Source organism: Lithobates pipiens, unplaced genomic scaffold (genome assembly GCF_037356315.1).
Source record: "Lithobates pipiens isolate NorthernLeopardFrog02 unplaced genomic scaffold, aLitPip1_a1.2 Scaffold_19, whole genome shotgun sequence".
Classification (NCBI taxonomy): domain Eukaryota; kingdom Metazoa; phylum Chordata; class Amphibia; order Anura; family Ranidae; genus Lithobates; species Lithobates pipiens.
In genome coordinates, this window is record NW_027507764.1 from 231,384,155 (window position 1) to 231,456,243 (window position 72,089).

The window sequence follows — 72,089 nt, forward strand, 5'->3', positions numbered from 1 at the left end:
ATGTTTGAGTCTAACTCATGTTCGACCCAAACATAAAGCCCATCCCTACTCTACAGAAGCAGATAAATGGCTTGATAAAAAAGTAGAGAGTGGTATAAGGGTCAACATCTATGCCTCAACAGCTGGTACAGAGCACTTTAAGAAAATTCTCCTTTGAGGATGATGTTAATGGTAACTTTAACATCTTTGAGACAGTTGCAGAATGTGAGAAACTACTCAAGAAACAGTAGCCGAATGTGCTACCATCCTTTTTAAAGGGGGAAGCCACAAAAGACTTTGACTTAAAACCTCAGAATGACAAGGAATATTATTAACTCAGAGGTGAAATCCAAGATAGGCTTAGGAATTACATACTCGGTAATCTGAATGCAGGATGTGTTCAGGGAAGCTCATGAGGTCATAGATATAAGTTTTATTCCACCTTCAAAAAAAGTGGTGGCAGCTCAAAGGTAATCAAGCCTGCTTGCCAATTAAAATACAGCTACACATTAGGCAAACAAAATCCAAGAGTGTGGATGAGCAGGTGTCCCTTGTGGTGTGACATGCTGCCACTGAGGATTATCTCCAGGATCTGCCCTCCATGTTGATAACCCCTAGAAACAGGAAAACATCAACCTCGGGTAAGACTGCTCCTTTTATACAAGTGTAGTGACATCCTCGAAGGAGCCACTTGGTGAATATGGATTCTGATCTCCGCCTCAACTCCAAGAATGACCTCAGCCCCTCTGGCACACCTGGTTAAATACATTTACTGCAAACGCATTTAAGGACACATGTGGAAAATACCGTTCCCCTACTAGTGTCTTCTGCTAGCAAACGGTGGGGCCCTTGTTCTAAGAGTAGATTTAAACAAGCTCGCATGGAGCAGTAATCATCTAGAAAGTTCCATTAGGTAGAGATTTAAAATCTGCATACAGTTTCATTACGGTGTCAAGAAGGATGTTGGGGTTGCACCCACTCACCAGTCCTCTGATGTAGTAAGGCACCTGATCCCTTCTTGATGGCCGATCAAGATGACTGGTAATGAAACTGAGAAGAATACTCGATAGCAGCCGACCCGGAGGGATGTTGCAATCCCTGGAGTGGTATGGGTCGTCTCTGCTGGGCTGGGTGGCCTTGGGTCCCTGGTCAGGGTCCTTGAGCTCTCCTCTATCTTCTTGCAGCACTCTAACGGTCGTCTCAGGAAAAGCATGGCTCCCTCTCTCTCTCTTAGGTGGTGTTCCACCACACAGTCTGGTCACCTCATCACACTCTCTCTCCTGGCAGTCTCTGGAAAAACTTGTCTCTCTCTTAGGCCACACACTCTTTGGTGTCAGCGTGTGTCTTTCTCTCTGGCACCTCAGCTTCAAATCCTCTCCTCACAGTGTTTTTCTCTCACACTCCCCATCCTTCCTTTCCCAGGCTCCAGGATATCCCTTCTCTCTTTCCAGGCATTCTGGGGACTGTAGTTTATGCCCCATTAAATCCTATGACTGCATTGTCTCTGGGACTACATTTCTCATCATGCTCAACTGGCCTCCTGTGATTGGTTCCTCCCTCTCGGCCAAAGGAAAAGAAGAGGGGACTAAAGCTTTGGTGGCTGGATTTCACAAAGCTGCCCTTTCTCCTTAGTCTTCTCCCACACTGTGACAGGAGATGAGCGTAGGGGTGGGGGTGTGCTGGGGAAGATGAACTGACACTGTCCTTGCTTTCTTAGCAGCGGACCTCAGCAGGAAGAAGAGGGGGTTGGCAGAGCGAGCCAGGGGCGGAAGAGGAGACACATCCGTAGCTTCACCCTCCCTGCCTTTACATGCAGGTCCTCTTCTCTTCTCTGTGGTGGTGATACTAGCGAGGGGTGTACCCGCAGTCGCCCACACCACAGCCATTCTCATTTTCTGCAAGTCTCCCTGCTGTCAGTGCTGACAGGAGGCGGGGGGCCTGCAGCTGCTCAACAGTGTTCACCATGCATGGGGGGTTAGAATGGGGGCAGTGGTGTGGTGGCTAGCGCCCACTACACAAGAGATCAATAGGCTCCTAATGGGGAGATTTGGACACCCATGTGTGCCCAAATAGTGTTCTTTGAGAGCGACACTGTATATTAAGTGCTGTTGGTGCCAAGAATTGGCCTTTATTATATGGGCTTATGAAATGTAACCTTGGGAAGCATATGTCACTATTTTACAAACCTCACACTTTTCTCCGGCTTACCGAAGTCAGACCAAAATAAAATAAAAACCTGATTGATTGTAATGGCTACTGCATCACATTATTGAGTCCTTCCATTTGTTTTATTGAAGGCATTTGAAACTCTTCCAACTGTACCTTTTTTTTTACCTGTGTAACAAATGAATTGGTTATGTAGTTTCATCGTGCCATTTGTTGCCCTGTATAGCTTATAGCCTATACTAAATTTCCACAGCCTGTGTAATAAGTTTCAGTTTGCAGTGAAACTTGAGGCATGCTGCATGACCTCTGTTGGTAGTCTGAGAACCAACAACAATTCCTGTGAAAAAAAATATATCCAGCAATCCCTAGGTCTCCAAAGTCCAGTGCTCTGCAGATGAGAACCACTTACGTACTACAGTAATTAGAGCTGAAGGAGAAACAAATAGGTAGAGCCTGGTACCCTGCAGTGTTTCATATTATTTGTACTTTGACAACTGTGATGGATGTTGTGCGACTCGGAACAAAAAGTAGCCTGTCCCTACCTAACATGGTAGGTTAATTAATACATGGACACAGGTGAGTCAATCAGCCATGACACTCGAAATTGCAGCCACAACATGTGTGCCCATCATTACAAGGTAAGGCAAACTAACAAGACAGGACATATGGCTACATTAATACAAAGTTAAAACATTTTAAAAAGTGTACAATGCTTTCAATTAGGGCTTCAAGGCTCACATAAGTTCTTCCTCAGGCTCATTGGGTTCCATCTTGCTCCATTCTAAAGTTAAGTTTCTTCTACTTTATACTGCAGCTTCCCAGCTATTTTTGTAAATTCTTGCTATAAACATTTTTGCTACCTTGAAATAATGACTGCTCACTGAACTAAGAAGCAAATGTAATAATGAGATGTAGCCCCAGCTGACAGCCCCTTTAAGCATGAAGGAGCTGCACATTTCAGGGCATCATTTTCTCAATTGGCTTTTGATGGACTGGCCACCAAGAAAGGGAAGGGCAGGAGAAAAACTTTGATTGGCCTCAGGGACATTGTGGCCTACACATCACCTGACTAAATCCTAGATATGTGTGTTTCGTTTCATATGAATTTCCAAAAAATGAAATGATAAAAAAAAATTGGTCTTGTGATTAAAACAGATTTAAGACACTTCCTTTTAATACAGGACTGCCAAACCGATACTAGCATAGCTCTTATATATAAAGCTGATGGGTACAAATGTTTGAGGCTTAAAATGTGTCTAAACCCAAACAAGTATATTGCACAAATTGTTCTTTCTTTTGAAAGCATTAAATCATTTTATATTCCCTTCCTTCTATTAAAACTTTCAGTGACAAGGCTTACTAAGAGCAGCTGCAACCTTGTAGTCATTTCCAGGAGTGCACAGCTCATGGTGACATAAAATGAAATAACATTAAGGAGAATTTTTTTTTAAATAAGAAAAATGCGATCATAATTAACCTTTGCATACATTCAAGATTTATGTTCTGTTCTGCAATCTTTCTGGGCTGGTCCAAATGAACAATTTCTTTCACTAATGCAGCACTGTATCATCAGTAAGGACGAGCACGATGTTTGACTCAAACATTGGGTGTTCGCCAAACAGCGAACATTATGTGGTGTTCGCGGTAAATTTCGAAAAGCCGCAGAACACCGTTAAAGTCTATGGGACACTAACATGAAAAACCAAAAGTGCTAATTTTAAAGGCGTATATGCAAGTTATTGCCATAAAAAGTGTATGAGGACCTGACATTTCTAAAGGAGGAAAAAGTCATTTAAAACTTATCGCAGCTGTAATGTATTGTCAGATCCAGGTAATATAGATAAAAATCATTGAAAAAAATGGCATGAGGACCTGGGTCCTGCCTCAGTAGACATGAATCAATGCTAAAAAAAGTTTTAAAAACTGATGTTTTTTCAGGAGCTTTTTAAATAATGCTTAAAGTGAAACAATAAAAATTAAATATTCTGTTAAATATCATGCCTGGAAGGCCCCCTTAGTATGCCTGTAAAGTAGTGTATTTTTCTGGTATGAATATTAAAAGAAGCACCAAAAAAAACAAAAAATGCATGGGGGTCCCCCCAAAATCCATACCAGACACTTTAGGTCTGGTTTGGATTTTAAGGGAAACCCTGCGCAAAAATTTAAAATAAAAAAATGGCATGGGGCCCCCTAAAATCCATACCAGACCCTTATCCAAGCACACAACCTGGCAGGCCGCAGGAAAAGAGCGGGGACGAGAGAGCGCCCCCCCCCCTGAACCGTACCAGGCCATATGCCCTAAACATGGGGGAGGATGTTTTGTGGTTCCCCCCCAAATGATGCCGCTTTTTTCAATGAATTTTTTCTATATTGCCGGAATCCGACAATACTTTACAGCCGCAATCAGTTTTAAATTAGTTTAGCAGCAATTAGTTTTTTCCTTTAGAAATTTCATTTTGCTGTGGTATTGCTGCAAACATGGGAAAATATACAGGCCTACTTAGAACACCCCCCAGGCACGATATTTAAAGGAACATTTCATTTTTATTGTTTCACTTTAAGCATTATTAAAATCATTGCTCCTGAAAAAAAAACATCAGTTTTTAAAACTTTGTTTTGCATTGATATATGTCCCCTGAGGCAGGACCCAGGTCCCCAAACACTTTTTATGGAATTAACTTGCATATAAGCCTATAAAATTATCACTTTTGATTTTTCATGTTAATGTCCCATAGACTTTAACGGTGTTCTTTTGCTCATAAAAAAAAAAAAAATTCCAGTCCCATTCCCAGAACAAAACTAAGTCAAGCTGAGTGCTGCTCAGCCATTCACAGGAAGCTTTGTATTTTACCAATGAATGCAAGATTTTCTATAATTGGCTAGGGTTTAGAGGTGGACAGTTGACATTGTGATCTCCACTCCAGCCAATCAGAAGAGTCCTTGCATTCAAAGAATACAAAGCTCCCTGTGCATGGCTGAGTAGTTCCCAGCCAAGTTCAATTTTGTTCTAGCAATGGAACATGATACTGTATACTGTGTGTAGCTAATGCTATATACAGTTTATACAGCGCAGACTGAGGGTGCATGTATTAGTGAAGGAAAAGGCTTATTTGGACCTGCTTGGTCCAAATGAATTTTTTAAAATGAAATGTAACCTTGAGTTATGCTTTAAGTCCCCATTCACACCGGTGTGACTTGTCATGCGATTTGACAGGTCGCACCCTACTGTTAGCAATGGAACTGTTCAAATCGGTGCAACGTCGACTTTGCGGTTCTGCACCCATTTAAAAAAAGTTCCTGCACTGTTTTTGGCGATTTTTAGGTGTGACTGACATAGACATCTGTGCAGATGTCAACCAAGTCACACTGACCTGCAGTTTTGAAATTGTGCGATTTCAAGTTGCACAATTTCAAAGTCAAGTACAGTTTGAACTGGGGCTAAAGAACTGATTTATGTGTAATTAAAATGAAATTGCTAAAGCTTGTGTATTGGCTTTACTATTCGTAAAATATAGTGGTTCATTTGCTAATGGCAAAAAAATCAGTTCACTTGCGCAAGCAAAAATACATTTTGTTTTTTGTTTTGTTTTTGGATATTTTTTACGATGTGAAATCCCCACATTCACTAAGCTAAGGGGTATTTGTCCCTCATGTCTCAAGTTTAGAATCCACCATCCACGTACACTATTAGGATCTGTCAATAGGCAAATGCAGTGTACTTCGACATGAAATGGTTATGTGATTATTCATAATTCATTGTGGATTCAACAGATTTGCATTTGGCCACTTCAGCTGCATTTGCATTCTCATATTTTTTAATTGAATGCAGAGATATGGGAACAAAAGCTTATTGGCGCTGGCCCTTAGACATATTGTATAAAATACCACATTATTTAAGATAAAAGTCTAGGCAAGGGATAAGCTAGTTTTTGTCTTTGTAAGCTCTTAAGTGGCACTTGGTAAATAGTATATGTTACCTTGCAAGATAAAGTGTTTGTTAACCTAAAAAACAAAAAAAACCACAACAGATCCTATTCCCTTAAACAGCACCATGCTACCACTCGAAATAACTGGCTGATCCTGCCAGGCTATACCATTTCCCTCTGTAAACTGACCACGGTTTATCATGGCTGCTGAGCCCTGACACCGTGGTCAGTTTACATGCCTCCGTCATCCGCAGCGCTGCTCTGTTCTACTCCCCCCGACTGCCTTTCTGCTTGTGTCAGTAATCACCTCGTCCCCTCCTGCTGCTCTCATAACTACTATAAAATCCTCCCAATCCCTCTGTAACATAACATTATGTGTCTCTGTGCATGTGTTATATAAAAAATATGCCGATCTGTACCTATACCAGAGTGGCTCCTGGCAGTCATGTGACTCCTCCGGTCACTCTCCTCTCTTCCCCCTTCCCCAGCTGACATCATCGGGAGTGCTCAGGCCCGCCCGCTGGAGCTGTCAGCTTAGCAGAGGAGAGAGCTGAGGAGTCATGTGAGCGCCCGGGAGCCACTCTGATATAGGTACAGATCTGCATATGTTTCATATTACACAGGCACAGGGACACATATTGTTGTGTTACAGAGGGGATGGGAGGATTTTCTGGTAGTGGCTTAACAACAATTTTAACCTGTCATTGTGGAAATATGTGAGCCACCAATGTGAACCTTAGTGGCTGTTATGCTAGCACCATGGCTTTTCTACCTGGGGAACTAATTGGAACTTACTTTGGGGAAATAATGACCTAGAACAGGAATACAGATCATGATTTTATTTGCTTTGGTTTTATTTTTGCTTTTGCTCAATAGCTTGCCAGTAATAGGCAAGTATTAGCAAGATTGTCAGAGAAAGGAAAAATAAAATGTCAGCAGTGGGAGTGTCCATATTTCTAGGATGACAGATTCCAAGTTTCAAATATGTGCCCCTTCATTTCCTGTCCGTCCCCCTTTGGAGCAGCCCAATACCTTAAACAAAAAAAATCTTTATGCATACATAGCATTTTTCTTCCTACTTTACTTTAGGCCCATGACATTAGGGCCCCTGCTCTTATTCTTTCAGCTGCGGGTGGATTATGAATGCTGTAGAGAATGGCACCATGTAACGACACGGCAACTTTTCCTGCAGCATTTAGGCAGCCAAGTCTGCAAAAGATAATGCTTGGGTTAGTAGTTGGAGCTACTTTTCATTTTTGATTCCTTCAGGCCACCACATATTTAATAATTTATGGAGTTGAGATTTATGTTACTTTCATTCAAAGAGAAATTGTATCCCATAATATAGTATTTCAATATCTTTCATGTCATAGGCAGCATAATCATTTGCAATGTTCTAAGGTATTTGAGGTGTTCCTGGAGCACAGGGACCTGACGACAGGTGCACAGTAGGAACAGTTTTATAAATTGGTAAAAACGTTCCTTTCTTTTCATTAAAAATGTAATTGAGATTTTTTTTTAACACCCTAAGCTTGGCATAAGATGCTATTTTTAAAAGAGGGAAGCTGAAAAATTCAGTTTTCCCAAGCTAGATTTCATAATTTTTTTTTTTCTACAGGTCTTCTTAAGTTTTACAAGTTGTTTTTTTTCAGTCCGACTACATACAGAACTTTGATATCACTTATGATACACTTTTGTAAATGTGGAGTTAAAAAAAATAAAACACAATTAAAAAGATTAAACAGATGTGGCACATTTTGGATTTTCAATTAAAACACAGCAAAAACTTTGCCAACCATCTTTGGACTCACCTTTGCCTGAATCTTATTCTTGCCAGTTGAATGAGCTTTCCGTGTAAAAGACCAACCACCATAGCTGAAAATGTTAAAAAGAAAGAAGCTCATTACGTATTTCTCTAAAGTAGCAACAGAAAATATTTCTGAAGCAAGAAGAAAGGTAGTTTATAGTACTTTAATAAATTGCAAGATTGACTTGATTGCAAAGTATGATAACAACAAGACACAGTCGGGATAATTTATAAGAACTGGAGAATGCAAAATCTAGCGCAGCTCTGCACAGAAACTAGGTTCCAGGTTTTTTTGCCAAAGCTTAATTGAACAAGCTGAAGTTAGAAGCTAATTGGCTAACATGCACAGCTGCACCAGATTTTGCACTCGTCAGTTTTAGTAAATCGACCCCATTGATCTCTGTCTGCCACATACTATTAGTATTGCATGGTATTGCTTTTAATTTTATATAATATTAATTATATAATATTTTCAAAACAGAGCTTCTTTTGGTGGTATTTAATCATCACTTTTATATTATATAAAAGGGAGAAAAAAAATTGAAAAAAAACTTGTTTTAAAATTTTTGTTATAAAAATGTCAGCTAGTATAAAAACAATGGGTGGGTTCATTTTCACAATTGTTGGGAGTTACTTTAAGAGCCAAGTTTAAGGGTATAGTTTATAGAAGAGATTCATTGAACTCCAGTGTTTTCCATTAGACCACAAAATGGCTAATATTGATTTTTAAGATTTATCTCCCATTGATTTCAACGGGGTTCAGAAGTACAGATCCAAGAACAGATCCATGGTAATCTCTTTCATATCCTCCTAGCATTTTCAATTGCTACTTTTTCTTCTCCCCAACCCAACTGACTTTTTAACATACAGCAAGCATCAAGGCCAGTAGATATAAGGTAACTAATCAACCAAGTTTGAAATTTAGTGCTAATCAGGCAATTTGACTCTTGTTTAAAATAAATAATTAATTCTATCTACCTCCATAGCACTAGTGCTCATTACCACCCGTGTTTGTTTTATTGTTATTCCCTTTTTTTCTAATCGTTTAAGGCATTGTAAAAAAAATTTATTGAGGGAAGTTTTGTTGTTTTAAATATCCCAGTTAACATGTCTTGCTATTCTTGTCTTATCTTGTTCATGTCTTGTCTTTAGTAGGTGCAAAAAAAAGGAATTCTTGTTGACCTGCCACAAATCCTTTGAACTGATAACTTCCTGTGTTCTCTGACTGAGCTGACAGTAATCAGTTTTCATTGACCCCAGCTCTCATAGATGTAACTAGACTTCCGAAGGTACAGTATGCTATGGTATCTGGCACCAAGCTGTCAGTAGCATATCCTTTAACCACTTCAGCCCCGGAAGATTTGTCTGCTCAATGACCAGGCCATTGAGATATGGCACTGCGTTGCTATAACTGACAATTTGCGCAGTTGTGCAAAGCTGTACCCAAACAAGATTGAAATCTTTTTTTCCCGCAAATAGAGCTTTCTTTTGGTGGTATTTGATCACCTCTGTGGTTTTTATTTTTTGCACTATAAACAAAAGAAGAGCGACAAATTTGGAAAAAAAACAATCTTTTTCCTCAGTTTAGGCCGATATATATTCTTCTACATATTTTTGGGAAAAAAAATTCAAAAGAACAAATGGAAAAAAAAAAAAATCACGATAAGTGTATAGCGATTGGTTTGCGCAAAAGTTATAGCATCTACAAAATAGGGCATAGATTTATGGCATTTTTATTATTATTTTTTTTTCTACTAGTAATGGCAGTGATCAGCAATTTTTAATCGGACTAAGATATTGAGGTGGACACATTGGACACTTTTGACACATTTTTGGGACCAGTGACAATTATACAGTGATCAGTGCTATAAAAATGCACTGATTACTGTATAAATGTCACTGGCAAGAAAGGGGCTAAGACTAGGGGGCGATCAAGGGGTTAACTGTGTTACCTCGATGTGTTCTAACTGTGGGGGGAATGGGACTGACTAGGAGGAGAGAGAGATCAGTGTTCATACATAGTATGTACACACAATCTGTCTCCTCTCCCCTGAGGGAACTGAGATCTGTGTGTTTACACACACAGATCTCGGTTCTTGCTCTGTCACAAGTGATAGCGGGTGCCCAGCGGTCATTGCGCCCACTAGGCACACGCATCAGCTCCGGGGGTGAGCCGCGGGCGTTTGTGCCTCCGGTGGTGCGTGCCTGCCCCCTAGTGATTAAAAGGCGAAGCAACGTAAGGTAACACCTTTTCACCCAGGGAAGCCAACCTGCCGCAGTACAATTGCAGTGGCTGGTCGGGAAGGGGTTAAAGTGGTTCTAAAATGTCATACTTCGATCCAGTACTGTGTCTGTCAACAGTGACTCTCTCCTCTCTCTCTGCTCACAAAGGTAGGAGTGGGAGTGGCTCCTGCTGCTGTCAATCAAATCCTGTGAGCAGAGAGAATTGGATGAGGCTGAGCCATGCTATGTTTAACAATCAACGCACATAGCCTTTCTATGATTAAGCCATCAAATGTGTCACAATTGGACATGGCTTCCTATGGTGGAAGATCAAGAAGAGGACAAACCAAAAGCACCGCAGAATAGGAGTTTTAGGCCACTCAGTGCAATACCATTGCATAGAGCAGGTAAGTATAACATGTTTGTTATTTTAGAGAAAAACACCTTTACAACCACAAGTTCTATAAGCTGCAAGGTGGGTCCTCCATAGATCAGACTTTTTTTTATCCAGCACATCCTGTAGATGTTTGATGGATTGAGATCTGGAGTATTTGGAAGCCAGCAAGTCAACACCTCAAACTTACAGTATTGTTGTGTACATCAAAACATTCTTGAAAACCCTTTTGGCAGCAAGGTAGGGGACATTATACTGCTGAAAGAATCCATTGACTAGGGATGTGCCGAACACCCCCCTGTTCGGTTCGCACCAGAACCTGCGAACAGACCTAAACTTCATGTGAACTTTAGAACCCTATTAAAGTCTATGGGACTCGAATGTTCACAATCTAAAGTGCTCATTTTAAAGGGTAATATGCAGGTTACTGTCCTAAAAAGTGTTTGGGGACCTGGGTCCTGCCCCAGGGGACATGGATCAATGCAAAAAAAAGTTTTAAAAATGGCAGTTTTTTCAGGAGCAATGATTTTAATAATGATTAAAGTGAAACAATAAAAGTGTAATATTCCTTTAAATTTCGTAGCTGGGGGGTATCTATAGTATGCCTGTGAAGGGGCGCATGTTTCTGGTGCTTAGAACTGTCCCTGCACAAAGTGTCATTTGTGCAGGAAAAAAAGTCTTTTAAAATCACTTGCGGCTAAATTGTCGGCTCCCGTAATACAGAGAACACTCAATGAGTGTTCTCTGTATTAGCCGACAATTCACTCATTCATTGATAAAAAAAATAAAAAATAAAGCGTGGGGGTTCCCCTAAATTCAATTACCAGGCCCTTCAGGTCTGATATGGATATTAAGGGGAACCCCGCATCAAATTAAAAAAAAAATTGACGTGGGGTCCCCCTAAAAATCCATATCAGACCCTTTATCCGAGCACGCAACCTGGCAGGCCGCAGGAAAAGAGGGGGGGACGAGAGAGCGGCCCCCCTCCCTCCTGAACCGTACCAGGCCACATACCCTCAACATTAGGAGGATGCTTTGGGGGTCTTGTCCCCATGTTGATGAGGACAAGGGCCTCATCCTCACAACCCTGGCCGGTGGTTGTGAGGGTCTGCGGGTGGGGGGCTTATCAGAATCTGGAAGCCCCCTTTAACAAGGGGACCCCCAGATCCCGGCCCCCCCGTTTGAAATAGTAAGGGGGTACAAAAGTACCCCTACCATTTCACAAAGAAAGTGTCAAAATGGTTAAATAAGACAAACACACTTTTGAAAAATTCCTTTATTAAAAATAAAAAAAATAAAAAAAAGATTCCAGCGGTGCTAATCCACTCTTGCTATCCAGCTACGAATCTCCGGGGTCCAGCGATGGATGATCATATCGAGCGACGGGGGATCTCTCAGTCCAGCGCTGTCCATACATCCTTCTTCTGTCTCCATTGGGGAGACACTGCGGAGATCCCAGCGCTGACGTTTCTTATATTAGGAGGGCGGGGCCACTCGTCACCTGACCCGCCCCCTCTGACGCTGGTGAAGGGAGCCAGGGGTTCCCCAGTGACGTATGGGTGACCCCGCCCCCTCTGATGTAACGGAAACCTGCGTTACATCAGAGGGGGCGGGGTCACCCACACGTCACTGGGGAACCCCTGGCTTCTCTCTCCAGCATCAGAGGGGCGGGGTCAGGTGACGGGTGGCCCCACCCTCCTCCCGACCCTCCTAATATAAGAAACGTCAGGGCTGGGATCTCCGCAGTCTCCGCAGTGGAGACAGAAGAAGGATGTATGGACAGCGCTGGACTGAGATATCCCCGTCGCTGGATATGATCATCCATCGCTGGACCCCGGAGATCCGTCGCTGGATAGCAAGAGTGGATTAGCACCGCTGGAATCTTTTTTTAATTTTTTTGATTTTTAATAAAGGAATTTTTCAAAAGTGTGTTTGTCTTATTTAACCATTTTGACACTTTCTTTGTGAAATGGTAGGGGTACTTTTGTACCCCCTTACCATTTCAAACAGGGGGGGCGGAATCTGGGGGTCCCCTTGTTAAAGGGGGCTTCCAGATTCTGATAAGCCCCCCGCCCGCAGACCCTCACAACCACCGGCCAGGGTTGTGAGGATGAGGCCCTTGTCCTCAACATGGGGACAAGGTGCTTTGAGGGGTCACAGACCCCCAAAGCATCCTCCCAATGTTGAGGGTATGTGGCCTGGTACGGTTCAGGAGGGAGGGGGGCCGCTCTCTCGTCCCCCCCTCTTTTCCTGCGGCCTGCCAGGTTGCGTGCTCGGATAAAGGGTCTGGTATGGATTTTTAGGGGGACCCCCACGTCAATTTTTTTTTACATTTGATGCGGGGTTCCCCTTAATATCCATATCAGACCTGAAGGGTCTGCTTATGGATATTTAGGGGGACCCCCACGTCAATTTTTTTTTAAATTTGACATGGGGTTCCCCTTAATATCCATGTCAGACCTGAAGGGCCTGGTAATTGAATTTAGGGGAACCCCCACGCTTTTTTTTTTTTAATCAATGAATGAATGAATTGTCGGCTAATACAGAGAACACTCATTGAGTGTTCTCTGTATTACGGGGAGCCGACAATTTAGCCGCAAGTGATTTTAAAAGACTTTTTTTCCTGCACAAATGACACTTTGTGCAGGGACAGTTCTAAGCACCAGAAACATGCGCCCCTTCACAGGCATACTATAGTTACCCCCCAGCTACGAAATTTAAAGGAATATTACACTTTTATTGTTTCACTTTAATCATTATTAAAATCACTGCTCCTGAAAAAACGGCCGTTTTTAAAACTTTTTTTTGCATTGATCCATGTCCCCTGGGGCAGGACCCGGGTCCCAGACACTTTTTAGGACAGTAACCTGCATATTACCCTTTAAAATTAGCACTTTAGATTTCTCCCATAGACTTGTATAGGGTGTTCCGGCTTTTCGAATTTGCTGCGAACAGCCCAAATTGTTCACTGTTCGCTGAACAGGCGAACAGGCAATGTTCGAGTCGAACATGAGTTCGACTCGAACTCGAAGCTCATCCCTACCACTGACATCATAGAATACCATTGGTATGAATTGGTATGTACTTGGTCAGCAATAAAGTTTAGGTAGGGGATGCATGACAAAGCAACATCCACATGAATAGCAGGACCAAGGTTTCGCAAGCAGAACATTGCCCAAAACATCCTACTGTCTCCACTGGCTTGCTTTCTTCCCAGATTGCATCCTGATGCCCCAGGTAAGCAATACATATGTTCCTGGCCAGCCACCTTTATCGATTGCTCCCTGATCCTCATCTGATGCTCACGTGTCCACTTTTTGGTTGTGGACATGGGTAATTATGGGCACCCTGACTATGCAGCACCATACACAACAAATGTATTCTGCTTTCAGCACATCAACTGCATGGACATCATGTTTACTTGCTGCCTAAGGTATCCTCAAGACTTTTAGATGCCATTGTTATGAGATAATCAATGTTATTCACTTTACCTGTGATCCTAATGTTTTGGCTGATTGGTGTATATGCCATGTCTTTGGTTTTCATGAGGGCAGTATCTGGAAACTGAGACTCTTATACTGGATAATTTGTCCTTTTGTTAAATAAAACAATAATATTACTTTTCTTTCGAAAGATTTTCACAGATTAGGGGGCGTGGCCAGCGCACGAGCCGAATGGACGCTCTGTGAGAGAGCTTCATGACACAAACGGGCATATTAGCGAAAATTCACAGCGAATATCGGTAAAAAATGATACGAACAGACGACGGAAGAGTTCCTGAATCCGAAGGTGATGTCGAAAAAGCGGAAAGACGAACGGAAAATGAAAAAACGACATTCTCCTCTCAGTCAGCGGGAGGGAGAAAAAAAGATGGCGCAGATCCTCTCACAGCTGCTGTACCAGCAACGGCCTCCTCAGGGAGAGCGCACTACACTGACATGCCTGATACTGCTCTAGAAGAATCAACTCACAAAACACATCTGGAATCTCCTCATGAGGAAGATTGCCTCAGCCCTACATGTCGCAGCCCGGCTAAAACTCGTATCAAACTGGATTTCACAGGCCAGGAGGTAAGCCATAAAATACCTCATATTAGTCAAGATAACACAGTCATAACTCCTATAGCTTCGCCTATAGCCGCATTCCCCACTAATAACAAGCCTATTCTGGACACCCAATTAAAATAAATGCTATTAACTTTACATACTTAGCTTCATACGGATATTTTACAACTCACAAATCAATTCTCTAAAGCAGTGAACTCCTTAGGTGAAAGAGTACACACCATTGAGAACTCTATGGGAGACATGACCAATACTATTAATGACTTACTAGATGCTCATGAAGAAAATAAAGCTGAAAAAGAGTGGCTTAAATTTAAAATCGCAGATTTAGAAAACCGCTCAAGGAAGAACAATCTCAAAATCAGGGGTATCCCTGAAAATATACAGCAGTCTGATCTTAAAAAATATGCCACTGACTTATTCTCCAACTTGCTGCCAGCTATACCAGCCTTAGAGCTCACAATTGATCGTATCCATCGGATTCCAAAACCGTCATTTCTCCCTCCACAGATACCACGTGATGTACTACTTAGAGTACACTTCTACCATGTTAAAGAACAAATCCTATATAAAGTGCGACATCTAGGACAACTTCCACAACCATATAATACAATCCAGATTTATGCTGACTTGTCTAAACATACTCTAGATATGAGAAGACAACTTTCCACGATTACAAAAGTTCTGCGTAATCATGAAATTGAATACCGTTGGAAACAACCATCTAAACTACTGATACAGAAGAACGACACCTACCATACAATCACTTCTGTGGAACAAGGCATTAAGTTACTTCACGCATGGGGTATTATCCCCGAACCAACTCCACCTATCGGAGCTAAGAAGAATCCGGAGAAACTTACGCCACAATGGCATTAGCTTTCATTGACTAGATCCGGTCAAAATACAATCCTATCTATAGGAAACCGATCTATCAGCTTGCCCGCCGTGCTGTGGGATACTATATCTTTGGAACAGCTGACCTTTGAACTAATTCCCCATTCAAATGTTGCAGTATGCATTGAAATGTTTACCACTGCAAGTTAAGTTTAATATTTGGTTATATTTTTGTTTGTGCTTTTACTTTTATTTTTTTCTTCACAGTATCCTATACACAACTCATAGCGTTCAAAAGGACAGGTATGTTGTGAACCTACAAAATTTGAATCAAAACTTTTCAGTCACTAAATTTTTGGACATTCATAGTCATTTCAGACTACAGATTGTTCACATGGAAGTAGAATTTAAAGCTATTATCAGGCTAGTATGTACTTACTTTTTCCATCTTATTAATATCCTTTTATGAGTATAAAGTTAATATCTTTAAATACTAATAGTCTTAACCATCCAGCAAAAAGAGCGTCGATGTGGCAAATGGCTAACACCCAGCGATGTCAAATATTGTGTATACAAGAAACCCATTTCAAAACAGGCGCTATTCCCACTTGCACCCATAAGAACTTTCCTCACATATTTACAGCCTCAGGCCAACAGAAAAAAAGAGGAGTACTTATTGCCATACATCATTCAGTTAATTTTCAATTACATGAATCTATTGTAGATACCAATGGACGATACCTCATATTAATATGCACCATTGATAATACACTTACTACATTGGTAAATGTGTATGCGCCTAATAAAAGGCAATCCCATTTTCTGAATGGCCTGATGAGAAAAATAGGTAAATGCCGAAAAGGTGCCTTAATAATTTGTGGAGACTTCAACACAATACATGAACAAGAACTAGACACTTCTAATCCCAAAACCAGAACCAACTGTGCACTTAAATTTTTTTTGAATAAAAGCGATCTCTATGATGTATGGAGATGTCATCATCCTGGAGATCGTGAATACACATATCATTCCCTGGTACATAATTTCTATACTCGTATCGATTATATTTTTACGGATAAGTGGTTATTGCAGCGGGTGAGGGAGTCTGACATTGCACCCATCACTTGGACTGATCATGCCCCAATTAGTATGACTATTCTACCTAAACACTCACAAACGACCCATTTTCTATGGAGAACAAATGCATATCTTATCAAAATGCCTACCTATGCTACAGCTATACAAAACCAGATAACTGAATTCTTTAAATATAATGTGGGATCGGTGTCAGACTCCGCCACCGTATGGGGTGCTCATAAAGCATTTAGTAGGGGAATCCTAATGCAACTGAATGCTCAATTCAGGAAAAATAAAATGAAACTCATTGAGAAACTTACTGCTGACATTAAAACATTAGATTCCCAAAACCAATCTCACCCATGAAAACAACTGAAAACTAAACTACAAATATTACAACAGGAACTCAGAACGACTTTATTGGATACATTTGAAAAACATACTAGAAAACTTAAAGCTAAATATTACCATACTAGCAACAAAGCAGGAGAAAACATGGCACTTCGGATCAAAGGCAGATATTCCAAATCAAAGATTCCATATCTATACCACCCTATTACTAGAGAAAAATTGCAAGACCCCCAAGACATAGCGAATGCATTTAGCTGTTATTATAGCTCCCTTTACAATCTTAAAGATGATTCTCAAACTCCCACACCTACCCCAAAGATAATAAGTGATTTCTTAGATACTATTAGTCTCCCATCATTAACTACTGATCAAATCTCTGATCTTAACGTCCCATTTTCAGTGGAAGAAATTGCTAGAACCATAGACTCCCTGCCCAACAATAAATCTCCGGGCCCAGATGGAATGATAGGAGAATACTATAAATTACTTCGAGATATAGTGGCTCCCCACTTATGCTCACTTTTTAACGAAGCGGCATCCAAATCAGAATTTCCGGCTGAGATGCTTCAGGCCTTGATCATAACACTGCCGAAACCAGGCAAAGATCCCAATGCTCCCCAAAATTTCAGACCGATTTCATTATTGAACATTGACATCAAAATATACGCCAAAGCAATAGCGAATCGACTGATGAACTACATACCAGACCTCATTCACAAAGATCAATCTGGCTTTACTAAAGGTCGACAATCTTCAGATGCAACAAGACGTCTGATTGATATTATACACTTCACTGAGAGACATCAAACGCCTTCTCTGCTCCTTTCTTTGGATGCAGAGAAGGCGTTTGATAGGGTCCATTGGGGCTATTTACAGTCAGTGCTTTTAAAATTCGGCTTTCATGGAAATATTTTATCGGCAATTTTTGCACTGTATAAGGGCCCCTCAGCGAGAGTATACACAAATGATATGATGTCTAGGCCCTTTGGCATCTCGAATGGAACACGACAAGGTTGCACCTTATCTCCTTTAATATTTAATTTAGCCATCGAACCTCTAGCAGAACATATGCGATCTGACACAAAACTATCTGGTATAAAAATTGGGCAAATAGATAATAAAATAGGTCTGTTCGCAGATGACATAGTGCTTATAGTGTCTGATCCTATTTCATCTCTCCCGAATCTCCAAAATATACTAACGACATTTGGAGCAGCATCATATTATAAAATCAATGAAACCAAGTCCCATATTTTAGACCTAGGATTAGATAACACAACCAGGCAGTTATTGTCTAATAAATACCCCTACCACTGGAAAGACGAGGGGATTTCTTACTTAGGAATCACTCTTACTAACAAAACAAAACAGTTATTTAAAACAAACTTTTTACCATTTAAGAAACATTTTGAAACAGATCTGACAACACTTAGTAAATTCGAATTTACATGGGCTGGTCGCCTGGCAGCTTTCAAAATAATGACCTTACCAAAATGATTATATCAACTCAGGTCCCTTCCGATATGTATCCCTAAATACTACTTTAAATCCTTACAAAGCAGTTTGGGAAAATATCTATGGAATGGCAAAAAATCCCGTTGTGCATACCATATACTAATTAAACATAGAAATATAGGTGGTGCGACCGTACCTGATCTATAGGATTATTATGACGCAACTCTTTTGACCCAATTGCAAGAATGGTTCTTGCCTACTCCTAAAACTTTATGGGGACAATTGAGAAAGACATCACACGACAGCCTAATATGCAATTACTTAATAGGAAAATTAAGTCCACAATTACAGCTCAATACCCACCAACGGTGAAAGCGACGCTACACTCTTGGCAGAGAATCATCACATACAAATGGGATAAAACTCCAATCACGGTGTTAAACCCTCCTCTAACAATCATACCAACATTAATTCCTGGCGTACAAATACATGACTGGAATTTGGGTCGGGATATCAAACTTGGTTCCTTCTTCCAACAGGGCTCATTAAAGTCTTTTTCTCAGTTAAGTAATGAATTACAGCTTCCGAAATCTGAGCGATCTACATATATTCAAATAGAAAAGTGTCTGCTACACAATCCACAACTCAGAGCTTCAATCCCGGTAAAAATATGGTCTTTCTTCAACAACCATGCCACCTCACAGAAAGGAGTAGCTACAATATACCCAGGTCTAGGGGAAAAAAACATACCCAGCAAATTACCTTCCTTCCTTAAATGGGAACAAGATTTGGGGCAAGACTTTTCAATTAAATGGATGGCTTCCCTACGAAGCATATATAGGGCCACTGCATGTGTTACACTATGGGAATTGGCACAAAAAATTGTTCAAAGACAATACCTGACTCCACATATCCTAGCAAAATTCAAGGGGAACTCGTCACCTAATTGCTGGAGAAATTGTACCCAATTGGGGACCTTATTTCATATTATGTGGGACTGCCCAAGCTTACATAACTACTGGCAGGCAATCTCCCATTTACTCATTTCTGTAACAGGTATTGTCCTTCAACTTTCACCAGAACTAGCCATTCTGAATATGAATTTACATACGATTCCCAAACAATATCGTAAAGTAGTAACACATATACTTTTAGCTGCGAGACTATCCATAACTAGAAAATGGAAAACTGACTCTCTTCCTACTATGACAGAAATTATAGAATTAACCCAACTCCACCACTCCTACGAATTTTTATTTCCTAATGACAAATCCCTATATATTAAGGAACAACAACTATGGGAACCTTGGAGTACATGGTACAAAAATTTAACTTCCACAATTTAGATAATGCTGATTCTTTAATCATATAGAAGAAAGAACTCCTGTGCGTTTTAATATTTTTTGGATGGCTTTAAAAATAATTTTATAACAAAGTGACAAATATATCACATGTCTGTTTATCTGAATTGAGCTGCGGAGTAAGAATAGATCTTTATTTTCCTTCATAAAAGATAACTACTGTGTTTGAATTTCCTTTAGGATGTTGGCCTAGGTACTCCAGGACACAGATAGATCCCTGTGAGGGGTGTCTTGGGGTCCAGAAGTGTCCATTATCCATATCGCTATTTATACATCTTACAATAATTATATTACGGACTTTATTATACAAGTTCTAAGAGACTTACTCTTGTTCGAGTCCCTTTATGACTATGAATATTAGATACTTGGGAATACTACTTTATTCTTTATTGTGGACTATTTGTTACTATGCTATATTGTGCTGAGAAAACCCTGTCAATACATTATACTGTGTTATGTTACTTTTATTACTATATATTATTTTTTATTTTTTTTGTAACCCTTGTTGTAACTAACTCTCCTAAAATCTCAATAAAAACATTTGAAAAAGATTTTCACAGATTAAACAGCATACTGAAAATTATACTCCTGCTCTATCTTATCATATTCTACTCATAGTCAATCAATATGAACAACTGACATAAGTGATGTAATTGCTGACTGCTTCTTTTAAGAATACTTTTCACTTGGCTATCTTGCTGACTCTCGTGCTTTAATATGTTAACTAAACAGGTATGGCTTTCATAATTACCATACTTGTTTAGGGCAGTGACTCTGAAAAGCAGTGAAACACACAGCTCAACATAGCAGCCAACCAACTGGCATTTCTAGAAGGAAAATATTGCTGTTTGCATTAGTGTGGTTATAGTACAACTGTAATAAAAAAGAACATGTCCTAAATATAGTTTGACATTCAAAATCTCTTGTTACTGTATGTCTAAGTGACAAATGGCTTTACTGACAGCAAGGAAATGTGATAGACAGCTAAATAAATTTTGACTTAATTGTTCATAAATCAAAATGGCAGGTATTTCATACATTTCTTAGAATGGTAACTTTTTTAGAATGTTAAACTGCATTATAGGCAACAATAATCCAATACTAGTAATTTACTTTTTTGGTTTTACTTATCTTGTTCAAGATTTCTGTCTAACACCATAGGCTTGTCCATGCCAAATACAATTCTTAGATTTAAGAAAATGAAGCAAATAGTTTCTGAAAGCAAGGCAAAACATCCAGTTTTAGTATATGTTTTTTGGGGCCATTAATTGATGCCTTGCAGGAAAAGTTGACATTTTGTCTATTGATTTGGCCTTTTTATAAAGTTTTTGAATCACTCTAGGAAGCAGCTGAATCAATTGTCAAAATGTCAAACAGCAAAGAAATTCAAAACTTAAGAAAGGGAAGAAAGCTATACATAGCTACAGGGGTTTGAGTTCCTTTTATGTCCCATAGTGTTGAAATATGAGAATGAAACATATGTTTTCAGATTATAATGAAATTAATAAATTCAATAGTCCTAAACATAATCTGTGCACATACCACAGACAGACTGTTTTTTTTCTGTTCACATAATAAACTGCATAGTTTATTAAAACTGCATTTTATAGACAATATAGGGCCACGGCCATGAAGGTAGGGTCCCATATGCTGAAATTCTACACAGTGTGATATATGTGTCTCAACAGATCAGAGGGTCTAAAGAAAATATAATAAGTAATGTCTACATTGAAAGCAGACATTTGAAGGAGAGGTAAAACAAGTGTGTTTTATCAGTTGCAGTTAAATAGTGATACATTTTCCAGCCTTTACATACCAGCAACAATTACAATCCACCGAAATCCAGGGGACATGTATCAATGCAAAAAAAAAGTTTTAAAAAGGGACGTCTGAGAAGTTCTGTTTGAATTTGTGTTTCTCTGAAATGTCAAAAATCAGATTTGGCCTACTATAACGAAAATAGGGCTAAATAAATTGGTTTAATAATTGCCACCAAGAATACTAATCACTCAGCCCTCACCTACTAACCATGTATAAGGGAACAAGTATAAAAAAAATAAAAAATCAACTGCATACAAACAGAGATATTACCATGTGGGTTTGAGAACTAAAACCTTGTATTGAACAAAAAAAAGAGAGAAAAAGAGAGATCAACATACTAACAGAAGCAATGTTAGTGCAGTGATCTTCCCTGCTGTGCTCTTGTATGTATTCTGAAAGGGACACTTATCAGCACTGATCGGATGCTGGTTTTCCAGCATACCCATTCAACAGAAGCAGGTCATGAACAGACAGCTGTACACATGGGCAGAAAGTCCCGTGAACCCACAGTGTCATATCCAGACATACTGATGCTTCAAGGAGGAGGGGCGTCCATAACTCATTTTAACTCAGAAAGTAGTCTTTAACCAGTATTATTTACCATATTGTCCTGCTTATACTGTGGGGGTTGAGGATGTAAATATACTATCCTGTTTCCCCCGAAAATAAAACCTAGCTTGATTGTCAGTGAGGGCTGCAATATAAGCCCTACCCCCAAATAAGCCCTACCCTGTTTCCCCAAAAATAAGCCCTACCCTGAAAATAGTGCTAGTGGTTAACCATTATATCCCCCCAATGTAAACTATATAGATAGAAAAACCCAAATCAAATGTATAAATAAATATAGAAAATATAGAAAATTAAATAATAAATCTAACAATATCAATTCATAAGTTCTGTGATGCAAACCAATATGTGCCAAAAGTGAAACAACAGTGGTTAAAAATCTATAATGCAGATGCTGTTAATTAATCAAATCATAAAAATGGTGAAACCAGTGCCATCACAAAACTGTGCAAAAAAAAAAAAGGGGGGGGGGGGAATTATCCAAAAAGCAAATAAAGTCCATAAAACACATGCAGTTCTCTTTCCACACCATGCTGTGACACCCAGTGAACTATATACGATAAGTGGTAAACAAAGAATGGTGTTGCGCTCCACACAAAATTAATTAAATCTAGTAACAAAATTAATAAATAATCACATATAAAATCTAAAAGACGCACCTATGCGATTAAAATTACTTTAAATTATATCTACAACCTATGTGCTAAAATTTATACAAAGTGATTAATGGGGTGTTCAGGATATACACTTAATCCTAGTGTTATTCATAATAGAGGAATATAAATGATCTATACAATCGTAATAAAGTGCAAGTGAAGTAATACAGATGAAAACGCAAATCCTGATAATATCAATTCAGAGAATCGTGAAATCAAGCAAGTGTGTCTCAGTCCATAAAAGTGCATCCAAGTGCCAATCGTGTATACAGACAATTGTGTAAGGGTAAAAACCAACAAATAGATACACAATAAAAAATATATATAAAGATATGTGAAAAATATATCAAAAGGTAAAAAGACAACAAAAAAGGGGTTCCTTAAAGTGTCTCTTAATTAACATAAAGGACTAATAATCCATATCAGTTCATGCAAAAATAGAGTGAATCCACGCTGTGCTATGTGAAGGGTTAATCCTGTGAATAAACACGGGATAGTTCCACCGGTGATCTTACAGCTCCTCAAACGTGGGTGCTCACACACTGAGTGCAGTGGGTACCTTACCTCACTGCTGTCAGTTAGACAGCAATATGCTCCAATCTATAAGGTATATCCTCGATTGGGATGTGTGTCCTCAGTTGGTATAGGTACAGCAGTATACTCCAATGATTTGCGGTGTGTATCCTAAGTGTAGTGCAAGCTCCCCAGATATTTTCCTCCAGGTACTCCGCAAAGGATCACAAGTCAGACCCGAGAAAGAGAGAAAGGGGCTCCAATAGTGAAGTAAGTCACACAAATTCTTTATTATAAAAAGGACCAAGTCCTGGGTACTCACATTTAAGTAATAAAATTCAAACGTTTACAGCTAAAACAACGAACGGCTTCCTCGTTCGTACCCCGGACGTCACTTCCGGTATCCTCCTAGGCCACTGCCGGTGGTTTGCTGCAACCATACCAGTTCTCTTTAATTTACCATTGTAGCGCGAGGATAACCCACTATTACCTATATACGATAAGTACTAAACACTCACCAGACAACCAGTGACTATTTAATTAAAACTGGTCAATATGGGCTTAATTCCACTCCAATCAGTAAAACTGACTTGATTTAAACGTCTACTCGCCAGAAATTGAGCCAAAAAAAGATTCTCATAGTGTAGCAAATTTATTAAACATAAAGAGACCTAAAAGCATTAAAAACAGATATATGGCCTCTTACATAAGAGACCCAATTGGCACTAATACAGCCTGTGAGCATAACTAGGAACTTGCACCTCTGCTCTGTCATAACCAGGAGACGGCGTGGGTTCCATTTACCGGAAGTTATGTGGTCAGACGTGAAGCTCCGCCTCTGTGCGTTGCATCAAGATGACATCTTCAGGAAGCAGAGCAGTGATGTTTGGATCAGACAGTACAGAATTACAGATCCTTTCGCAGATAAAGAGTTACCATATACTGTATTTATATTTAAATGTGTTTAGCAGATTGCCTGGAACATACCTTCTGATAGAATACAGGTCCTTCTCAAAAAATTAGCATATTGTGATAAAGTTCATTATTTTCTGTAATGTACTGATAAACATTAGACTTTCATATATTTTAGATTCATTACACACAACTGAAGTAGTTCAAGCCTTTTCTTGTTTTAATATTGATGATTTTGGCATACAGCTCATGAAAACCCAAAATTCCTATCTCAAAAAATTTGCATATCATGAAAAGGTTCTCTAAACAAGCTATTAACCTAATCATCTGAATCAACTAATTAACTCTAAACACCTGCAAAAGATTCCTGAGGCTTTTAAAAACTCCCAGCCTGGTTCATTACTCAAAACCGCAATCATGGGTAAGACTGCCGACCTGACTGCTGTCCAGAAGGCCATCATTGACACCCTCAAGCAAGAGGGTAAGACACAGAAAGAAATTTCTGAACGAATAGGCTGTTCCCAGAGTGCTGTATCAAGGCACCTCAGTGGGAAGTCTGTGGGAAGGAAAAAGTGTGGCAGAAAACGCTGCACAACGAGAAGAGGTGACCGGACCCTGAAGAAGATTGTGGAGAAGGACCGATTCCAGACCTTGGAGGACCTGCGGAAGCAGTGGACTGAGTCTGGAGTAGAAACATCCAGAGCCACCGTGAACAGGCGTGTGCAGGAAATGGGCTACAGGTGCCGCATTCCCCAGGTCAAGCCACTTTTGAACCAGAAACAGCGGCAGAAGCGCCTGACCTGGGCTACAGAGAAGCAGCACTGGACTGTTGCTCAGTGGTCCAAAGTACTTTTTTCGGATGAAAGCAAATTTTGCATGTCATTCGGAAATCAAGGTGCCAGAGTCTGGAGGAAGACTGGGGAGAGGGAAATGCCAAAATGCCTGAGGTCCAGTGTCAAGTACCCACAGTCAGTGATGGTCTGGGGTGCCATGTCAGCTGCTGGTGTTGGTCCTCTGTGTTTTATCAAGGGCAGGGTCAATGCAGCTAGCTATCAGGAGATTTTGGAGCACTTCATGCTTCCATCTGCTGAAAAGCTTTATGGAGATGAAGATTTCATTTTTCAGCACGACCTGGCACCTGCTCACAGTGCCAAAACCACTGGTAAATGGTTTACTGACCATGGTATTACTGTGCTCAATTGGCCTGCCAACTCTCCTGACCTGAACCCCATAGAGAATCTGTGGGATATTGGGAAGAGAAAGTTGAGAGACGCAAGACCCAACACTCTGGATGAGCTTAAGGCCGCTATCGAAGCATCCTGGGCCTCCATAACACCTCAGCAGTGCCACAGGCTGGTTGCCTTTATGCCAAGCCGCATTGAAGCAGTCATTTCTGCAAAAGGATTCCCGACCAAGTATTGAGTGCATAACTGAACATAATTATTTGAAGGTTGACTTTTTTGGTATTAAAAACACTTTTCTTTTATTGTTCGGATAAAATATGCTAATTTTTTGAGATAGGATTTTTGGGTTTTCAGGAGCTGTATGCCAAAATCATCAATATTAAAACAAGAAAAGGCTTGAACTACTTCAGTTGTGTGTAATGAATCTAAAATATATGAAAGTCTAATGTTTATCAGTACATTACAGAAAATAATGAACTTTATCACAATATGCTAATTTTTTGAGAAGGACCTGTACATAAAAATTCTCCTGTATGTGTACAATAACTAGAACAGATATAAGGTAGCAAATCCTAACCAGATGCTCGAGGCACATGTGATTTTTTGCCTTGTCTATCTGGTAATAGTATATAATATGTAAGGCTTGGTTCACACTGCAGGATGTGGGAACACTGTGAATCCAGTGCAGGTTCCTGCATCGAATACAACTCGCAGGCAGTTCACCCTCCCTTATGCAAACTGGTGGGAGTGTCAATAGAAAGTTAATGACACCCCCATTTCAGTTTGTATATCGCAGTACGAACTGTAACTTCGGACAGCAGTTGGGTCACATGGGTTTGCACCCCCATGCAATTCGATTCTGGTGTGAACCAAAAAAAGGGTCCTGTGCAAGTTTGGTCCGAATGTGATTTGAATTCATCCATACAAGCTGTATGTCTGAATTTGCATTACATAGACATTGCATGTGATTTGCCCAGCAGTGCGGTGAGAATAACATGCAATGTCTGATATCGCAGTAGTGGGAACCGGCCCTTAGTCTCAATCCTGACCAGCTTTTCACGGCACCCCTTCTGAGCAATATTTTTGTAAGTAGAAATGTTGTTTTACTTGCACTCCAGAAGATTTCATCTTTGATAAATGCACCAGGAAAGCTCACAAAGCATTTCTGAGATCTGATCTCTTTGCAATGAAATGAACCGGTTCCTGGCTCCTGTATAAATACGTTGGCAGAATGGCACGGCTGGACAAAGTAACGTACCCGTAAGTTTCTTTGAATTTCCCGACACGCGTGTGCGCCTACCGAGAGCTCCGTGACCATGGTCGTGGGTCCCATGGACTCGATCGCCGCAGGGATACCCGCGATCGTGTCACGGAGCTCAAGAATGGGGAGATGCCGATGTAAACAGCATCTCCCCATTCTGCCTAGTGACAGCACACTGATCGTCTGCTCATCGTGATGTCACACACAGCCATGCCCCCATACAGTTAGAAACACACCCCTAGGAACACTTAACCTCTACACTGCCACCTAGTGGTTAACCCCTTCACTGCCAGTGACATTTTTACAGTAATCAATGCAATTTTATAGCATTGATTGCTGTATTAATGCCAATGGTCCCAAAAATGTGTCAAAATTGTCCAATGTGTCCGCCAAAAAAAAAGTCACGATAAAAATTGCTGATCGCCGCCATTACTAGTAAAATAAAAATTATTAATAAAAATGCCATAAAAATATCCTCTATTTTGTAGACGCTATAACTTTTGTGCAAACCAATCAATAAACGCTTATTGCAATTTTATTATAACAAAAAGTAAAAAATTGTGTGTTTTTTTTCAAAATTGTCGCTCTTTTTTTGTTTATAGCGCAAAAAATAAAAACTACAGAGGTGATCAAATACCACCAAAAGAAAGCTCTATTTGTGGGAACGCCAATTTTATTTGGGAGCCACGTCACATGACCGCGCAATTGTCAGTTAAAGCGACGCAGTGCCGAACTGAAAAAAATGCTCTGGTTAGGAAAGGGGTAAATCGTTCCGGGGCTGAAGTGGTGGGGGTTATTATGCTTTATACTTTAATGTTTCTGTGCCTCTGTAATTCTGAGCTCCCCATTTTTTAAAATGCTTTCCTATTTGCCGAATATTGTTTTAACCACTTGCTTACTGGGCACTTAAACCCCCCTCAGTCCCAGACCAATTTTCAGCTTTCAGCGCTGATGCACTTTGAATGACAATTGCGCGGGCATACAACACTGTACCCAAATGAAATTTTTATCATTTTTTTCCCACAAATAGAGCTTTCTTTTGGTGGTATTTAGTTACAGCTCGGAGTTTTATTTTTTGCTAAACAAACAAAAAAAGATGCAAAAAAAAAAAAAATCATGTTTTAATAGTTTGTTATAAAATTTTGCAAACGGGTCATTTTTCTCCTTCATTGAAGTGCGCTGATTAGGCGGCACTGATAGGCTGCATTGGTGGGCACTGATGGGCTGCATTGGTGGGCACTGATGGGCTGCATTGGTGGGCACTGATAGGCTGCACTGGTGGGCACTGATAGGCATAGTTAAGGAGGCACTAATAGGCACAGATAAGGCGGCACCGATGGGCACAGATAAGGCGGCACTGATGGGCAAAGATGGGCACAGATAAGATGGCACGGATGGGTGGCACGGATAAGTGGCACGGATGGGTGGCACGGATGGGCACTGATAGGTACCACAGATAGATGGGACTGATGGGCACTGATAGGTGGCACTGATAGGTGGCTCTGATAGGTGGCACTGCTGGGCACTGATGGGCGGCACTGCTGGGCACTGATGGGCGGCACTGCTGGGCACTGAAGGAGCGGCACTGGGGTGCAGCACCTTTGAGGCAGATTTTGGGTGGCACTGTGGGTGGCACTGCTGGGTGGCACTGTGGGTGGCACTGTGGGCACTGCGGGCACTATGGGCACTGCTGGGTGGCACTGACAGGGGGGCACTTACTTTATTTCAGGATGGCACTGCGGGTGGCAGGTGGGCACTGGCAGGGGGCAGGTGTCCGCTGGATATGCTGGCCGTGATCGGGACTGATGTCCCGAACACGGCCGCCGGCGATCGGCTTTTTTTTTTTCTCCTCGCGCTGTCAGCGCGAGGAGGAATACTAGCCGATTACCGGCTCCGTTTTATCACATGATCAGCTGTCATTGGCTGACAGCTGATCACGTGATAAGGGGTCGGGATCGACCCCTTACACGGATCGGTGATCAGGCGAGTCTCACGGACTCGCCGATCACAGAGCGCGCCGCGCGCGCCCCTCAGGGGGCGCGCAGGCCGCTCGTATCCGGGATGACGTCAATAGACGTAGTCCCGGAAATGTGGGTCCGCGCTATTGCCGTCATTTTGCAATAGCGCGGTACCCAAGTGGTTAAAGAGGAAGTAACCCCTGATGGGTTTACTTCCTCTTTGATTCCCTGCAAAGGTAAAGCATAATGGACTACTATGCATCGCATTGAGGCCTGCCTGTGGACTGGAGGAGCAAGTGGCTATATCGTGCAATAGAGTGTAACCCTCCCCCTCTCCAGCCCACCAAATTTGATTGTACACAGGTGCTGAATGATGGTGCCGGGAGGGAGATACACAGTACCTGAAGCCCGAGGATATAGCAGAAGGTATGACCAGAGCAAAATGAATCCTGCAGCACAGAACACACATCTCTGGCTGAACGGGGGTGTTGTACAGTGTACAGTCAAATGTAATGCTGCCCAGCCAGTGTCTTCCAGAAATGTATACCTTCAGGCAGTGCAAGGTTACTGATCACCCCCCCCCCCTCATTCTGTAGTCTCTTTTTCTTTATAGCTGCACACTGATAAGATCTCTGGAAGATGCTAAGGCCCCCCCCCCCCCCCCCCCCCAGCATTCTATGTCCAGTGACAGGGTCACACATAGTTGGTTGTTAACCATTTCAGCTCAGCTATTTAGCCAAAGCTCTGTATGTTTTTGTGAAGGATTTACTGCTGATTCAGGCTAGAAGTTTCACAGACCCATTAACTGTTTACTGTTCTCTACTAATCCTGACCAGTTCACTGTTTGTAAGAAATTTTTTATTTTGGAAATTAAATGTGCTGCTGACTTGTCACTTGGATGTACTTTTCAAAGTAGGATTACTGACTTGATCTTGCAGAGCTGGTTTAAATAGAGTGGCACAGCCCTGCAATACTATATACATGTACACTGAGTTCAGCCATAAATACAGTCTCTGACCATCTCCTGTATCAAGTCTGCAGTCTCTGACCATCTCTTGTATCAAGCTTGCAGTCTCTGACCATCTCCTGTGTCAAGTCTGCAGTCTCTGATCATCTCCGGTATCAAGTACGCAGTCTCTGATCATCTCTTGTACCATGTCCGCCATCTCTGATCATCTCTTGTACCATGTCTGCAGTCTCTGATCATCTCTTGTACCATGTCTGCAGTCTCTGATCATCTGTTTTGTCATGTCCGCAGTCTCTGACCACCTCCTCTAGTGGGTCTTGCCCATATAAAACTCACACACACACTCACACTGTGTGTGAGTGATATGAGGTGTATATGTGTGACATAGGCTGCATGTGAGTGACATTATACATACACACACCTACACACGCAGAAAATGTTCACACATATACTAACGTGTCGGTGGGGGGGGGGGGGGGGGTCACGTCACCTCACCTCTCTGAAATGAGTTTGCCACCTCCCTGAAATGAGTTTTTGCAGGTTTGGATGTCTGCTTTCCTCTTCTTGTAGAGAACTTCCTTGTATCTTGCACACTCTGCTCTTTGATTCATTTAGAGGTTGTATTTAGACAAAACAACGTACTAAATGTCCAGCTAAAATATTGCTTGATTGAACAATGCAAACAAGTGTGTCATAAATCACTTGGAGTCTAGGTTCACACTGATGTGATGTGGGAAATGCAGCGAATCCTGTGCAGTTCACACACCACATTGCAATGTCCAGGCAATCTGCTGCGGGTGTCAATGTTAGATTAACCCCCCCCCCCCCCAAAAAAAACTGCTGGAGCAGGTATGATGTGATTGAAACCATACTAAATGTATGGCTCAAATCATACCGCACAGACATGGCGTGTGATGTGCACAGGAATGCGGTGTGATTCCTGTGTGAGATTCACATGCAATGTCTCGCAATGCACAAGTGTGAACTCAAACACTTATTCAGCCTAAATACTCCCACCCATGAACAGGCAACACACAATATTTAGTCAGGCCACCTTTGCTATGGGGTGGGGATATACAATTTTTAGTTCTACTTTTAGTATAGTGGATAACTGTTAAGAGCCAGCTTTGGGTTTTTGCATCCTGGGTCGAGATTTAACAATTTTACAAAAGTAAGAGTCTTATATTAAAATAATATTTTACTGTAGGTAACTTCCCTTGTTGGCATTCCATAGCTAATTATGTAATAGAGGAACTGAAAATCCAAACTTACTGCTATATTCACTTTTAAAAAAATGAAGATGAAATATTAATGGCAGATCCATCTTTAATATTGATTGGACCCTGGGTAAAAATTTTCTTGAGCCCCCCCCCATGTAGTTTCGCTCTCCACCTGCTTTGAGACAGAACTGGTTAACTTCTACACTTAGAGGCTCCTTTTTTTCTGCTTATGTTTTTTAGAGACTGCTTCTATCTGTAAGTTGCAGCCCTAAGTGTTGAAGAATTATTATTATCACTAACATCATCACCGGACTCTTGCTTTTATATAGACATTGTCTGCTTAGTCTTGAAGCTCTGAGCACCCTTTTACACATTTATATTGTACCGGGGGTTTTATATCACCTTTCTTTCACTATTGGTTGAGCCCGATGGACTAGTGTCTTTTTTCAGCATGTCCAACTATATAACTAATGTGATTTAAAAAAAAAAAATTAAATAGACTTTATTTTCAAAAGTGCGATATTTAACCTTTCTCTACGTATTGATTTCTCCTACTGGCAAACTGCAGTTGCATCTGTACTGGCATTTAAATAAGGGCTAGATGTGAAAACCTACTGGTAACCTAAAAGGGTTAATGGCAGGATTTGTGTAAAATTACCTGTCTTGGATGACCAACGTAAGTAGGAGTTCTTCTGAACTAAATCCTGATAAGTTATACAAGTTGCAAGTTTTTCCATGATTTAAAAATGGCAAGAAAACATCTGACACTGGGCAACTCTGTGGAAGAAAGCCAAATATTAGTAACGGTTAATTTCCAGTTGAAATTTACAACAAAGATTACAAAACAAACAGAGTAAATCATGCAAAAAAATGTGTAAAAGAATCTTCACCTTTGGTTACAACTAACTTGCCAAAACTCTTACCCAAAACTTTCACCCCAAAATCACCCCATTGGTGCAATGGTTGAAACAACCAAATTGTTAGACTAGGATGTTGTAATATATTCCAGTATTGTTACTCAGTACACCCCTTTTATTGTTCCTCAACAATAATATGCTCCCCCCAGTGCACCTCAACATTTTAGCATTCCAAAAGGCATTACTTGGCCTTCAGAAAACATCCCTTACTGCAAAAATAAAAAAAAGGGTTGCCAACCTCATGCAATTTTTTTTTTTTTTAAAGCTCTCCACCCCCTTGAACATATATACACTTGTAAATGCATACACCCAGGGTGGCTTCTTAGGAGTATTAAAATTTGTATTTCACATGTTATATATATCCATACATACTGAAGTAAGAGCAACAATTCTGGGGCCATTATTCACAGGGAACACTAAACTGATGACCTAGAAGTCTTTTTAAAGCATTGCCTATGGACAATTTTTGGCATCAAAGTTTGTTTCCAATATGTTGGATATCTTTTTATTTAATTCAATGTTATCTTTTAAAGTGTACAAAAAATGTGGTAATATATTGTATTTGTGTGCCCTAAAATTTATGTTAGAATATTTTTTTTCTGCAAGTATGCATTTGATAAACAGTTGTGTTTATATTGTGTGACATTTTTGCAACTACCACCATTTTTTTCTGCAGAGTCTCTGCTTTCAGAAAATAGAGCATGAACATTACTATTATGCCACGTGCACATGATTGGACTTTCCGACGAGAAATTTCGATGTGAGTTTGTTGTCAGAAAGTCCGACTGTGTATATGCTCCATCGAACATTTGCTTTCTCATGATTTCATGAATAATCTTTGTTTTTGTTTTTTATCAAGATCTCCAGAAAAATCTTTTTTGTTTTTGTTTTTATAGTGATCTTTTTTTTTGTTTTATTTCTCCAGAATATTTTTTTTCTTTTTATAGTGATCTCCATAATATTTTAAGTTTTGTGTATCAAGTTACCGCAACGCCATTATTATCTTGTATTGTTTAACTTAAATAGGTTGGTTGGTGTTGGTGTCCCCTGTTAATTTGACATTGTATTTTTGAAATGTACCTGCCTACTGACAAGCTGTCCTTTTTTAAATAAAACACATAGCCAAGTATTTGTCAAAACAATTTATTAGGGGGTCCTAAAAAAAAATAAAGAGGAAGGCAACACTGGAGAAACAGTTTAAACAGTTGAAATTGGTGAAGACTTTGTACCCTAGGGCAGACATCAATTATTTGACAGGCCAAATTCGTAACCTGAGGAGACTATTTAATAGGGAGCACAATATGGTCCAGGACTCCAAGAGATCACAGCAGATGACATATATGTCCCGGGGCTGTGGTCTTACAACAGCCAGACCACATCAAACCCAGGACATCAACAATTCCTCCCACACTTCTTTCCAGGCTGCTGTGGTGGGTTGGATGGCTGTGGTGGTGTTGCTGGAGGTGGTGGTGATGTTGCTGGATGTGGTGGAGGAGTATGGTCCAACTCACACACGTGGCTTTTATTTGTGAGTTGGCCCCTCATCCCCTTGTTTGGGCCTCAACTATTACTTCCTCACAGATGAAACATTGGCCCTCCTCCATTCCTTCCAGTTTACTGGCCGCCACTTAGCCAAAGGACTTGGAGCCACCAGGGGTTGTTGTGAGGACCGCAGTAGCCTGCCGAATCAAATTAGTCGCTGACTACTCCAGGTTCCTCGCCTTCCTTGTCCTTTTTGTTGGAAGGCAGAGGGGAGTAACCTGGGATTCGGTCACAGCTGCTTTCAAAGGCCATCTCCTGGCTGAGACTTTCCAGTGTATGAAAATGGGACATAGTTTTAGATTTTTGGTCATCAATCACACACAATTTTGAGCTCATGACTGTTGCAAATTGAATGTTATCAAATAGAAAAGTCTATCCTTCATACCCCAGCATTTTTCATTCTTATCCCAATCATTTTTGGCTTCTAGGGTCTATTGATATGTAAACCACTTTGTTAAATCAGAAATTAGTGATCAATAACATTTAGTTAACATCATTCAATTTTTGACAAGAAATATTTTCAACAATGCTATACCTGGCTCAAGCTGGGCTCCTCCACATCTTCTTCCTGGATGGAAGGCCCAGGTTGGACTTTTGAAGCCTCATCTGATGTGGAAGGAAGTCTAGATAGTGATGGCTTGGGTTCCGTCTGGTCTAAAAAAAAACACGTTCTTGCGTAGTACCACAGCCTGGGTAAATAAAAAGTCCTCTGCTGTTGCTCCTGTTCTCATGGAATCCTGGACCTTTTTGCCCTCCCTATATGTGCCCCTCAGGCCACAAATTTTGGCCTTCAAATAGTTGATGTCTGCCGTGGGATACACAGGCTTCATCAATTTCAACAGTTGCTCCAGCGCTGCCTTCCTCTTTAGCTTGTTGAAGTAGTCACTGTTTTTGACTTGCCAGAGACATGGCTGCTCCCTGTACTTGTCTGTAAAGTTTGTCAGGAAGTCCAGGTCAGTAAATGTATCAATTTTCTCTGCAAGACACAACAGGACAAACCCTAATGTCATGCTAAACTATCCTAATCGTGTCCCAATATACGCCTCAATCTATAAGCAATAGTATACGCCACTAACCACTGATGCCCCAAGTAAAAATTGTACCTTCGTTTGCACGATCAGCACTTATGCTACTACATCCTCCAATCACAGATCGTACGTACAACGTGCGTGTGTTATGCTTTATATATATTGCACATGTGTGAAACTTCTCCCCTGACCTTCTTTCTAGTGTATTCCCTGCCCCTTCTCTTTTGGCGCAGTGGGAGAACACATGGCAGAGATAGAGCAGGTGCATGCAGAGCAGCAACGAGGAGGAAAACCCAGAGCAAGGCAGTTCCCAATCCATGAGGAGTTATAAGGCCTCAAATATGTCCTACATAGAGATGGTGGACACCTTGAAGAGGGCAGACTATGATGAGAAGTATGGACCTTACCCAAACCCAAATGTGAGAAAGGCCAAGATCATGACTAAAGTTGTGAGAAGTCTGCACAGGAATTTTGGGGCATGACGATCCAAGGAGCAATTGAGAAAATGCTGGTCAGACCTAAAATTAAGGGAGCACAATCAGTAGAGAAGAATCAGGAAAGTTCTGCAAAAAAGTAAATATTTGTTTTGTGTTCCTATTATTACTTTAGTGCTGCTCCGTGTGCTTTTCTTTACTGTTGTACAGTTTAAAATGGCAAGTTTGAGATTTGTGGGCACAGTAATCGTTCGTAGTAAACATTGTTTGTTCGACCTCTAATACAACATTTTTGGCAGATGCAGGTGAACTACATTTGTTCATGCCTATTTGTATGAAAAGAAGTTTAGTACATTGTTGTCTAGAGGTGCTTGTAACTACAATGAAATGCAAACTTGATCGTGTAAGGAGAGGACACTCAGCAGCTGTTTACACATCTGGATGCAGTAGCACTAGTGTGGGACACCATACCAACCTTTTTATGGTGTCCCACACAGGTGCTCCAGTGGATACTAGGGGTCTCTTCATGTGTGAAACTTGTGTGTAACAAAACATGCATTTTTGCGTAAAAAGTTGTGCAAAATGCAGTATAAAAGAACAATGTGATTTTGTTTATATTACGCCATATTGATTGCAGTGAGGAATAGGTGGAACCAGCTGGCCATTATGCCAAAGGCATGTTCGACCCCACTTCTGGCTCTGGCCAGCTGATAATTAAAAACCCTCTGGTCTGGGGTGAGGGTCCTCATAGGGAATGGCCGCATAAGATGGTCCTCCAGGGCAAATGCTTCATCTCCTACGAAGATGAATGGGAGTCCCACTACATTGTCTTCTGGAGCTGGCAAGCCCAAGCTGCCATTCTGAAGTTGATGACTCCATCATCCGACATCCGGCCAACATCCACATTCAAAAATTCATAAGTCGCCGACATCACCACCAACAACGCGATACTACTATACCCCTTATAGAGAAAGGCATGCCTGCTCAGTCTCCCTATAAATTTAAAGCAGCCTATGGGGTGGCGCAGACAGGGGCAAGGCGCAGACAACATGGCTCTTTTCTGAGTGGCTCTGTCATGAGTGATGCGCGTTTCAAAAGCAGGATAACTAAAGCTGAATGAAAATACAAGAACTCTGCAAGACGGCAAGCAAACCAGCATTTGACATTTATTTTATGTCAAAACAGATTCCCACTCTATCCACTAACATGCTCCTCATTCTTTTCCTTCTCACATTGGTGTCTTCTATCCTCATATTATCCTTACTCTACCCCGCAGCATGCACATATCACCCTCACTTATACCCTCTCCCTACTACTGCACCCATCATCTCCTGCATTTTCTGCACCCACACGCTGACATAAACACCAGGGCCACTAGACATGTATGCTCATCCCACTCCCATCTTGCCTTCCTTGCCCTCCTCCTCCTAGTCTCAGGTGACATTTCTCCTAATCCTGGTCCAACATTTTCCAACTGCAAGCCACATATCTATTACCCCTCCTCCTATCCCAACCACCACAATACACTCAGTTTAATTTCTATCCCCTTGCTACCTCAAACCAGCCCACCTATCTCATGCGCCCTTTGGAACGCCAGCTCCATCTGCCACAAGCTAACATCTGTAAATGAACACTTCATCTCTCATGGCTTTAACATACTCGCCATAACTGAAACCTGGCTTCAAATTTAGGACTCGGCTTCTCCTGCTGCCCTCTCCCATGGTGGCCTCCATTGGACTCACTCCCCTAGACCCAACAGACAGAAAAGAGGTGGGATTGGATTCCTTCTGTCCCCACAAAGCATCTTCCAAGTCCTATCCCTCTCTTCTTTCGCGATGTCACTGTATTCATCTGTTTTCTCCTATTTCTCTGAGGATTGCAGCAATTTATCAGCCTTCTGGACCGATATTGCGCTTTCTTGATGACTTTGCTACCTGGCTACCCTACTTTCTATCCTCTGAAATACCCACAATCATTCTTGGTGACTTCAACAATCCTGTCAATGTTAACAGCCCAGCTACAGCTAAACTTCAACTTAACCTCATCTTTTGACCTAACACAATGGACACATACTTCCACTCACACCAATGGTATTACCCTTGACCTTGTATTCTCCCATCTCTGCAACCCTGGCAACCTCGCAAACACCCCCTTTCCTCTCTCTGATCACAATCTCATTAGTTTCACTGTATCCTTGGCTCCAATCACCCATCCCTCCAAACAGCAAACAATTATTTGTAGGAACCTTCGCCACCTTAACTCTTCTCTTCTCTATTCTGCTACTGACCACCTATATGACAATCTCTCCCCTGTCCTGTCCACCTCTGTTCCAAACAGTTCACTCTCATCATCACTAGATGCACTTGCTCCTCTAACCACACACAGAATCAGGCCCTGACCATTACAACCTTGGCAAACTGACAACACTAAAAATCTCAAGAGACATTGTTGTGCTCTTGAATGATTGTGGCATAAAACCAAATGCCTGCAAGACTTCACCCTATATAAATCGTCCCTTCTAATGTCTAATTCCAGCCTCCATGCTGCCAAACAAGCCTACTTTGTTTCTCTTATTAATACTTTGTCATCCATCGGCTCTTCTCAACTTTTAACTCTCTGCTTCATCCCCCACCCCCTCTACCCACTAACTCACACACTGCCCAAGAGATTGCCAATCACTTCAAAGACAAGATTGATGCAATTTGTGAGGACACCTCCACTGTGCGTACATCTTCCCCACCCAACATACCTTGCCTAACAGCACATTCAACACTCTCCTTTTTTGAATTGGTTACTACTGAAGAGGTTACAAAACTTCTCAGATGCCTACCTAACCAATTGTCCCTTGGATCCTGTTCTCTCACAACTACTATGGTCAATCTCTCCCTCCCTAATGGCCCTTCCTCTCCCCTCTAAGACATGCGCAGGTCACTCCCATACTTAAAAAGCCTTCACTGGACCCCACCAATCTAAACAACTTAAGTTCCATCTCATTGCTCCCATTCACTGCTAAACTTCTAGAATGCTTAGTGTACAACCGTATTAGCTCCTACCTCAGTGAAAATAACCTTCTTTTGTGAAACAAAAAAAACAAAATAACCTTTTTGACCCATTACAGTCTGGCTTTCATTTGCAGCACTCCATGGAAACTGCCTTACTAAAACTCACTAACGATTTACTAACTGCTAAAACCAACAGCCAATACTCCTTGCTCTTACTACTTGACCTCTCTGTGACTTTTGATTCTGTTGACCACCCGCTCTTTCTCAATAAACTACATTGCCTTGACCTCCGAGATCCTACTCTATCCTGGTTCTCTGCCTTTCACAGGGCTCCTTCAGTGTCACCTACAACTCTGTCTCCTCCTCCCCATTGCCCCTTTCTGTGGGGGCCCCCCAAGGCTCTGTTCTTGGACCCCTTCTCTTCTCTATCTAAACCTCCTCCCTTGGTCACTTGATAACTACCCACAGCTTCCAATAACACTTACATGTCAATGACACCCAAATTTGTCTACTCCTCACCTCACTCCTTCAGTCTCCTCTCGCATTACTAACTTACTAACTGACATATTAGCATGGAAGGAAAAAATGTAGCAGTGCTAGGAAAAAATGTGAATTGATATAACAAATATTACCAAGTGTTAACCAAACTATAAAGAAGATTATGCTCAGAGCATAAACAGTGAATATTGAAATTACCTTGAAAAAAAATCATGAATACCACAAGTGAATATAGGGTAAATGTTCATCAGTTGTACAACTGTCCATAGCCTAAAATCCATAAATCAAGTGTATACATGGAATAAAAAACAGTGACGAATCCTCCACTGCAACCAGAGTGTCAACACCACATGAAATGTGTGCTTACCATATGGCAAGCTAGATACGCTTGCGCCAATTGCCCGGCCAGGGACTTTATCCAGATATGGTAAACGGTGCCTCAAAATGATCCAAAAGTGTATAATCAGCAAGCAGCATGAATCCCCCAATCAGGAAGGTTCCAACAAAGTGCTCAGAGGTTGGCCGAAATGAGAAAGGAACTCACCATAGCATAATTCCGCTAGGACATCATTTATTAAGATAAATAAAATGCACTTACAACATTGAAGATTTATAACAGCAACAAACAGCCAGCCGGCTCGTGTAAACGCCCGTCCACTTGGACTACAACATGCAATGACGTCAGCACGTCAGCTCCTCCCATCATATAATGATGTCATCGGGGGCACGTGCTAATCCCATCATAAGAACCTCCAAGAGTTAGCCAACAGACAAAAACAATAGGTGACTCGATTAACAATGGAAATTCACACCTATGATGCACACAATAAGAGAGACACAGACTTCTGTATTCTGTCCTCTAGACAAGTGATTAGAAGACAAAAAATGTTCCAGCAGTCTGTTAAGTGGAATTAATGTATTTTTATAGATTTTTTGAGGGATCTTGTTGATAAATATTCCTATTCCAAGTAAAGGAGCCTCTCCAACCCAGTCTGCAGGATGGCCACCATATTCCCTTTGACCATTACCCTGTACAAGATCAATATTACATCTTTCCATCCACTCCAGAAGGGAATATTTATCGCCTTTATTCAGAGAATTAATCCAAGCCTCACTCTCTGCGTTTATCACATTGCTGTCCATCATTGGAGAATGATCTGCTCTCTCCATGGGCCATAATCAGTGGGTAGGTGGCAACTGCAAGCCCCTAGTACCCTCCAAAAGACCCTGTCCTAGTTGGGTATGTTACATTTCTCCCCCATCAAAAGTAGACTAACAAGGTCCCTGATCTCCACCTGGTCTGGACCTGCATTAGTCGGACAGAGTGAACCCACATAGGTGGTTAACGTGATTTCCATTCCTGGCCGCAAGGAAAAGGTTGTCATCAGTAAGTGTGGGACAGAGGTCATGAACTCTCTGTCCGGCTGCCAGCACTTCAGCTGAGTGGACCTTACCATTGCGGGGCTTGGTCTGCTGCTGAGGAGAGGGGCATACTGTCCTGAAGACGTGGAGACACTGCAGGTGCTAAACAGAGGCCATCGGCGCTCTGTCCTGTTGCCAGTGCTTCAGCTGGAATCAGGAGCTTCACTACATCAGCTTGTCACTGGGGAGAGGGGCCACGTGCCCGGCTCCCTGGAACTACAGAGTTGTTGCTGGTGCTGGGCAGAGGTTGGTAACACTCTGCCCTGATGCCAGCGGTTCTGCTGGGTTTGCAGACAAGGGTGCACAGAGCTGGGTACATTGTGGCCAGTGCTTCGGCTGTATAAGTTTGTTGTAACTTCACAGATGCTGCTGGTATGAAATCCCATGTCCCTGTCAGTGGTGAAGGAAAAAGGCTGGATGCCTCATCTCCCAGGAAGGCTGAAGCTGCTATTGGTGCTTGGCAGAGCTCAGTGATGTTTTGCCCTGATGCCAGCTCTTCTGCTGGGAAGCAAAATGAAAAGTTGGCGGCCTTGCACAAGTCCTCCAGGGGCCACCGATTGTTGCAGGCAGAGGTAAGCAGTGTTCTGCCTAAATGCTAGCTCCTCTGTTGGAGGCTCACTGGGTTGTTCCTCATCAGCAGAAAAGTCTATTAGATCCCCACTGTCTGGAGCTGGTGGAGGGGGTAGAGGTTCATTATCTCCTGGATCCCTGGAGCCACTGAAGGTGCTGGGCAGAGGTTGGCAATGTTCTGCACTGATGCTAGCACTTCAGTTGAAAATTCAGTAAATGTTACATCCATATACTTTATCCGGAGCAAACTTTATGCCCAAATCTAAAAAACTATAATTTCTTCTTCAGTAAAAATTGCATCACTCAGATTAAAAATTATAGCTCCTAGTATTCCCTTCTTTTTCTTCTTGTCTGTTTCCTCTTTGTATGATTTCCTCTTCTGGTTGTTGACCCATCCATCCTGCCATCTCTGCAGTCCTATGTTTCCATGATTCCTCCCTACAACCTGATGCCCTGTGTGGGCCATAGTCGTTCAGTCTTTCTGAAGGTCTTTCTCATTGTCCCCCCTAAAAAAAAAATCCCTTTGCTCTGCAAATCTTCTCCCCTGATTAAAATTGTGATGTGTTGTATATTCATTGCCCCCCCCCCCTTCTAAGGGGAGAGAATCTGTTGTTGGTAGGGATATTATACCTTGGGGTTAATGGGGGTCTTTGACACCATGATTAAGAAATTTGAGGAGAAGGGATATAAAAAGAAGAATCTAGTGATATTGAAAACTGAAGTAAGAAATATGAGTAGAGATATACTCTTGATGAAGAAAGACAAGAATATCGAACCCTATACCGACGTGGCCTTCATCACTGGTTTTAACAAGAAGTTACCTATTACCTGAGCATTTTGTGAGAAAGTACTGGCCTATTCTGAAATTAGATTAAAAAAAAAACATTCATGTATAAAAGGGCCCCCACTCTTAGGAACCATCTAGTTCACAATGCCATTGACCCCCCAAAAACTGTAAAATTGTTCACAGATATGAAAGGGTTCTATAGGTGCCAGAAATGTTTACCATGTAAAGTAAGCAAAAAACGAAAAAAAAAGGAGTCTTTTAGCTCTAGAGTCACATACAAAGAGTACCACTACCAAATAACAGAATTAATTACCGGTACGTGTAACAGCACGCATGTCACATGTGTCATTGAATTCCTGTGCCGTTTACAGTATGTAGGTAGACTCACCAGGTCTTTATGTGTGAAGAAACATATAAATATTATAAGGAAAGGTTCCCCTAAACACAACTTCTCTAAACATTTTAAAGAGGTACACCAGAAAGACCCCACAGGACTTATATTTTATGGGATAGATCAGATCAACAATCATTGGAGAGGTGACAATAAAAGGGTAAAGGTGTCACACAACGAGACAAGGTGGATATATAGGTTGGGGTCCTTATATCCTGGAGGCTTTAATATGGATATTGACCTCAACTGTTTCATATAAAAATTTTAATGCTGGGATATAAACATGTTTTTTTTTTGTTCATGATGGTTTAATCTTTTTTTTTGTTTTCCTACACCCTTTATAGGATCTAAATCTGTCACTCATAATATGTAATCAATTCCATCGTATTTACTAATTGAATGTGTTTTTAAAGTTTTACAAGATAATATCTGAATTGTGATATAGTATATATTATGTGACTGAGCCTGCAAATTCTCCAATTTGACCACCCGGGGCATGGATAAATAAAGTCCCTTTATTTCTCTGAGCTTTTTTTATTAATAAAATAGCTATTATAGTAGTAAAACACAGTTGCACACCTAATGGCTGAGCGGTCTAAAGACAGGCTGGGGTAAGGATGTCCTTGGGACTGGGAGACACATTCTTTTCTTACTGGTATTGTGATGTTTATGAACTACTGTAAAAGTGCATGTGTCCTGATTCAATTACAAACCTTATCATAAGGTAACCAATTATTTGACCAATTATTTAAGAGTTCTTTATTTAGCTTCTCTATAAAGTTTCTTTAAAAATTATACATATTCTATGTCCATTTTCTTGTTTACATTTTTTGCTGTATTTCTTTTGTAAATTAATCCTTGTGTGCTGTACATAAACCATGTTTTGAACACAAAAACAAAAAACTTAGACAAAAATACTATCAATGGTGAAAGGTGTAGTTATATGCATCCCCTGAAGCTGTAAAAGCCTTACATAGGAGACTTATTTCAACCCATGCCTTAAAAATAGGAAACGTTTCCTATAAGGTTTATTTTCCCTACACATACTTTCTTGGTCAGTCAAACTAATGTGAATTCAGAATTATTCAGCACCATTTTCAGCATATCCCCAAAGTACAATATTTTGTAATAAGACATAGATAGGCATGTGTACTACCACAATGTTTTAATGGCATTACTGCCTTTTGAACTGTGTTACAATTTCCATATTTCCATGTATACTCTATATACAGCATGTGATGGCTTTTTGTACATGGTACTTACTACTGTATGTAGAAAAAAAAAAGTGAAATTGTGCTTCATCTACCGGCTATAATGATGGTCCCTGTTAAACTGTTGGAGTGTTTTGCAAGATTAAAAGCATTGACCTTATGGCTAGAGCAGTGGGAAATAAGATGGTCGCTTTTGAGTAAAATTAAAGTATCACAGAAGGTAGAAAATCAAAGATTAAATTCAGCAAGATTAATTATATCTGCAATCAATTATACACCCAGCACCATATTCATGAAAAGGTTAGCTGAATGCAAATAAAAGTCATAAGCTAATGGAACATTAGCCCTGATCCATTCGGGAAGGTTAAACTGTTATCTGACAATTAGGGAGAACATATTAATTGTCATTAAGATATTTAAATAGTGAATGATTGCTTACAGAATTCTGCAAAGATAAGACAAACTTGTGAAAAGTGAATAAAACAAAAAGAAAGAAGAAAAATAAAAGAAACGATTACCTCATTGTTGCTAAAATATCCGCATGGCTCCATTTTATTAGTCTTCTTTACACTTTGCAGACATGATATATTCATACTGGAATCAAGAAATATTAGTTAAGATATCATGCCCTCCAGAGATTTATAGATACAGTGTGTATTTTATATACAGGCATACCCCACTTTTAAGTACACAATGGGGTTTATTTACTAAAGCTGGAAAGCGTAAAATCAGTCTCACTTCTGCATAGAAACCAATGCGCTTCCAGGTTTTATTACCAAAGCTTAATTGAACAAGCTGAGGTTAGAAGCTCATTGGATTCGATGCAGAAGTGAGCCTGATTCTTCACTTTTCAGCCTTGGTAAATAAACCCCATTGTGTACTTAAAGTGGGTTATGCCTGTAGATAGATAGATAGATAGATAGATAGATAGATAGATAGATAGATAGATAGATAGATAGATAGATAGATAGATAGATAGATAGATAGATAGATAGATAGATAGATAGATATTTCCTGGACCTCCCCATGTCAGCCTACTATGGGTCAGCTCCACCTTCTCCGACCCCTCCAGGACCCACTCTTTCTTAGCCCATAAAGGGTGGCTGTCTTCCCACACCAGTGTTCTTTTTTTGTCCTCCCTCCGGATGCCTTTTAAAGATTATTATTTTTATTTATTTATGATGCTGTTATACCAGCACCCATGGTGCTGGTATAATAAGGTGCAGTATAAATGAGTGTGTATTACTGGCAAAGGTCACTGGCCAGGGGCTGGCACTCTCTCCTTCCATGTTTTTGTGTGTTCAGGCAGTGGTTTGGCTTGCTGGGACTTGTAGATCACCGCCCCAACATGTATTCCTTTCAGGAAGCTCAGAGTTGGGCAGATGAGGTTAGGAGGCAGCTTCCTCTTTGGCTTGCCTAGCAAACACCAGAACACTAGAAAATAAATGCCTGCAAAGAGGTTCCAAATCAGCATTTCAGCCTCAAAGAAGTAAAAAAGGGACTAGACATGACAAATTGCACAGTCGTATGCAGCTGGATAGACGCCCCTTGTCACAGCATTCCAGGTTTCCCTTGCCCTTACCTCACTTTAGCCGCTCGAACCCGAGCCAAGAGAGGTCAAGACATCGGAAAGTCTCTAGAAAGAGCAAATCTGGGCGCAGACACAGAAGAGGATCCTCTTCTTCGGATAGGTCTTCATCGCCAGCCCAGGCAGAAGAAAGATCCTGTTGGGCCTGCTCAACTGAGGTCCTCAGAGGAGAGCAGGTATGTGCATCTTGCTTCAAGGGGGCAGCTCAGGGCAATGCTGAGAAAGCACGCCAGGTTAAATCTTACATTAAGCATGCAGTCAAGGGAGGCTTAAAGAGTGTTTCAAGGAATCCTGCTCATCCTGCTGTATCTTCAGCATTTGCAGATTCAGATCATGTGTTTTCAGTGCATTTTAACTCTGAAGTCAATAGCAATTCAGATTCATCTGAGGCAGAATTTGTCTCAGAATCGCATATATTTGACCCCTTGGTGAAGGCTGTTAAGGACGCGATGGAGTGGCAGGAAGAATCGTCACCTCCAAAGAAACAGTAGCGATACTACCCATATTTAAAGAAATTGTTACCTTCCTTGCCATTCATTTCTAAAATTAAAGAAGTAATTGACAATTAGTCGGCGAGGCCTGAGAAGAAGCTCAATGTGCATAATAGAGTATGGAAGCTGTACCCCTTGGCACACTACGCCTAAGGAGGATGCTTCATTACAGAGATTTGCCCGTCACTTTACACTTCCACTGGGGGATTCGGTCTCTTTTAGGGACCTTTGGAATAAAACACAGACTAAAAAGGTTGTATAGTTTGGCCAGAGGAGCCTGCAGACCAGCGGTAGCACTCACTTCTGTGGCAGCAGCCCTTAGAGTGTGGGTAGCAGAGCTGGTGGATGGATGTTCAGATGAAAGTCTGGGAAGTGGCAGTTCTTCTCCTTTGCAGTTTGTCAAGACTGCTGTAGAGTTTGTGGCTGAAGTGGCTGTCGACCAGGTCACGATGACAGCAAAGATAATGACTCATTCCTTCACAGCCCACAGAGCCTTATGGTTGAAGCATTGGTTGGCCGATAAGGCTTCTAAGTACAGTCTGTGTTTGGTTCCATTAGATGGAAGCTACTCTTCGGGAAGACTTTAGAATCAGCAATTCAGCTGGTTTCTGGCAACAGATATGGCCTAATCCCACAGAAGAGAAAAAGACAATGGCAGCCCTTTTGGTTTAACAAGAGATCCAAAGAAGGTTTCATAGAGGCCAGTGCTTACAGACCTGGTAGGCCATCTTTTTTCAGTCAGTGGAAGAGAGCCGGTTCGACCTTCCAGAAGCCTTCCAAGCCCAGGGCCAACAAAGCTCCTAATGCCGCGTACACATGATCAGACTATCCGGCAGGCTTAGTCTGGCGGACAAACCACCGAAAAGTCCACCGGACTTTCCCGAATGAGCAGACCTGCCCACACACAACCGGACTTTTCCGGTGGATTAGGTCCGCTGGACTATTGCGGGAGTCCACCGTACTTTTGAAATGAATGGACTTGCCCACACACGGAGGAAAGTCCGTTCATTTTGAACGTGGCTCCAGGTAGCCGGGACTAGTGAAGGAAGTCAATGTCGCCGCCTTCGGCAGCGAGATTGACATATCGCTGGCCCCGTCACCTGGTATGGACTTAAGGGGGAAGCCCTACGCCGAAAAAACGGCGTGGGGGTCCCTCCCAAGGTCCATATAAGACCCTTATCCCAGCACGCAGCACGGCCGGTCAGGAAAGGGGGTGGGGAAGAGCGAGCGCCCCCTCCTGAGCCATACCAGGCTGCATGCCCTCAACATGGGGGGTGCTTTGGAAAAGGGGGCCGGCGGCCCCCCCACCCAAAAGCACCTTGTCCCCATGTTGATGAGGACAGAGGCCTCTTCCCGACAACCCTGGCTGTTGGTTGTCGGGGTCTGCGGGCGGGGGCTTAACGGAATCCAAGAGCCCCCTTTAATAAGGGGGCCCCCAGATACTGGCCCCCCACCCTATGGGAATGAGTAGGGGTACAATGTACCCCTACTCATTAACCTGTGGAAAAAAATGTAAATAAAACACAACACACAAGGGTTTAAAATAATTTATTGTACAGCTCCGGGGGTCTTCTTCCGTCTTGGGGGGTCTTCTCGCCGGACTCCTCCGCTATCTTCTGCTAGCTCTTTTACTTTGGGGATCTTGTCCCCCTCTTCGGTTCTTCGGTGCTCGCTCGTTGACATTGACTTCCTTCGCTAGTCCCATCTACCTGGAGCCACGTTCAAAATGAACGGACTTTCCTCCGTGTGCGGGAAAGTCCATTCATTTCAAAAGTGCGGTGGACTAGCACACACACGGCCAGATTGTCCGCTGGACTCGCAGTCCGGCAGACAATTTTTGAGTCAAAACTACTTTCTAAGTCCGCTGGACTTTTGGGGGGAAAAAAGTCAGCCGGACCAAGTCTGGCGGATAGTTTGATTGTGTGTACGTGGCATAAAGCTTCAAATTAATCCTTCTGAAGGTTTTTCCGCTCAACCCTCTCAAGTAGGACTAGCCCAATTCTAGGAGGTTTGGGCGGACAAAATACGGGATGCCTGAATTGTAGCTGTCATCTGATCACGTTATCGTCTCGAGTTCAGAACAAGGCCCCCTCAGTCCCTGTTCATAGAAACTCAACTTCCTACGGATTTGGAAAGGAGGCAATGTTTGCAAGGATATATAGGGGAGCTATTGGCAACAAGGGCCATCCTTCTGGTTCCTTGGCACAAATAGGGTCAAAAAGTATGTTCCCCCTGTTTTTGGTCCTGGAGGCTTCAGGGGGTTTCAGACCAGTTTTTACATGAAGGTTCCACCATTCAAAATGGAGTCATTGTAAACAATCATTTTGGTTGTGGAGTCAAGAGACTGGATGTATATCTTCATGTTTCCATAGACGCATCTCACCATCGCTCTCATTTTCAATTTCAGTGTCTCCCATTCGGTCTCTGCATGGCTCCAAGAGTGTTTTCAAAGCTACTGTATGCTGTTGTCGCAACTCTCAGGATCAGGGGAGTGCAAATATTCCATTATCTAGATGACATGCTACTTCTGGGTCCATCAAAAGAGCTCCTTCTAATTCATGTGACTCTCCCCTGCAAAACCCTAGCTTGTTTTGGTTGGTTGATCAACTTTCGGAGAGCCAGATGCATCGACAAACATGTTGGAGTATTTAGGAGTACAATTCAACACTGATCGGGATCCTGTTTCTCTTCCTCAGAGGAAGGTCCAGGAGATCCAGTCTCAGAGAAAAGCAGTGATGGCCAGGCCTTCTATTATGGTGAAGGAATGCATGCAGCACCTGCGGGTTCTATCATCTGGGACTGTGACATCATAATGGGCGGGGACATCATCCGGCGATGTCCCTATATAAGTCGCTGCATGCCACGTGCCTGTCATTGTGGCCAGAGACAGCGACGAGGCAACAGCTCAAGAAAAGAAGAGAAGAACAGAAGAAGAGAAGAACAGAAGGCGGCAGCAACAGAAGACCGGGCCACTGCTTGTAAAAGAGCTAGAAGAAGGTGCGGAGGCCCGGCAAGAAGAATTGAAGAGGGGGACAAGGCCCCCGAAGAGGGGGACAAGACCCCCGAAGTCAGAAGAAGAGGGCGGCAACAAAGAAGAAAGCCGGGCTCCTCTGCTAGTAAAAGAGCTAGCAAAAGAGCAGAAGATAGCGGAGGAGTCCGGCGAGAAGACCCCCGAAGATGGAAGAAGACCCCCGGAGCTGTGAAATAAACTATCTTAACCCTTGTGTGTTGTGTTTTTTTTTAATTTTTTTCACAGGTGAATGGGTATGGGTACATTGTACCCCATGCTCGTTCACATAGGGTGGGGGGCCATGATCCAGGGGCCCCCTTATTAAAGGAGGCTCACGGATTCTGATAAGCCCCCACCCGCAGACCCTGACAACCAACGGCCAGGGTTGTCGGGAAGAGGCCCTTGTCCTCATCAACATAGGGACAAGGTGCTTTGGGGTGGGGTGCCACGCGGCCCCCCTTCCCCAAAGCACCCCCCCATTTTGAGGTTACATGGCCTGGTACGGCTCAGGAGGGGGCGCTCGCTCTTCCCCACCCCCTTTCCTGACCGGCTGGGTTGCGTGCTCGGATAAGGGTCTGATATGGACCTAGGGGGGACCCCCGCACCGTTTTTTCGGCGTAGCGCTTCCCTTTTAACTCCATACCCGGTGACGGGGCCAGCGACGCTTCCTTCGCTAGTCCTGGCTACCTGGAGCCACACTCAAAATGAACGGACTTTCCTCCGGGTGTATGGGCGGATAATCCGACGGACCTAGTCTGCCGGAAAAGTCATGTGTTTGAGCAGGTCCGCTCATTCAGACAGTCCGGCAGACTTTGCGGCGGTTTGTCCACCAGACTAAGTCCGCCGGATAGTCTGATCGTGTGTACGTGGCATTAGCGTTCCAACCGATGTTGCGAGGTCGTGTTGTCAAGATCCTTTCGGACAACAAAACTACAATGGCTTATGTGTCTCATCAAGGGGGCACAAGAAGTTGCCCTCTCCTTCAGTTGGCATGTTAAATCTTCCTATGGGCAGAAAAGAATATCATCTCTCCTACAGCATCTTACCTCCCAGGGCCTGGGATTGTTTTAGCAGATTGCTTAAATCAAAGCTTTGGGGATCACAAATGGGGCCTCAACCCCAAGTACCTATGCAAAATCTTCAAGGTCTGGGGTACGCCTTCAATAGATCTTATGGCATCGGAGATGAATTGTCAACTTGCTTGCTTCTTCTTCTGGATCTGGCATCCACAGGCGTTGGGTCAGGGTGCTCTGTCCAGGCCTTGGAACTTCCCCTTGATGTATGTGATCCCACTGCTTCCATTGGCTCTCAAAATCGTGCTGAAGATTCAGTGAGAAAGGGTCACAGCAATAGTAGTCCACCTTACTGGCTTAGGAAGGCATGGTTCCCTCTGGCTTGGAAGATAAAGTTGGGTTCACCAATCCCACTGCCTCCTTGTCAGACTCTCCTTCTGCAGAGTGGGGCCTAACACCCGAACCCCAGGAGATTGAAGTTAATGACTTGAAAGTGAGAGGGGGCCTTTAACTGGCTTGGATCTCTTGGGCTGTGTAGTGGAGACATTATTACAGGCTCGTAAGTGGTCCACGAATGTAACCCATAACCGGATCTGGAATACTACAGAAAGGGGTTGGGACCTTGGATCTCCTTCAACATCAAACATTTTGGAGTTTCTGCAGAGTGGTCTTGATAAAGGGTTAGCTTATAATTCCCTGAAGGGTGAAATCCCCGCCTTGTCGGCTATGTCCTGTACAGGATGTGCTCTACATCCATTGGTGATCTGATTTTTAGAGGCAGCCATGGAAATCAGACCTCCATTGAAATCGTTTTTTTTTCCAAAATGGGACTCAACGCTAGACTTAAGAATCTTGCTGGTTCCTCCGTTTGATTAAGCTTTCTCTTGGTCATTATTTCTTTTAGCAGTTTTTTGTTTTTGTTTTTTGCTAGCCATTGCCTCGGCCAGAAGAGTCTCCGAGTTGTGCACCTTCTCATCTACAGAACCATATTGTCTGGTGCTCCCAGACAAGATAGTCCTTAGACCGGTACCAAGCTTTCTACCTAAGATGGCCACATCGTATGAACTGGGAGATCATTCTCCCAGCCTTTCCAGAGGATACAGCTGATGATGAGTGGAGTAGGTTAGACCTGGTTTCTGCAGTATCAACCTACTTGAAATGTACTAAAAGCTTTTAAAAACAAGATCAGCTGTAGGTTTTCTCAATGGGGTCTAAGAAGGATATGCCACCAACATCTAGAGTTGTGTCTTCCTGGATTGTCAAGTCCAGGCATATTGCATATGGAACGCTGGGCCTTCCTCCTCCTTCAGAGATCAAAGCACATTCGATGAGGAGTATGGCAGCATATGCAAAGGTCTCCCCATAGGTCGTTTGCAGAGCAGCAAGCTGGAGTGCACCCAATCCTTTTTATTAGGCATTACAGGCTTAATGTGGCTTGTCCGCTTGAGGAAACATTTGGCTCTACGGTTATTACGGCGGCTGTTGCATTGAGAGTCTGGCTTTATTTTTTATTGTCCCTCCCTTCTTAATATTGATTGGTACATCCCATAGTAGGCTGACATGGGAAGGTCCAAGAATAAGGAAAATTTGTATCCATACTTACCGTAATTTTCCTTCCTGGATCCTCCCCATGTCAGCTGGGGATTCCCACCCGGTTTATCCACCACGAGGCGGGTATTTTTGAACACTGTTGTGGTCATACAGCCGCCCTTTGTGGGCTAAGAAAGAGGTGGTCCTGGAGGGGTCAAAGAGGGTGGAGCTGGCCCATAGTAGGCTGACATGGGGATGATCCAAAAAAAGGAAAATGACGGTATGAATAACTATTATATATATATATATATATATATATATATATATATAGATATATATATATATATATATATATAGATATATATATATATATATATAGATATATATATATATATATATACATATACATATACATACATTTATATACATACATTTTAGGAGACAGACTGGATTTGAGTGTATTGAGTAAATATATGATAAAACCTTTATTGTATCAAAAGCAATTCCGTAGTCTAGAAATGCATGATAATGTTTTCAAAACATACATGACCATATATAAAGGCTGACATTTTAATGAAAAGTATATCATAAACACATACACTGTATACAATGATGATACATAATTCTACATATTCATAACTGAGTACATGCTGTATAAAAACCAAACTGTCTGGGCATCAGATGAATAGAAAAACTCTACGTGATTCATGAATCACATTCACTCATGAGGAGTATGGATGCAAAACTTTATTCACTTTAAGTACAGAGAAATCATATATAAGTTCCCTTAGGGAGTGTTTGGATATACTAATACTTACAGATCAGCCCAAGAACTAAACTGGCTCATGTGAGGATGGAGGGAGTAGGAGAGGGGGTCCACAACACATGCCCAGCCCAGAGCTTAGGCAGGAAACCCAAAATCAAGTCAGGGGGTCAGCTCGTAAGCAGGTCAGGTCATCACAAAGCAATCCCAAAGAGGATAGATGATCTAACAACAATCCGCACTAATCTGGAAGATAATGATTGTATGGTATTGTACTCATCATATAATCATTATCTTCCAGATTGGTGCAGATTGTTATTAGAATACATATGACCACAGACTTTTCTGGCCTGCCTCAGGAGATCTTGTAAGCCTGGGTATCTGGTCAAGAACCACTGCACCACTAAATTCAGGACGTGTGCCAAACATGGAAAATGGGTCAAGTATCCCTGTCGGAGGTTAGAGAGAAGGTTGGTGCCATTGTCGCATACAGCCATTCCTGGCTGAAGCTGGCGTGGTGTCAACCACCTCTGGGCCTGCCCCTGCAGAGCTGACAATCTCTGCCCCAGTGTGTCTCCTGTCCCCTATGCAGACCAACTCAAGCACTGCATGGCATCTTTTAGCCTGACTGCTTGTGTAGCCTATTAAATGTTTATGGAGCACTGCTGATTCAGAGGACTAATCTGCAGAAGAGGCCATAGAGGAAGAAGAAGAGGAGAGGGTGGAGGAGAGAGCTATGGCCTGATTCGCTTCAGACATAGGTTGCAAACAGCAATGGTGCTATCTTTTGCACACCTGTCGAAAAAAGGCCCACATCAAGGAACTTTTAAAAGTCAGTGGACACCGCAGAGCACCGGCGGAGCTCTGCGGTGTGATTCAATAAGGTGGCTGCCCTTAAAGAGGAGGGCCAGTTAAAAAAAAAAAAAAAAAAAAAAAGTCAGCAGCTGCAAACACTGCAGCTGCTGACTTAATAAACACACTTACCTGTCCAGGGCGCCCGCGATGTCGGCCGCCCGAGGCCGACCCGTCCCTCGGCTCTCGGGTCCCGGTGCCGCCATTCCCTCTAAGGGAAACAGGCAGCGGAGCCTTACAGCTTCACTGCCCGTTTCCTACTGCGCATGCGCGAGTCCCGCAGCTACTGCGCATGCGCGAGTCCCGCAGCGCTTTCTGAATGGGACGCGTTGTGTTCTGGAACACACAGTTCCCAGAACACAGCGCGACCCATTACCCAGAAGACGCCGCGACGAAGACAGAAGACAGAAGATCTCCGCGGAGGAGGAAGAGGAAGATTAGGATAAAGTGCCTAGCAACAGGCATTTCTGGTAAGTAAAAAAAAAAAAAAAATTTTTCATTTTATTTTTTTTAGATTTTTTTGTCATTTTTAACATTTTTTGGTTTTCAGGGTGGCCCTCCACTTTAAGCAACGAACAATTCTGGGGACTCCTCTGTACATAATAGTGGGGCTATGGAAGGAGTGACTGTGGACAAGGAGCCAGTGGAATAGGCCACTTGGCAGCTGGGTTGGAAAGCAAACTACTCTGAGCCTGGGTGACAGAGGATGAGGACGGCTTCATTATCCACTCCAACTCTTCTGGCTCAATAACACGGCCAGCAGGAAAAAAAAAGGACAAGCGTGCCCCGTGGCCACCTGCAGAGGATGCACCATATATATACACACACACACACACACACACACACACACACACACACACACACACACACACACACACACACACACACTGCATGCACTGACTGAATATAAAGTAAACACTGAATATAAAGTATATGCTAAATGCAGAATATATATACACATACATACACATACACTAGACTGACTGTATGTACATATCAAATACACTCCTGCTAACTGAATAACCTGCCTGCTTAATCTAACTCAAGCTATCTCTCTGTCCACACCAACAATACTACACAGGGCCGCTATGTAAGCAGCCTTATATAGTGTGGGGCGTGAACTTGGTCCCCCTGAGCCATGATTGGTCAAGAACAAGCCAAGGACGGCAAACAGAGTCAGACCTAGAGCACATGGCAAGAAGCACACAGGCCAAATACATTTTTCTTCTAGGGGGAGATTATTCAGGCTGTGGCAATTGGCTGGAGAGGTGACCTGTAGAGAATTCAATAAACTTGTTAGCGTCTTTTCTTATAACAGAGTCATGTAAAGGCACATGGTTATGCAAACTGGGGTCACATTTGGAAATATTGTCATGATCAGGATCTGAATAGGACTGTAATAAAGGCATATGACTGGTACTGGCCACACAAGAGATATAAATGGACAACTGGTCAGTGGTTTTAATGCAATTCTGAATGCAGGTCTGGGACCAGGGCCCAATCTCCTCTGCAGCCCAGTCTACGTGCGGGTTGTGAAGTTTAAGCAAGGGATACCTCAAGATAAGGGGATAAGCAGAAAATAATATCAAGTAGAAGCTAATTGTCTCCTTATGAAATTCACCAATGGTCAGGGCAGTAGGTACAGTGCACAAGGTCACCAGTCCCATGGACAAGGGAGAGTTATCAATGGCTAATACTGAGAAGGGTCTGTGCACCTTTGTCACCAGAATCTGTACACTGTGTGCTAGGTCTCTAGCAATGAAATTGCTTTCAGCACCAGAATCAATGAAAGCGGAGAGGTGCTGAGAGAACTTGGCAGAGAACTAAGTTGTGCAGAAATATAAGCCATCTCTGAGGGAAATAGACACAGTATGGTATATAGAAGCAGACCCCACCCGCACTAGCCTCTTGGCATTTCTCTGCTTATTAGGACAGCTAGCAATAAAGTGGCCGTGGTTGCCACAATATATAGTTGCAATCTCAGAACACCCAGTAAGAGGATAATATGGGACCAGTATAAACTATGTGGCATGTTCACCAATGCCAGGAGTTTGGCGGACAAGCTTTATTGAACTAGAGATACTGTTGTATGAGGAGGATTTGGATTTTGTGGGAATTTCAGAGACCTGGTTCAACAGCTCTAATGATTGGCTGGCAACCATTCAAGGGTATACCCTTTATCGCAAGGATAGACAGGGTAAAAAAGGGGGAGGGGTATGCCTATATATCAAGAATAATGTATAAGTGAATGTGAGAGATGACATCACTAAGGGAGCTAGGAAGGAGGCGAAATCCTTATGGGTAGAGCTCCAAAAGGATGAAGCTAAGGGGAAAATAATACTGAGAGTATGCTATAGGCCCCCTAACCTGAGGGAGGAAGGGGAGACAGATCTCCTATCACAATTTGGATTAGCAACAAGGAGAATTGTTACCATAATTGGGAATTTCAACTATTCAGACATGGGCGGCGGGAACCCGTACATTCATCAAAAGCCGCGTACACACGGGCGGACTGTCTGGCCAACTTAGTCCGTCAGACAATCCGACGGACAGTCCGTCATACTTTCGAATGAACGGACTTGACCACACACACCACTTTTTGAGCGGACTAATACAGCGTACTAAGTCCGCCATACTATCCGCCCTACTTTTGAAATGAACGGACTCGCCCACACACGCGGAGGAAAGTCCGCTCATTTTGAGCGCGTCTCCAGGTAGGCGGGGCCCGCGAGGGAGACGTCGCTGACCCCGCCGCCTGGTATGGACTTAAAGGGGAACCCCAACGCCGAAAAAAATCGGCGTGGGGGTCCCCCCCAAGTTCACAACAGACCCTTGTCCGAGCACGCCAACCGGCCGGCCAGGAAAGGGGGGCGAGCGAGCGCCCCCCCTCCTAAACCGTACCAGGCCGCGTGCCCTCAACATGGGGGGGTGCCTTGGGGAAGGGGGGCCACGCGGCCCCCCACCCCAAAGCACCTTGTCCCCATGTTGATGAGGACAAGGGCCTCTTCCCGACAACCCTGGCCGTTGGTTGTCGGGGTCTGCGGGCGGGGGGCTTATCGGAATCCGGGAGCCCCCTTTAATAAGGGGGCACCCGGATACCAGCCCCCCACCCTATGTGAATGAGTATGGGGTACAATGTACCCCTACCCATTCACCTGTAAAATAAAAGTACCAAAAAAAAACACAACACACGAGATAAAATACTTTATTGCACAGCTCCGAGGGTCTTCCGTCTTCGGGGGTCTTCTCGCCGGACTCCTCCGCTATCTTCTTGTAGCTCTTTTGCTAGCGGAGGAGTCCGGCTTTCTTCCTCGCCGCCGGCCTCTTCTCCCAACTTCGGGGGTCTTGTCCCCCTCTTCGGTTCTTCTGCCGGGCCACCGCGCCTTCTTATAGCTCTTTTACAGGCGGTGGCCCGGTCTTCTGTCGCCGCCGCCACCGCCTTCCGTTCTTCTTCTTCTTCTTCTTCTTCTTCTCCAGGAGATGTTGACTCGACGATCTCTCCGGCCGGAATGCCAGGGCCGTGCTGCGCGGCCACTTATATAGGGACAAGGGGCGGTGTCACATGGCTTTATGTCACATGGGTTGGTGTCACATGGTGACCCCGCCCCCTTACGATGTCATAGTCCCCATGTGACATCAACCCATGTGACCAACCCATGTGACATAAAGCCATGTGACACCGCCCCTTGTCCCTATATAAGTGGCCGCGCAGTGCGTCCCTGGCATTCCGGCCGGAGAGATCGTCGATCGCAACATACAGGGATGTACAATGTAATACTGACATATAATCACACACATGGGTTGGACTTGATGGACTTGCGTATTTTTTCAACCTCACCTACTATGTAACTATGTAACTATAAGCAGAGATCCTGAGATCTCCTTCTAGCCTTTTCCCCAGAGGATAAATGAGTAGCGCCAATTTGCATGGGCTCAACCTCCTGGAGAGGCTGAGAGGGCTAAGGAGAAGAAAAAAAAGAAAGGGAGGTGGGCAGCATATTGGGGGGGAAAAGAAACAAACCTCTCTGTATGCCTTTCCCGTAAATGTCTGTCAATACGGATGGCTACTTGCATGGCTTCAGTCAAAGACTTTGGTTCAGGGTAGTGTACTAAGGAGTCTTTGATGGAGTCTGATAAACCTAACCTGAACTGGCTTCTTAGAGCTGGGTCATTCCACCCTGAGTCATGTGCCCAGCAGCGGAAATCAGAACAGTATTGTTCAGCGGTGCATTTATCCTGATGTAATGACCTTAGGTTAGCTTCAATTGAATGGACACGGCCAGGATCATCATACAGTAAACCTAAGGCTTTAAAAAAGGCTTCACCTGATCCCCTGACTGGGTCATCTGTGGGAAGACTAAAACAGACTACTTGCAGTTTAGCAGACTTATTAGCATGGTCCTAAGACATTCCAGGTAAAGGCTGAGTTCAAGGATTAGTCCGATATCCGATCCAGGTCATACACAGGGAGATCCAACAGCAAAGCAAGGCAAACGGGAGGGCTTGATCAAGAACAATGCAGGTAACTGTGTCTCTATCAGAAGCGAGGGATAGAGTGTTTGGTTTTCTTATATCAGGCGACTGATCAGATCAATCATCTTGCAGGTGAACACAGACAGGGGAAAAGCAACAGCTAACACCCAGGTGCTGGAATGAGGAAGAGGTACCTGCCCTAAATTATCATGAAGTCCGTAAGAGCTTTAAGAAGTCAGACAGGCTAGAAACCGCTGGATCATTCTTCTCCCAGAGGGGAGAAGCCCAGGCTAAAGCCTCAATGGAGAGGATGAAAATATAGGCTACCAATGCCCGATCAGACGAGAAGTTTTGAGGCTGGAGTTAAGTGAATGGTGCACTGGCTGAGGAACCCCCTGCAGGCCTTGGAGTCCCCAGAGAAACAGAACGGAGCTGTCAGTTGCAGCGAATGTGTGAGTGCAACTGGAATAGGTACAGCCACCGATTGCGATTGTGGTTGCTGAATCAGTGTTCCTAAAGAGGCCTGAAGCTGTACGAAGCATAATCAAAATCCTGGAGGAATCACAATACCTGAGTCTGGTAAGATTCCTGGGTCTCAAGTCTCTGGACTATGCTCTGCAACAGATGATCTGCTGGTAGCGGCACATCAGCCGGGTCCATGGCTGATCAAACTTTCAGGTCACCTTAGGCTAGGTGACAGATGCCCACCATTGGGGTCAGGAGTGGACCTTACAGGTGACTGCTGTGGATGGAGATCTGAGTGGTTCAAGGAAGCAGGTCCTCTGGAGCACCAACACGGATCCTACAGAGCTAGAGCATGAGATTCCCCAGATAGCAGAGTGTTCACCAGAGCCCCTAGTGGTGGGGATGGACTTCGCTGCAACTGGCTCCAGGTCATGGTCCCCAAGGTCTCCTAGCCAATGCTCACAGTAGGCTAGTGGAGGATAGAGAGGAAGCAGTAGACCGGGTGTCAGAAACCATGAAATCAGGCCAAGACAGAAGTACAGTTAAATCACACTTGTTTAATAATAAAAGTTAAAAGAACAAACATAGTTAAAACATCAGTGAGGGAACACGAAATTGGAGGTTGCAAGGTGACAGACCCTGTGCCCAACCTCGTAGGAAGGCGCAGGCAGGTGTCTGCGGTCAGCATGGAGTCTGTACCTATCATTAGCAAAGCCTCCTGGACTTGTGTCCAGGTGGGACGAAGACCACGGAGATGCTCCTCTAATGCAGGAATATTCTGCGGAACAACTGAGTCAGGCAACATTGGAAGGTTGGAAACCATAATTTGCCATAAACGGGGACAATCAGGAAGCAGAATTCAAGGCACTGTTGTAGGCAAACTCTGCCCACAGTAATAGGTCTGACCAGTTGTTATGATGGTCAGAAATATAGCAACGTATGAATTGCTCCAAGGACAGATTGGCTCGTTCTGCGGCCCTATTAGACTGCGAGTGATACACAGAGGAGAAAGCAAGCTGAATTCCCAACTGTGCACAAAAGGCTCACCATAACAGGGACAAACTGGCTACCCCTGTCTGAGACAATCACCTTGGGTAGCCCATGTAAGCGCAAATCTCCCAAGCAAAAATGGAAGCCAGTTGGAAGATGGAAGAGTCTCTCGGAGTCTGGAGTCAATGAGGATGGAAAACGTAATCAACTTCTCCAGCTCAGTGGGTATATCTCGGGCTGTTATCTCATCCTTGATGGTATCCAAAAGACCATGAGGAAAAGCAGCCATGAGGGCCTCATTGTTCCACGCAACCTCTGCTGCCAGAGTATGGAATTCAATGGTATAGTCTGCAACAGTTCTCGTACTCTTTCCGATGGACATGAGACACATGGCAGCAGAAGCAGAGCATGCAGGAACATCAAATACCATTTTAAACAAAGCCACAAAGTCATTCAGGTAAGCAGGTCCTCTAGAGCACCAACACGGATCCTACAGAGCTAGAGCATGAGATTCCCCAGGGAGAAGAGTCTAAGAGCCAGCAGGTGTTCATCAGAGCCCCTAGTGGTGGGGATAGACTTCGCTGCAACTGGCTCCAGGTTGCGGCCCCCAAGGTCACCCTGCACATGCTCAGTGTAGGCTACTGGAGGATAGAGAGGAAGCGGAAGATCGGGTGTCAGAAACCATGAAATCAGGCCGAGACAAAAGTACAGTTAAATCACACTTGTTATATAATAAAAGTTAAAGAACAAACGTAGTCAAGACATAGCCAAAGTTCAGTAACCGGAATGGATAGTCAGCCAAGCCAGAAATCAGGGATCAATGTAGTGGAACAGCAAGCAAGATCTGGAGCCAGAAGGGATGTCAGCAAAGCAAGTCTTTAACAGGATCGCAAGACAACGTCTCAGTTTCTGTGATGTTGACCAAGGCGAAGGCATAGCTCCTCTGGACTGGATGGCTTAATTAGGTAGGACTGACGAGCAGGATATCATCAACAGCTGAGTAACTGTGGAGACATAGGATTTGGCAATTAGCCAACAGCTGAGCGGCCAGCTCAGAGATGGAAGGTCTGAGCCCAGCCCTGACACCGGGACAAGGGATAGTCAGGGGATAAGCCAAAGGGTCAGGGTAAAAGAGCAGACAGGGGTAGTGAAAGAACAAGCCAAATGTCAGGATATGAGGCAGACAAGAATATTCAAGAAAAAAGCCCAGAATGGTAAACAAATCAGACAAAGAGCACATGGCAAGAAGCACACAGGAAGCCAAACACACAATATTGATAAGCGAGGTTTGGCTGCAGTGCACAGATAATATAGTGTTCCCTGTTAGAGGCTGGGATGGAGCCATGCTTGAGGGAAGATTACTTAAGCAGACAGGAGAACAGGGTCAATCTCTAAGCTGAACACAACAGAGAGGTAAGCAGACAGACATGAACATTACTGCAGACTCATGACAAACAGTTTAATCGAACCCTGAAAGGTGTGGCAAAAAAGTTAAGGATAAAAAGACTGTTGAACCTTTGTATAGTAGATTCCCCTAGTTGCTTAGATGCAGGTTAGTATAATAGAGGTGATGCGCATAGTTGAGGAACATTTACACCTAGGCCAAAAGGTGTAGGTTACAGTTTATAACTAGTCTGCTGAAATCAGAACTTTTAACCTAAGAGACAGAGTCCTCGTTTTTATCCACAAGTAATAAAGCATAGTAGAGTGCAAGACATCCAATGAGCAAAGTCCTCCTGAAATCATAACAACTTAATGTAACAGGATATACATTAACCTCACACACCGGCTTCAGAATGATGGACACAGTTCACACTCACACGTGCTAAATGTTAAGTCTCTGTAAAGGAAAAGGCACACTTCTGATGAGAATTAGGCCCCTTTCACACTTTACCACCGTTTTTGTGGGGGTTTTCGGCTGGCAGAGGGGCGATTTTAAACCCCGCTAGTGGCCAAAAAAGGGTTAAAACGACCCGCAAAGCGCCGTGCAGCGGTGCTTTGCCCGCGGTTCCCATTAATTTCAATGGGCAAGAGCGGTGAAGGAGCGGTGTATACACCGCTCCTTTACCGCTCCAAAGATGCTGCTTGCAGGAGTTTTTTAAACGTCCTGCCAGTGCATCGCCTCAGTGTGAAAGCCCTCTGGCCCTCTGACTTTCACACTGAGACTGCAGGGGAGGCGTTTTTCAGGCACTTTACAGGTACTATTTGTAGCCCAAACGTGTCTGAAAAGCCCTTCAGTGTGAAAGGGGTCTTAGTAAAGCACACAAAATATCAACTCACATGTAGAATTTGCCTTTAAGGCCTTGTGGAGCCACTCAAGCAGTTATGGGGTGCTTTCCTTCGTAGCCAGCAGTGGAAAAAACAGAAAACTGCTGTAAATGGAAACTCCACTACCAGAGTGCAAACACCAGTGTTCTTGCTCAAAAGATTCTGGGAATTCAACCTTTTCTGTGCACAATTTCATGTAGGTAGCGTCAGTTGCTACTATAGCAGCTCCACTTTTTGATCTCATCAAAAGGGGCCAAGTCCACCATGGTGAAATGGAATACAGAGTCAGGGAGAGCTTTTCAAGAGCTGAAGGTAGTACTGAGAAAGGTACCAGTGTTGACTACTTCCAACTTTATGGAAGAATCCTCTCTTTTAAAGTGACCGGTCAACAGCTTGCTTGGAGGGTTCAGTCCCAAATTGGAGGTTTTCAGCATGCTATATTTGACAGTATTGTATATCAGGGGGGTCAATATAGGGAGGTGAGTGGCCAATAGAAAGTGGAGTGACAAGGTACAAGCCATGGAGGAATGGAGTTGGAGTTATTAACTCAAGTTGATTTTTGGCACATTAACAATTGGTGAACATCTTTATGTTTGTGTGGACATTTGCACCTATTTTGAAGTTGCACCATTTTTTTTTTACATCAACTAGCAGTATTTGCAATTTATTGTTATATGTTATTAGATTTACATGAATTGATAGTTTATTTCCGTATAAATGGTAAGCATTTTTTTTAACCACTTAAAGGGGTTGTAAACCTTAATGTTTTTTCACTTTAATGCATCCTATGCATTAAAGGTGAAATAACTTCTGTCACTGACTGGCCCCCTGTATTCCTCTGCTGATGACACACTCTTCCTCTCTGTTCTCGGTTCTTGGCTCTTGATTGGATAGATCGATAGCAGTGCAGCCATTGTCTCCCGCTGCTGTCAATCAAATCCAATGATATGGATGCGGGGGGCAGGGCTGAGTCCTACATTCGGCGTCTATGGACGCCGGATGCTAGACCCGAGAGCGCACCCGCAAGGTAACCCCCCAGAGAGCGCGTCTCTAAGGGAGTTATATGATATGGGAAGGAGCTACCAGCGCCTCCGGGAGACCCCAGAAGTCGAAGAGTATGGCAAGTATGACATGTTTATTATTTTAAAAGAATTTAAAAGTTTAAGGACCGGCTTATTTTTCAAACTTGTTTTTTTTGTGCTAGAAAATTACTTATAACCCCCTAACATTATATATATATTTATATATTTTTTCTAATACCCTAGAGAATAAAATGCCAGTCGTTGCAATACTTTCTGTCACACCGTATTTGCACAGCGGTCTTAAAAGCGCACTTTTTTTGAGAAAAAATACACTTTAACCGCTTGCGGACCAACCGCCGCAGTTTTAATGTGGCAGGTTGGCTCCGCTGCACGCAATCACATTAATGTACGTGATCTCGTCAGGCTTGGATAGGCGGTGTGCGCCACTAGCTCCGTGAGTCCAACTGTGGGTCCTACGGACTCCATGTCCATGGGGATACCCGTGATCGTCTCATTGAGAGGAAGAACAAGGAAATGCTGATGTAAACAAGCATTACCATGTTCTGCCTAGTGACACTGTCACTGATCACCGCTCCCTGAAATCTGGAGCAGTGATCAGTGTTGTGTCACACACAGGCCCTCCCCCCCACAGATAGAATCACTCCCTAGGGCACACTTAAACCCTGAAGTGCCCCCTCCTGGTTAACCCCTTCACTGCCAGTCACATTTATACAGTAATCAGTGCATTTTTAATCGCACTGATCGTTGTATAAAATGAGAATGGTCCCAAAATAGCACCAAAAGTGTCCATTACTAGTAAAAAAAAAAAATATTAATAAAAATGCCATAAAACCATCCCCTATTTTGTAGACGCTATAACTTTTGCGCAAACCAAACACTTATTGCAATTTTTTTTACAAAAAATATGTAGAAGGATACGTATTGGCCTAAACTGAGGAAAAAAATGTTTTTATATATTTTTGGGGGATATTTATTATAGCAAAAAGTAAAAAATAATGTGTTTTTTTTTTCCAAAATTTTTGCTGGTGATCAAATGCCACCAACAGAAAGCCCTATTTGTGGGGAAAAAAGGACATCAATTTTGTTTGGGTGCCATGTTGCATGACCGCTCAATTGTCAGTTAAACAATGCAGTGCTGAATCACAAAGCCAAATGCTCTGTGGCTGAAGTGGTTAAATTAAAAAGTAAAACAGTAAAGCTAGCCCAATTTTTTTTTAAATTGTGAAAGATGATGTTAAGCTGAGTAAATTGATACCCAACATGTCATGCTTCAAAATTGCGCCTGCTCGTGGTATACCGACAAACTTTTCCATTATGCCAAGTACACACGATCAGACTATCCGGCGGACTTAGTCTGGCGGACAAACCATCGGAAAGTCCGCCAGACTTTCCGAATGAGTGGACCTGCCCACACACAACCGGACTTTTCTGGCGGACTGTGGATGCTGGGACTGTGACATCATAAGGGGCGGGGATATCACCCGGTGACCCTGCTCATTGTCCCTACATAAGTCACCATAGAACGCGTCCCTGTCATTACGGTCAGAGACAGCGTCGAGTCAAAATCTCAAGGAAGAAGAGGAGGAGGAAAAAGAGAAGAAGAAAAGAGAAGGCGGCGGCGGCGATGATGACAGAAGACCGGGCCACCACTAGTAAAAGAGATGGAAGAAGGAGCGGGGGCCCGGCAAGAAGAACCGAAGAGGGGGACAAGACCCCCGAAGTCGGAAGAAGAGGCGGCGGCGGCGACAGAAGACCGGGCCACCGCTAGTAAAAGAGCTATAGGAAGAAAGCGGAGGCCTGGCAAGAGGAACCGAAGAGGGGGACAAGACCCCCGAAGTCGGAAGAAGACCCCTGGAGGGCGGCGGTGACGAAGAAGAAAGCCAGGCTCCTCCGCTAGTAAAAGAGCTAGCAGAAGATATCGGAGGAGTCTGGCGAGAAGACCCCCCAAGATGGAAGAAGACCCCCGGAGCTGTGTAATAAATGATTTTAAAACCTTGTGTTGTGTTTTATTTACATTTTTTTCACCAGGTGAATGGGTAGGGGTAGGGGGGCGGTATCTGGGGGCCCCCTTATTAAAGGGGGCTTCCGGATTCCGATAAGCCCCCCGCCCGCAGACCCCGACAACTAACAGCCAGGGTTGTCGGGAAGAGGCTCTTGTCCTCATCAACATGGGGACAAGGTGCTTTGGGGTGGGGGGTCGCAGGGCCCCCCCTTCCCCAAAGCACCCCCCAATGTTGAGGGCATGCAGCCTGGTATGGCTCAGGAGGGGAGGCTCTCGCTCGACCCCACCCCCTTTCCTAACCGGCCGGGTTGCGTGCTCAGATAAGGGTCTTATATGGACCTTGGGGGGACCCCTACGCCATTTTTTCAGCATAGGGCTTTCCCTTTCAGTCCATACCAGGTGACGGGGCCAGTGACGCCAAAGGCGGCGACATTGACTTCCTTCACTAGTCCTGTCTACCTGGAGCCGCATTCAAAATGAACAGACTTTTTTCCGTGTGCCGGAAAGTCCGTTCATTTCAAAAGTCCAGTGGACTAGCACACAGACGGCCGGATTGTCCACTGGACTCGAAGTTCGGCGGACAATTTTTGAGTAAAAAACGACTTTCTAAGTCCGCCGGACTTTTGGGGGAAAAAAAGTCAGCCGGAGCCCACACACTCCATAGGCAACATTTAAAAAATTCTTCAGTTTGCATGTTTTGAGTCACAGAGGAGGTCTAGGGCTAGAATGATTGATCTCACTCTAACGATTGCAGTGATACCTCACATGTGTGGTTTGAACACACGTATGCAAGCTTGGCGGGACAGTGTGTTAAAAAAAAAAAAAATTTCTTGTTTATTTTACTTTTTATTTTTACACTGTTCTTTTAAAAAAAATAAAAAAATAATTGTGTCACTTTTATTCCTATTACAAGGAATGTAAACATCCCTTGTAATAGAAAAAAAAGCATGACAATACCTCTTAAATGAGATCTGAGGTCAAAAATATTTACATAAAAATGCAATAAAAAATAAATAAATAAAGTTGTTTGGGAAAAAAAGAGCTATGTGCGGAAGTGACGTTTTGACATTGCTTCCACCCTGCAATGGTATGGAGCCGGGTGGGGGTCATTTCCCTCTCACTTAGCTTCACACCACAGAGGGGACAGGATCCGATCACCTATTTGAAGGACAAGATCTAAACATTTACACAGATTCTAAATTTGCATTCAGAGTACATGATTTTGGTAAAATATGGCAAAGAAGAGGGTTTCTAGCAGCTGATGGTAATGGAATTTCATACATTTCATTGGTGAATGATTTGTTAGAGGCCATACACAAACCCCGTACCGTTGCAGTGACAAAATGTAAGGCACATACTAATTGTAATGACCCTGTTGCCCTAGGTAATGCTTTGGCTGACAAAATCACCAAAGAAGTTGCTTTTGTTGCCCATGTAGGTTCCCTTGTCCCAGGAAATCCCACCTTTGTCCTTCTAGATCCAACCACAATTCCAGAACACCAGTTGTTGAAAGAATTACAGTACACAGCTACTGGGGAAGATGTAGAATACCGGAAAAAGGAAGGTTTGTCCTTATACCAAAATGGTCATATGACAAAAGAGGTGATAGGCATACCTCAACATAGTGCACTTATAATTATAGTGCAGTTTCATGGTATTGATGGCATAGGACAACAGTTAACAATACAAGAACTGAAGAAAAGGTTTTGCATTAAAAACATCAAACACAGAGTCCAGGACCAGTTGAGTAGATGCATAACATGTATTAGGAACAATACACAGGGTGCTAAACAGGGGAAACATGATCATTTACCACCACCCTAAGGTCCATTTCAAGAATTTCAGATTGATTTCACACATATGCCTAAAGGTAGCAGGAATAGAACAAAATATCTGCTAGTTATAGTAGATACATTTAGTAAGTGGCCAAAAACGTTTGAAACCCATAAAGAGGACGCACTTACAGTAGTCAAAATTGTATTTAAAGAAATAATCCCAAGGTGGGGTTGCCCATTAACCATTGATTCAGACAAAGGTCCCACATTCACTACAACATTCACAACATATTGCTAAATTAATGGTGATTAATTGGAAGTTTCATACTCCATACCATCCTCAGAGTTCAGGGTGGTGGAAAGAATGAACCCTACAATTAAAGAAAAATTGTGAAAAGCTACAGGAGGCACTTATGTTAGGTGGGAGGCATACTTGCCAGCAGTACTGGCGGAAATAAGGATGACTCCTAACAAAACTACTAAAATGTCTCCTTTTGAAATCTTGATGGGAAGACCCTTTCCCACACCTTGGACAAGAGGTCCAATGGTATTAATGCCAGGTGATTTGGAACTGATTCAGGAAGAATATCCTGTGAATCTTATGTGGCTTTTGAATGGCATCTGCGGTGATGTGCCTCACTTTTCCTATGCCTTCACAGGAATCAACACATTTGTTTAAACCAGGAGACTGGTAGTGGTTAAAGTGATCCACAAGCACAAAGTTACTGATCCACTGTATGGGGAGCCAACCGCGGTGACTGCTGTAACAAGAACCGCAATCCTAATGACAGATTCTCAAGCCTGGATCCATGCTTCAATAGTGAAAAAGGCCCCAGAGGATCCTAGGATACAAGGCACAGATAAAGAGTGAAGCAGGTGCAGAAGTCTCTGAAACAGACGAATCAGAAGACACAGGGCAAGGTGTCAATTCTCAGTCCCCAGACATCTTGGACGTTCTTCCATTTGCTAGGCTTTCTCTTACTGACAGTTTTTTTGGGGTGGTGGTATGGGTGATTAATACCTGTTATTAATCCACAAGATTTACCTTTCTGTCCAAGTACTGTGCAACACAGTGGGACTCACTATCGACAAGCAAGAGATTTAACATCAATAGATATCACATATCTTACTGATAAGATGTTGTTGTTACAATTCAAATATAGCTATGCACAAAAGTCAGGGTATGATAAATGTTGGGGTTGTAGTAAATGACATCCAAGTACAATTAGGATTCCTTTACTGGCTGTGACGGCGAACATCACTTCTTTTTTGAAACGAACCCCTGCAGTAAGTATGCAAGACATATCAGGAGTCCAGGAAAATTAATCAATATCCTTTCTTACAATTGCTCAAATTTACTCACCAAGCTGGTGTTTTAGACTAGGAAATTAGTCAAATAGGAGAGAGGAAATGTGTTAGAAATCACAGCTTAACATATATTTAAGCCTAGACCTATCTTCTATGTTTACCATTTCTAGCAAAGACTTAAATATCACACTTTGGTCCCTAATGAATGAAACACACCCACTACATCATTTGTTTTGTTCAGTTTAATTCAGTTGATTCATTCAATTCATATTTTTCTTCAAATTCACAATGATCAAATCGATAAATTTTTGAATCGGTCGTAACGAAAATGTTATATTGTTTTTGATTCGAATGCAGCAAAGTGAACAAACAAAAGAAAAAATATTCAAATGATTACAAAGACTCCTTAAAGGGGTTGTAAAGTAAACATCTGACAGTGCCGGCCCCCCCAGCCCTTCCCCCCCGTTTTACTTACCTGACCCCTCGAAAGTCCTGTGCTCGCCTCAGACATCCTCTTCGCCGCTCAGCCTGGTCGCTTATTGGTTAGACTGGATGTATTGAAAGCAGCGCAGCCATTGGCTCGCGCTGCTGTCAATCACATCCAATGACATGGCGCACTGGGGGGCGGGGTCGATTGATACTGTGAGTGGCTATAGCCGCCGGCTGTATCACGGGAGCGCACCCGCAAGTACTTCTCACCATGAGAGGGAGCTTGCATGAACGTGAGAAGTACTTGCGGGGGGAAGCCGAGACAGCCGCCGAGGGACCCCAGAAGACTAGGTTCAGGGCCAATCTGTGCAAAACGAGCTGCACAGTGGAGGTAAGTATAACTTGTTTGTTATTTAAAAAAAAAAAAATCCTTCAAAAACCCCTTTAAATTACCTTTGGCTAAACAAAAATGATACTCTTAAGCCCCAAACACACTACAGGCATACCCCACTTTTAAGTACACAATAGAGTTTATTTACCAAGGCTGAAAAGTGAAGAATTAGGCTCACTTCTGCATCAAATCCAATGAGCTTCTAACCCCAGCTTGTTCAATTAAGCTTTTGTAATAAAACCTGAAAGCTCATTGGTTTCTATGCAGAAGTGAGACTGATTTTACAGTTTCCATCTTTAGTAAATAAACCCCATTGTGTACTTAAAAGTGGGGTATGCCTGTATTAGTTTTTCTGCTGAGTTTTTCCTTCGAATTTTCCAAAACCATATATTATGAGGTCAAACCTTAGGAGTTTCAATTTGTATCAGGCAGGCCCTTGCACTACATGATTTTGGTAAATCTGAAGGAAAAACTCAGCAGAAAAATGGATAGTGTGTATGGGGCTTAATAAATACACAGTCTTTAATTTAAGCAATCTGTGCAGTGAGAATTTGACTGGAGTTCAATGTACAATTTGCTTCAAATTTCAGTCTGAATTTCCAAAATTCGGACAGATTTCGTTACATATTTGGAGTATTCGGTAAAATTTGTTTATATTGTAATTCGGGTATTCGGATATATCTGAATAACGAAAAATTTGTCCAAATATTAATTTGGAATGAAACAAACCGCACATGTCTAGAAAAGATAGGCCAATGCATTTATAGAACGGCAAATGAAGATGTTGCATATTGGAGACAAGATTTATAATTGTCACTTTGTGACAAGTGAGAGGAATTGTAAGAATTATGCTTTATTTTAATATTATATAGTGATGCTTAACCCATTTTTGGAGTTAAACATTAACTTCTAATTCTGCTGACAGGCTCTGTTTTTTTTCAACTCAGACATTTCTGTTTGATGTAAGCTTCGTCCCATTGTTATCTAGAGAATATTTGCATTCTCAAGTTATTTCTTCTTAATTCTACAGTGGTGTGAAAAAGTGTTTGCCCCCTTCCTCATTTCCTGTTCCTTTGCATGTTTGTCACACTTAAGTGTTTCGGAACATCAAACCAATTTAAACAATAGTCAAGGACAACACAAGTAAACACAAAATGCAATTTGTAAATTAAGGTGTTTATTATTATAGGTGAAAAAAAATCCAAACCATCATGGCCCTGTGTGAAAAAGTGATTGCCCCCTAAACCTAATAACTGGTTGGGCCACCCTTAGCAGCAACAACTAGACATGTGCAGAGTAAAATATTTCGTTTCGGAATTTCGTTTTCGTCTGAAAACTTAATTTATTTAGTTACTCCCGAAATTCGTTTTTATTTATTTCGTTTTTCGTTCAAAAATTGCATTCGTCCGAAAATCCACATGAATTACGGTCGAATCTGTCTTTGAAGGCTTATGGTGTCTGTCGAATGTATAAAGAAGATTCGACAGAGCTAGTATATAGCATACTTTAGAACCCTATTAAAGTCTATGGGACTCCAACGTTCAAAATCTAAAGTGCTAATTTTAAAGGCTAATTTGCAAGTTACTGTCCTAAAAAGTGTTTGGGGACCCGGGTCCTGCCCCAGGGGACATGTATCAATGCAAAAAAAAGTTTTAAAACGGCCGTTTTTTCGGGAGCAGTGATTTTAATAATGATTAAAGTGAAACAATAAAAGTGTAATATTCCTTTAAATTTCGTAGGGGGGGGGGGGGTTGTCTATAGTATGCCTGTGAAGGGGCGCATGTTTCCCGTGCTTAGAACTGTCCCTGCACAAAGTGTCATTTATGCAGGAAAAAAAGTCCTTTAAAATCACTCGCAGCTATTATGAATTGTCGGCTCCCGTAATACAGAGAACACTCATTGAAAGTCATTGATAAAAAAATAAATAAATAAATAAATAAAAAAGCGTGGGGGTCCCCCAAATTCAATTACCAGGCCCTTCAGGTCTGGAATGGATATTAAGGGGAACCCTGCCTCAAATTTAAGAAAAAATTTGACGTGGGGTTCCCCCTAAATATCCATAACCAGACCCTTCAGGTCTGGTATGGATATTAAGGGGAACCCCACGTCAAATTTAAAAAAAAATTGACGTGGGGTTCCCCCTAAAAATCCATACCAGACCCTTTATCCGAGCACGCAACCTGGCAGGCCGCAGGAAAAGAGGGGGGGACGAGAGAGAGCGGCCCCCCCTCCCTCCTGAACCGTACCAGGCCACATGCCCTCAACATTGGGAGGATGCTTTGGGGGTCTGTGACCCCTCAAAGCACCTTGTCCCCATGTTGATGAGGACAAGGGCCTCATCCCCACAATCCTGGCCGGTGGTTGTGGAGGTCTGCGGGCGGGGGGCTTATCAGAATCTGGAAACCCCCTTTAACAAGGGGACCCCCAGATCCCGGGCCCCCTCCCTGTTTGAAATGGTAAGGGGGTACAAAAGTACCCCTACCATTTCACAAAGAAAGTGTAAAAAATGGTTAAATAAAACAAACACACTTTTGAAAAATTCCTTTATTAAAAATAAAAAAATAAAAAAAAGATTCCAGCGGCGGTAATCCACTCTTGCTATCCAGCGACGGATGGTCATCTCTCCAGCGATGGCTCATCTCATCCAGCGCAGCGAATCCTCCATCCTTCTTCTGTCTCCGTGTAGGAGACACTGCAGGCATTCCGGCGGCTGACGTTTCTTATATACGGATGGCGGGGCCACCCGTCACCTGACCCCGCCCCCCTCTGACGCAAGGGGAAACCCGGGGTTCCCTCTGACGTATGGGTGACCCCGGACCCCTCTGATGTAACACAGGCAGGTTTCCGTTACATCAGAGGGGGGCGGGGTCACCCATACGTCACGGGGAACCCCGGGTTTCCCCTTGCATCAGAGGGGGGCGGGGTCAGGTGACGGGTGGCCCCGCTTTCCGTATATAAGAAACGTCAGCCGCCGGAATGCCTGCAGTGTCTCCTACACGGAGACAGAAGAAGGATGGAGGATTCGCTGCGCTGGATGAGATGAGCCATCGCTGGAGAGATGACCATCCGTCGCTGGATAGCAAGAGTGGATTACCGCCGCTGGAATCTTTTCTTTATTTTTTTATTTTTAATAAAGGAATTTTTCAAAAGTGTGTTTGTTTTATTTAACCATTTTTTACACTTTCTTTGTGAAATGGTAGGGGTACTTTTGTACCCCCTTACCATTTCAAACAGGGAGGGGGCCGGGATCTGGGGGTCCCCTTGTTAAAGGGGGTTTCCAGATTCTGATAAGCCCCCCGCCCGCAGACCTCCACAACCACCGGCCAGGATTGTGGGGATGAGGCCCTTGTCCTCATCAACATGGGGACAAGGTGCTTTGAGGGGTCACAGACCCCCAAAGCATCCTCCCAATGTTGAGGGCATGTGGCCTGGTACGGTTCAGGAGGGAGAGGGGGGCCGCTCTCTCGTCCCCCCCTCTTTTCCTGCGGCCTGCCAGGTTGCGTGCTCGGATAAAGGGTCTGGTATGGATTTTTAGGGGGAACCCCACGTCAATTTTTTTTTAAATTTGACGCGGGGTTCCCCTTAATATCCATACCAGACCTGAAGGGTCTGGTTATGGATATTTAGGGGGAACCCCACGTCAAATTTTTTCTTAAATTTGAGGCAGGGTTCCCCTTAATATCCATACCAGACCTGAAGGGCCTGGTAATTGAATTTGGGGGACCCCCACGCTTTTTTATTTATTTATTTATTTTTTTATCAATGACTTTCAATGAGTGTTCTCTGTATTACGGGAGCCGACAATTCATAATAGCTGCAAGTGATTTTAAAGGACTTTTTTTCCTGCATAAATGACACTTTGTGCAGGGACAGTTCTAAGCACGGGAAACATGCGCCCCTTCACAGGCATACTATAGACAACCCCCCCTACGAAATTTAAAGGAATATTACACTTTTATTGTTTCACTTTAATCATTATTAAAATCACTGCTCCCGAAAAAAAGGCCGTTTTTAAAACTTTTTTTTGCATTGATACATGTCCCCTGGGGCAGGACCCGGGTCCCCAAACACTTTTTAGGACAGTAACTTGCAGAATCTTTTCTCTCTGTCAAATCTTTTTTCTCTGTCGAATATTTTCTCTATATAATCTTGGACTAATAGAGGTAAGGTTAGGCACATTCGACCACAGGTTCTATAGACAGATTGTTATCGTCAGAGTCATGTCGAATCTCCTATTCTATATCGAACTGTTGTAACAATGAAAACAAAAATAAAGCATTTATTTATGTCGGATCTTTCGTTTTTCGGATTTTGTGCTTTCGTTATCGTTTGTCAAAACGAAAACGAAAATAGCTGAAATTCGGACGAAAATGCATTCGGACGAAAACGAATGCACATGTCTAGCAACAACTGCAACCAAGCGTTTGCGATAACGTGCAATGAGGCTTTTACAGCGTCCTGGAGGAATTTTGGCCCACTCATCTTTGCAGAATTGTCCTAATTCAGTTACATTAGAGGGTTTTCGAGCATGAACGGCCTTTTTAAGGTCATACCACAACATCTCAATAGGATTCAGGTCAGGACTTTGGCTAGGCCACTCCAAAGTCTTCATTTTGTTTTTCTTCAGCCATTCGGTGGTGGACTTGCTGGTGTGTTTAGGATCATTGTCCTGCTGCAGAACCCAAGTTCGTTTCAGCTTGAGTACACGAACAGATGGTCGGACATTCTCCTTCAGGATCTCTTGGTAGACAGCAGAATTCATAGTTCCTTTTATCACGGCAAGTCTTCCAGGTCCTGAAGCAGCAAAACAGCCCCAGACCATCACACTACCACCACCATATTTTACTGCTGGTATAATGTTCTTTTTATGAAATGCAGTGTTCCTTCTACGCCAGATATACTTGGACACACACCTTCCAAAGAGTTCCACTTTTGTCTCATCGGTCCACAGAATGTTGTCCCAAAAGTCTTGGGGATCATCAAGATGTGTTGTGGAGAAATTGAGACGAGCTTTGATGTTCTTTTTGCTCAGCAGTGGTTTTCTCCTTGGAACTCTGCCATGCAGGCCATTTTTGCCCAGTCTTTTCCTACTTTCAAAAGATTTTATTTTATGATAAAGGCACTTACAAAAATACACCAGAATAATAAACAATCTTCAGCAGGGAGGGCCCGCTGTCACAATGTAAGTATTGAAAAC